The sequence below is a fragment of the Aquarana catesbeiana genome, linkage group LG04, assembly GCF_042186555.1.
Source record: "Aquarana catesbeiana isolate 2022-GZ linkage group LG04, ASM4218655v1, whole genome shotgun sequence".
Taxonomy (NCBI): Eukaryota; Metazoa; Chordata; class Amphibia; order Anura; family Ranidae; genus Aquarana; species Aquarana catesbeiana.
Window position 1 is genome coordinate 129,208,460 of NC_133327.1, and position 72,089 is coordinate 129,280,548.

General features: G+C 44.0%; 1 protein-coding gene across 1 annotated transcript; it reads left to right on the top strand.

The window, feature by feature from the left end:
* The first annotated feature begins 15,676 nt into the window (after positions 1-15,676).
* Positions 15,677-33,278, top strand: NRROS (negative regulator of reactive oxygen species). The gene is made up of 3 exons (XM_073625615.1): positions 15,677-16,097; positions 29,985-30,111; positions 30,940-33,278. Exons 2-3 carry the CDS (start codon positions 30,001-30,003, stop codon positions 32,875-32,877), a joined length of 2,049 nt encoding a protein of 682 aa, XP_073481716.1. The 5' UTR covers positions 15,677-16,097; positions 29,985-30,000; the 3' UTR covers positions 32,878-33,278.
* Positions 33,279-72,089: the final 38,811 nt, after the last annotated feature.

Sequence of the window (72,089 nt, forward strand, 5' to 3'; positions counted from 1 at the left end):
AGGAGTTTTCATTCTCCCCTGGTAGTCCTATAAGGCTGCAGGACCCCCGACCCTCTGTCTAGACAGTGCTGATTGGCCCTGTGCTGATCACATATACTCTCCCAAGAAAAAAAAAACTCTAGCAATACACACCAAACTGAGCATGTGCAGCTGTGGCTTGGGGACTTTGGAAGAAGGGGAGGATCAGAGAAGACAGGAGCAAACAGCCTTTTTACACAATGCAGAGGATTAACCACTTAGGTTCCACAGTGAATATAACAAGCATGCTTTACTGCATATACAGACTGATTTTACTGTTGTGGGTTTAGTAACACTTTAAAAGAGTAATACAGCCAAAGCTTATTGTGTGTGTGCGGTAATACTTTAAAGAAGTAATACTTCACACACCTGTATATATGCCAGCACCCCCGCACACACACAGAGCTGTATATAGGTCAGCACACACCCCCCCGCACACACCTGTATATATGTCAGCACCCCCCCCACACACCTGTATATATATCAGCGCCCCCACACACACACCTGTATATATGTCAGCCCCCCCGCACACACACAGAGCTGTATATAGGTCAGCACCCCCCCCCCGCACACACCTCTATATATGTCAGCACCCCCCCACACACCTGTATATATATCAGCGCCCCCATACACACACCTGTATATATGTCAGCCCCCCCCACACACACCTGTATATATGTCAGCCACCCCATACACACACCTGTGTATATATGTCAGCGCCCCCCCACACACCTGTATATATATCAGCGCCCCCCACACATCTGTATATATGTCAGCCCCCCTCACACCTGTATATATGTCAGCGCCCCCCCACACACACCTGTATATATGTCAGCACCCCCCCCACACACACCTGTATATATGTCAGCCACCCCCTCCACACACCTGTGTATATATGTCAGCTCCCCCCACACACCTGTATATATGTCAGCACCCCCCCACACACCTGTATATATGTCAGCGCCCCCCCCACACACACCTGTATATATGTCAGCCACCCCCTCCACACACCTGTGTATATATGTCAGCGCCCCCCCACACACCTGTATATATGTCAGTGCCCCCCCACACACCTGTATATATGTCAGCGCCCCCCACACACCTGTATATATGTCAGCGCCCCCCCACAAACCTGTATATATGTCAGTCACCCCCCCACACACACACAGAGCTGTATATATGGCAGCCCCACATACACAAATCTGTACACATACAAGCCTCTGGCCCCTCCCTGTACACAAACAGCCCCCCCCCTTTCCTTCACAGCCCCTACTTGTAACTTCCTACCCGGTCCCAGCTTGTTTTTACAAAGCTGACATGTTGGTGAGAAGCATAGTACAGGCAGATCACTGTCACACGAGGGGTGCACATGCACATAGTAGCCAGAGGTGGCAGTAAAGAGCTTGATGTCTAAAATCAATGACACAAGAGCTGCAGAAACTGTGAGATCATTTCTATACTACACAGCACGGATCTCCTTCACCCATCCTGCCTTATTCTGGCCTGGGTGCATAGTTGTCAAAAGTCCCGATTTTCCCAGGACAATCCCGATTTTGGGACCCTCGTCCCTATTGGAGGCTGTCCCGAATCGGGATTTCCATCAGGAAAATCGGGAATGTTGTTTTTTTTTAAATTTTTGGAGCAGCTGGCTCCAGTAAAATGGCCGCCGGCGCCGCCGCTAGATCTTCCCCCTAGTGTTCAGTAGAGAGAGGAAGGGGGCTCGATCCGTGCAGCCAATGAATCGGCTTCTTTAGCTGCACGGATCGGCCCCTCCCCTCTCCACTGAACACACGGCGCCGGTGTCTTGCCGAAAAGTTCCCCAGCTCGGCTATTTCCGCCGGCTCGTACTGCGCAAGCGCTACGCCTGCACAGTACAGGGGGGTCCTTACTTGCCAAGGGGAACTTTCTCGGCAGAACACCGGCCGCTCCTGGACGTGTGGTGGGGGGCGTTATGGGGGGGTCTGCACTAATAGAGGGGGATCTGCACTGATGGAGGGGGGTCTGCACTGAGGGGGTCTGCACTGATGGAGGGGGGTCTGCACTGAGGGGGTCTGCACTGACTCTGCTGGGGGCACCTTATGCGAGGACAGACTCTGCTGGGGGCACCTGATGCAAAGAGGGACTCTGCCGGGGGCACCTGATACGAGGACGGACTCTGCTGGGGACACCTGATGCAAGAACAGACTCTGCTGGTGGCAGGCGACGTGGCAGGTGACACGCTCAGGGATCCCACTGATTCGGCATTATGGTGAGTTGAATGATTTAATTTTATATTACAATGTAATAATAGAAATAATGCGCTTCAATCATCCTGACACCATAACAATCATGGTGCCAGGATGATTGAAGCATTAACACCAGGTGTTTGGAGTATCTTTATCTGCTGATTGTTAAACTTTCTAGAATACACATATTTCTATTGTTGTGTAGGATCTGGGGCTGCTGTCCCGTCATTCCCCTCTCCCCCTTTCCCTCTCCATCCCTCATTCATCTCAGACTCTAACCACACCCTCTTGAGCCACGCCCATGTAAGCCACACCCACTATTTCATTTAAACCACGCCTATTTTCACCGCGGCACGCTTCGCGCACCGCACTTGTATTTTTATTGCTAAGCCACGCCTACAAACAAATGCCCCACCCCTAATTATTGTACGGCTCTGCCTACAGCCAAAAAAGTGTCCCATGTATTTTTTTTGCAATGTTGGCAACTATGCGGGTGGGCCCCTTACAGTTGTAACGGCTGTACCCCCCTGATGGCGGCCCTGCACAGATTAGTCCTGACAATTTAAGAAGGTGTACCTAATCACAACTCGTTATGTGTATAAAAGACACCTGTCCACAGAATCTCTTTCTTCCATTCAAATCTCACTATCCTGGCCAAGAACAAAGAGTTGTCAAAGGACATCAGGGACAAGATTGTAGACCTGCACAAGGCTGGAATGGGCTACAAGACCATCAGTAAGAAGCTTGGTGAGAAGGAGACAACTGTTGGAGCGATTATTTGCAAATGAAAGAAATACAAAATAACCATCAATCACCCTCTGTCTGGAGCTCCATGCAAGATTTTGGGTCATGGGTAGGGATGAGCCGAACACCCCCCTGTTCGGTTCGCACCAGAACATGCGAACAGGAAAAAAGTTCGTTCGAACATGCGAACACCGTTAAAGTCTATGGGACACGAACATGAATAATCAAAAGTGCTAATTTTAAAGGCTTATATGAAAGTTATTGTCATAAAAAGTGTTTGGGGACCTGGGTCCTGCCCCAGGGGACATGGATCAATGCAAAAAAAAGTTTTAAAAACGGCCGTTTTTTCAGGAGCAGTGATTTTAATAATGCTTAAAGTCAAACAATAAAAGTGTAATATCCCTTTAAATTTCGTACCTGGGGGGTGTCTATAGTATGCCTGTAAAGGGGCGCATGTTTCCTGTGTTTAGAACAGTCTGACAGCAAAATGACATTTTGAAGGAAAAAACTCATTTAAAACTACCCGCGGCTATTGCATTGCCGACAATACACATAGAAGTTCATTGATAAAAACGGCATGGGAATTCCCCAAAGGGGAACCCCGAACCAAAATTAAAAAAAAAAAATGACGTGGGAGTCCTCCTAAATTCCATACCAGGCCCTTCAGGTCTGGTATGGATATTAAGGGGAACCCCGGCCAAAATAAAAAAAAAAAAATGACGTGGGGTTCCCCCTAAATTCCATACCAGACCCTTCAGGTCTGGTATGGATTTTAAGGGGAACCCCGCGCCAAAAAAAAAAAAAAAACGGCGTGGGGTCCCCCCAAAAATCCATACCAGACCCTTATCCGAGCACACAACCTGGCAGGCCGCAGGAAAAGAGGGGGGGACGAGAGTGCAGCCCCCCCTCCCTCCTGAACCGTACCAGGCCACATGCCCTCAACATTGGGAGGGTGCTTTGGGGTAGCCCCCCAAAACACCTTGTCCCCATGTTGATGAGGACAAGGGCCTCATCCCCACAACCCTGGCCGGTGGTTGTGGGGGTCTGCGGGCGGGGGGCTTATCGGAATCTGGAAGCCCCCTTTAACAAGGTGACCCCCAGATCCCGCCCCCCCCCCTGTGTGAAATGGTAAGGGGGTACATAAGTACCCCTACCATTTCACGAAGAAAGTGTCAAAAATGTTAAAAATGACAAGAGACAGTTTTTGACAATTCCTTTATTTAAATGCTTCTTCTTTCTTCTATCTTCCTTCATCTTCTGGTTCTTCTGGTTCTTCTGGCTCTTCTGGTTCTTCCTCCGGCGTTCTCGTCCAGCATCTCCTCCGCGGCGTCTTCTGTCTTCTTCTCCTCGGGCCGCTCCGCACCCATGGCATGGGGGGGAGGCTCCCGCTCTTCTCTTCTTCTTTTCTTCTCTTCTTCTCTTCTTCATTTTCTTCTCCGGGCCGCTCCGCAATCCATGCTGGCATGGAGGAAGGCTCCCGCTGTGTGACGGCGCTCCTCGTCTGACAGTTCTTAAATAACGGGGGGGCGGGGCCACCCGGTGACCCCGCCCCCCTCTGACGCACGGTGACTTGACGGGACTTCCCTGTGGCATTCCCCGTGACGTCACAGGGAAGTCCCGTCAAGTCACCGTGCGTCAGAGGGGGGCGGGGTCACCGGGTGGCCCCCCCCCCCCGTTATTTAAGAACTGTCAGACGAGGAGCGCCGTCACACAGCGGGAGCCTCCCTCCATGCCAGCATGGATTGCGGAGCGGCCCGGAGAAGAAGAGAAGAAGAGAAGAAAAGAAGAAGAGAAGAGCGGGAGCCTCCCCCCCATGCCATGGGTGCGGAGCGGCCCGAGGAGAAGAAGATAGAAGACGCCGCGGAGGAGATGCTGGACGAGAACGCCGGAGGAAGAACCAGAAAAGCCAGAAGAACCAGAAGAACCAGAAGATGAAGGAAGATAGAAGAAAGAAGAAGCATTTAAATAAAGGAATTGTCAAAAACTGTGTCTTGTCATTTTTAACATTTTTGACACTTTTTTCGTGAAATGGTACCATTTCACACATTTCACACAGGGGGCCGGGATCTGGGGGTCACCTTGTTAAAGGGGGCTTCCAGATTCCGATAAGCCCCCCGCCCGCAGACCCCCACAACCACCGGCCAGGGTTGTGGGGATGAGGCCCTTGTCCTCATCAACATGGGGACAAGGTGTTTTGGGGGGCTACCCCAAAGCACCCTCCCAATGTTGAGGGCATGTGGCCTGGTACGGTTCAGGAGGGAGGGGGGCCGCACTCTCGTCCCCCCCTCTTTTCCTGCGGCCTGCCAGGTTGCGTGCTCGGATAAGGGTCTGGTATGGATTTTTGGGGGGACCCCACGCCGTTTTTTTTTTTTTTTTGGCGCGGGGTTCCCCTTAAAATCGAATTTAGGGGGAACCCCACGTCATTTTTTTTTTTAAATTTTGGCCGGGGTTCCCCTTAATATCCATACCAGACCTGAAGGGCCTGGTATGGAATTTAGGGGGACTCCCACGTCATTTTTTTTTTTTAATTTTGGTTCGGGGTTCCCCTTTGGGGAATTCCCATGCCGTTTTTATCAATGAACTTCTATGTGTATTGTCGGCAATGCAATAGCCGCGGGTAGTTTTAAATGAGTTTTTTCCTTCAAAATGTCATTTTGCTGTCAGACTGTTCTAAACACAGGAAACATGCGCCCCTTTACAGGCATACTATAGACACCCCCCAGGTACGACATTTAAAGGGATATTACACTTTTATTGTTTGACTTTAAGCATTATTAAAATCACTGCTCCTGAAAAAACGGCCGTTTTTAAAACTTTTTTTTGCATTGATCCATGTCCCCTGGGGCAGGACCCAGGTCCCCAAACACTTTTTATGACAATAACTTTCATATAAGCCTTTAAAATTAGCACTTTTGATTATTCATGTTCGTGTCCCATAGACTTTAACGGTGTTCGCATGTTCGAACAAACTTTTTTCCTGTTCGCATGTTCTGGTGCGAACCGAACAGGGGGGTGTTCGGCTCATCCCTACCCATGACCCAAAATCTTGCATGGAGCTCCAGACAGAGGGTGATTGATGGTTATTTTGTATTTCTTTCATTTGCAAATAATCGCTCCAACAGTTGTCTCCTTCTCACCAAGCTTCTTACTGATGGTCTTGTAGCCCATTCCAGCCTTGTGCAGGTCTACAATCTTGTCCCTGATGTCCTTTGACAACTCTTTGTTCTTGGCCAGGATAGTGAGATTTGAATGGAAGAAAGAGATTCTGTGGACAGGTGTCTTTTATACACATAACGAGTTGTGATTAGGTACACCTTCTTAAATTGTCAGGACTAATCTGTGCAGGGCCGCCATCAGGGGGGTACAGCCGTTACAACTGTAAGGGGCCCACCCGCATAGTTGCCAACATGCGCCCCTTTACAGGCACACTATAGACACCCCCCAGGTACGAAATTTAAAGGGATATTACACTTTTATTGATTGACTTTAAGCATTATTAAAATCACTGCTCCTGAAAAAACGGCCGTTTTTAAAACTTTTTTTTGCATTGATCCATGTCCCCTGGGGCAGGACCCAGGTCCCCAAACACTTTTTATGACAATAACTTGCATATTAGCCTTTAAAATTAGCACTTTTGATTTCTCCCATAGACTTTTAAAGGGTGTTCCGCGGCATTCGAATTTGCCGCGAACACCCCAAATTGTTCGCTGTTCGGTGAACTTGCGAACAGCCAATGTTCGAGTCGAACATGAGTTCGACTCGAACTCGAAGCTCATCCCTAGTCATGGGGTAGGGATGATCATGAGAAAAGTGAGGAATCAGCCTATAACTACACTGGAGAAGCTTGTGAATGATCTCAAGGCAGTTGGGACCACAGTCACCAAACAAACCATTTGTAACACAATACGTCACTGATTGAAATCCTGCAGCGCCCACAAGGTCCCCCTTCTCAAGAATGGGCTGCTGACATGAAGACAATGACCTTGTGCAAGTACTTTGCTTGTTCTGTCAGCAAGTTAGCTAAATGCACGACAGCTATTAGTCATCATTTCTTAGCTAGAAAACTATAATGAAACTATTCCACAGAACATAACTTACTTAATTGTGGTAGTTTGAACACCTACAAGTTTGTTTTTTGGTTGTGGTACATCATCTAAAATCATCTAGGTCTGAGTACATTTAATGAGTAGCAATGAGGTACCAACATTTCTGTTATACAGTACAATGCCTCATTCAGTGGCATAGTCAGCAAAGGGCCTCTGTGCAAGGAAAACTTTTAACCCAAGCCCTTACATCAATTAATGCCAAGGTGCAAACACTTATCATAGATAGATAGATAGATAGATAGATAGATAGATAGATAGATAGATAGATAGATAGATAGATAGATAGATAGATAGATAGATAGATAGATAGATAGAACTGTCCCTGATTTGGAACAAAGTCCCTCTGTCCCTCATTCCACCTCATTTGTTCCTCATTTTGGTCTGATCTATATAGTTGTATATAAAATGCACTTTTTATCTTTCAAAAAGTGTTTCCCAGTGCTAAACCTTTCATTCAACTTCTAAACTGCTGCATTTGTACATTTCAAAAGGCAATATAAAGCAATAGTAGTGGTAAAAAAAAGCACTTGTGGGTTTAACTAATCATTTTTTTTTAAATAGTTCTCCTTTAAAGTAGTTGTAAACCCTGTTACACTACTTTTACCTACAGGTAAATCTATAATAAGGCTTACCTGTATGTACCGTGAATATCTCCTAAGCTTGCACAGTTTAGGAGATATTCACTGTATCCGCATGTCATCGCGGCTTCGGCCAATTACAGCGCCGGAACCCGCGAACCCTGAAATAACTCCGGGAGATATGTCGCCGGTCTCATCGGTGTGTGGGGACCGCTGCAACAGCTTTGATCTGCGATAAGTATTTCATAATGAGCTAGTATGCAATGCATACTAGCTCATTATGCCTTTATCTGTTTTTTTTTAGGAGTTTACAACCACTTTTAAGGGGGCGTGGCATGGGGTGTATCCTAATTAGTTTTCCTAATTCGGAAAGTTTGTTACTGGCAGGATCGACAGGTGAAAAAAAGGGACAAAAAGGCCCTATTTTTGACCCAAACCCAACCGGGGGGGTGGCTGTGGGTGCATTGTTTGCCGCCCCCCCAAAAAAAAATATACCACCAGCAGCCACTGGTCATGGCCCATAATATTCAACTGGGGTCAGACATCCTAAATTCCTACCCAAATGCTATCTGCAGGAAAATAGGAGATTTTAGGAGATGTATTAACCCTTTCGCTGCACGATTTTTATTTGAGACTCCCCCACCTCCACATATACGCATGTAAGAACGTAAACGCATATATCGAGGTCACCTGTGCGTTAAAACGTAGATTGCAATACACATGTTACATATCACCATGCACGCCGGAGTGAGAGCAATAATTCTAGCACAAGATCTCCCCCGTAATACTAAACCGATGCCTATAGGGGGCTTTTGAAGTGTTGCCTAAAGAAAATATAGGGTATTGAAGGTTATCACCACTTCACAGGCGCACACAAATTTAAGGTTTAGGATGTTGGGTATCTATTTACTTTGCACAATCTAGTCTTTTATATTTTACCAAAAATGTGGGTAATTTTTTGTGTTTGTTTGCTCTAACTTTCACTCGAGTATGTTTTTTACTGAATTGGGCGTTTCCTTGACCTTTGCGGTAATATCGTGTGACAAAAGAAAATTGGAACTACCGGTATTTTATTCTCTAGGGTGCCTGCTTTCCGAAAAAAAGGGTTTTACATCATCTTCAGGACAAAAATAATTTTTTAAACGTGTGCAAAAGACGCAAAAACACCTCTGGGAGCGAAAAGGTTAATGCTGGCCAAACAAGCATTGAAGGAGGAAACTTTTTGCCCAATATCAGTTGTATATTAAAAACCAGGAGAACATTTAGGGCATCATTAACACTGTCTTTCGTTTCTCACCAGCACTAGAGGTGAGCAGTGTTTAGGTCTACATGACAAAGTCAGCACCCGGCTGAACACATCTCATGTAAATGGACTCATAAACCATAGCTGCACAGTGTGCACAAATCTTATGTTTGCCCCTAGCCTCACTGAATGAGCTCCTTTTTTGTTTAAACCTCACACAAAGGGTACTGACTTAAGATTACAGCGCAAAACATGTCTGCTAAGAAAAAGAAATCCAACTGTACAGAGTGATAATCAAGGCAGTTGATTGGATTGTGAAAGACCTGTGGCACGCAGAGGAAGCGTTGATAGCATGCCAAGGAAATTGTAAGTGTACCCACATTGCACTAACAGTAGGAGGAGCATGATTACAAAGAACTGAAGCCTGCTCACTATATAAACGACACATATGCCACAGTCCTTGTACCAACAAAAGATGCTTTAATTATCGTGCCAGAAGGGACAGTCACATAGACACACTTATGCCCCGTACACACGGTCGAACTTTGTTCGGACATTCCGACAACAAAATCCTAGGATTTTTTCCGACGGATGTTGGCTCAAACTTGTGAACACGGTCACACAAAATTGTCCGAAAATCCAATCGTTCTGAACGTGGTGACGTAAAACACGTGCGTTGGGACTATAAACGGGGCAGTGGCCAATAGCTTTCATCTCTTTATTTATTCTGAGCATGCGTGGCACTTTGTCGGTCGTATTTGTGTACACACGATCGGAATTTCCGACAACGGATTTTGTTGTCGGAAAATTTTATATCCTGCTCTCAAACTTTGTGTGTCGGAAAATCCGATGGAAAATGTGTGATGGAGCCTACACACGGTCGGAATTTCCGACAACAAGGCCCTATCACACATTTTCCGTCTGAAAATCCGACCGTGTGTACGGGACATTAAAGTGTTATTAAACCCACAACAGTAAAATCAGTCTGTAAATGTAGTAAAGCAGGCTTGTTATACTCACTGTGGAACCTAAGGGGTTAATCCTCTGCATTGTGTAAAAAGGGTGTTTGGTCTTGTCTTCTCTGATCCTCCCCTTCTTCCACTGACTCCAATATATTTCCTGATATTTACAGAGCCAGAGGACAGGATGCACATGCTCAGTTTGGTGTGTATTGCTAGAGAGTTTTTTTTTTTGGAGAGAGTGCATGTGGTCAGCACAGGGCTCATCAGCACTTTCCAGACAGAGGGTCAGGGGTCCTGCATTCTAATAGGACAATTGTGGGAGAATGAAAACTCCTCCTACAAGCTTAAATCAGACACTCAAGTCACAAGACTGCTATATACTGCTGATGAGAAAAGGTATTTAGCCATTTATATGTACTAAAATAATTGCATTTCCAGGTTCTGTGTATTGTGGGAGACCAGATATAGTGAATGCAGGGTCGTGGGTTTAGTAACACTTTAAACTTCAGCATAATCATTTAAAAAAAATTAAAACTACGTTGTACTTAGAAACCAGCAACTGTTGAGGCAATGAATACGTTAATCAGGAGTATGTAAAGTATAATACAAGTGTACAGAGTGCAAGGGTCAGGAGTATGTAATGCTCAGATTGCTGGGGTCAGGCGATTGCAATGCACAGAATGTAGGGTTCAGGAGTATGTAACAAACAGCCTAGCACATGGAGTGCAGGGGTCAGGATTATGTAATGCACAGAGTGTAAGGGTCAGGAGTATGTCATTTATAGCCCTGTGTACAGAGATCAGCAGTCAGAATTATGTAAGTACAAAGTGCAGCAGCCATAGGTATTCAACATGCAGCATAGTGTACAGAGTACTACAGTCAGGGGTATGTAATATATAGCACACCATATAGAATATGGCAGTCAGAAGTATGTGAAGTAGACTTGCATACTCCTGAACACTGCTTGCTTTATGTTGTGCTGTACATCATGATTATCACACTGTGTATGCGGTGCTGCATGTTACATCCTCCTGACCACTATACTCTGATGCGGCGTACACTCGAGTGGACTTTTCCACTGGACTGGTCCAACGGACCGAATCTGGCGGATAATCCGACCGTGTGTGGGCCTCATCGGACTTCCGACTGACCTTTTCGGTTGAAAATCCGCCGGACTTCAGATTTGAAACATGCTTCAAATCTTTCCGCTGTACCCAGTTCCTATCGGGAAGCCCGTTCGTCTGTGAGCTGGTCCGACAGACCAAATACGATGCAAGGGCAGCTACAGCACCTTCCCGCGAGAATGTTTCCAGCGCGATCCTATCGCGCTGGTTCTCGGCAACAGGGGATAATCTCGCGCTCGCTGCAATAGGAAAAACACATTTTCCTATTGCAGCGAGAGAGAGGCAACAATGGTATGGATTTTAAGGGGAACCCCCTACGCCAAAAAAACAGCGTAGGGGTCCCCCCCAAAATCCATATCAGACCCTTATCCGAGCACACAGCCCGGCCGGTCAGGAAAGGGGGTGGGGACAAGTGAGCGCCCCCCTCCTGAACCGTACCAGGCCGCATGCCCTCAACATGGGGGGGTGGGTGCTTTGGGGAAGGGGGCGCCCTGCGGCCCCCTCCACCCCAAAGCACCTTGTCCCCATGTTGATGAGGACAAGGGCCTCTTCCCGACAACCCTGGCCGTTGGTTGTCAGAGTCTACGGGCGGGGGGCTTATCGGAATCCGGGAGCCCCTTTAATAAGGGGGCCCCCAGATCCCGGCCCCCCGCCCTGTGTGAATGAGTATGGGGTACATCGTACCCCTACCCATTCACCTGGGGAAAAAAGTGTCGATAAAAAACACACTACACAGGTTTTTAAAGTAGTTTATTAGACAGCTCTGGGGGTCTTCTTCTGACTTCAGTGGGTCTCTTCTGACTTCTCCGGCCTCTTCTCCCGGTGTTCGGTTCTTCTCCTGCTCTCCGGCCTCTTCTCCCAGTTGTCCGGGTCTTCCAATGTTGACACGACACTCTCTCCCGCTGTAATGCCTTATATAGGCATGGGGCGTGGTCACCGGGTGGTAACCTTGCCCCTTATGACAGCACAGTCCTAGCATGCCCTGGGACTGTGACGTCATAAGGGGCGGGGTCACTGGGTGACATCACCTGGTGACCACGCCCCATGCTTATATAAGTCATTGCACACCGCTCACACAGCATTACAGCGGGAGAGAGCATTGTGTCAACATCAGAAGAAGAGAAGAGGGAGGAGGACGAAGGAGAAGACCGGGCCACCGCTAGCGAAAGAGCGGCAGAAGATAGCAGAGGAGCCTGGCAGAAGAACCGGACACCGGGAGAAGAGGCTGGAGAGCAGGAGAAGAAACGGACACCGGGAGAAGAGGCCAGAGAGAGAGAGAGGAGAAGTCGGAAGAGACCCCCCGAAGTCGGAAGAAGACCCCCGGAGCTGTCTAATAAACTACTTTAAAAACTTGTGTAGTGTGTTTTTTATTGACACTTTTTTCCCCAGGTGAATGGGTAGGGGTACGATGTACCCCATACTCATTCACATAGGGCAGGGGCTGGGATCTGGGGGCCCCCTTATTAAAGGGGGCTCCCGGATTCCGATAAGCCCCCCGCCCGCAGACCCCGACAATCAATGGCCAGGGTTGTCGGGAGGAGGCCCTTGTCCTCATCAACATGGGTACAAGGTCCTTTGGGGTGGGGGGGTCGCAGGGCGCCCCCTTCCCCAAAGCACCAACCCCCCCATGTTGAGGGCATGCGGCCTGGTACGGTTAAGGGGGGGCGCTCGCTTGTCCCCACCCCCTTTCCTGCCCCGCCGGGCTGCGTGCAGATAAGGGTCTGGTATGGATTTTGGAGGACCCCCACGCCGTTTTTTTCGGCGTAGGGGGTTCCCCTTAAAATCCATACCAGACCTGAGGGCCTGGTATGCTCTGCGACGGGGCTCGCAAGGTGTCAATCTCGCTGATAAAAGCGGTGAGATTGATTTCCTTTTCTAGTCCCGTCGTACCTCATCACGTTCAAAATGAAGGACTTAAGTCCGTGTGGGCAAGTCCGTTCATTCGGAAGTCCGCCGTAACTCCGTCGAAAGTCTGTCGGGGAGGCCGTCGGACCTAGTCTGCCGGAAAATCTGGTCGTGTGTAGACTAGTCCTTTCATTCAGAAAGTCCGTCGTACGTCCGCCGGAAGACCGTCGGACCTAGTCAGCCAGAAAGTCTGGTTGTGTGTACGCGGCATCAGTGTACTTAATGGAAAGATAAAGAGTACTTAAAGTGGTTGTAAACCCTGTTATATAGCCAGTGAAGTGAACAGCCTCAGATGATACACAGAGATGAAGCAAATCCTCCTACATAAGTTTTACTTGTATATCTGCTGTCTTTCCCTTTCTTCACTGTTTGGAAAGTGCAGCTGGTGTTACAAATCTTTGTTTCTGTTTCAGCACTGGGTGTGGAGTCTGGGCTTACACTGTATGAGAGCCGATTGGAGGAAAGGCACACACCCCTACTCCACAAAGGCAGAGGAAAGAAGGAACATGCAGAGCTGTAATGTTAATAGACCAGCTCTCTAATCTTCTAAGCTCTCTCCCCTACACAAATTTCCATCTGCTATTATCTCAGGTGATGGAGAACTTGTCAAAACTGACTCTGCTGATAACAGAGGAACAGAGCAGCAGAAAGACACAGCACTTAGAGCTTTGGAGAGAGATAAGTAAACACTACAGATGTATATGCCTAGGTCAAATTTCATGAATGTAGATTACAACCACTTTAACACACAGTGGACTACAGTATTCAGGCATATGTACTAGACAGCCCTGCTTAAAGAGTGAAGCATTTAAGAGTTTTCCCCAGCACCTGTTTGGCCATCCTACAAGCATAAATTCCTATTTCCCTTCTCCCTAGGCAGAAATGTCCCCCAAAAACAGATTCCCCAACATAGAAGTCTCTAATCCCCAAGCAAAAATCATCACCTACTACCAAGTAAAAAGCTACACAAGCAAAAAATCTCTTTCTCCTCAAACTTCCCCCTAAACAAAAATCCTGTCTCAGCCAAAAGCCAAGTAAAAGCCCCCCCTCACCACTCAAGCAAAAATCCTCACCCTACAATAATCCCTTACCTCCTAAGAAAAATCCCCCCAGCAAAAATCTCCCTCTTCCCATGCAAAAATATCCCATGCACAAATCTCTACTCTCCCAAGCAAACCACCAGCCCAGCACAAATATTTCCTCTTCTAAGCAATTCACTCACCCCAGCACACAAATCCCCATGCTTCGTCACCCTCCCAAACACTTGCCAGACTCCCATGAGGAGTGAGGAAATTCCTCCAAGGCTTCCCCTTGGCATATGACCTATCAGTGCCGAGCAGAAGCCTAGGGGTTCCCTTGGCTCTGCCCCACCCACGTGTCTAAGGTGTGACAGGGGCACAGAGTACTCTACTGCTCTATAGGAGCTACTGCAGAGCTGCCAGAACACAACCCATGGCACTCCCGCAGTGCAGAACAATGTAAGCATTGCAGGCGTGCCCCTGCTGCCAGGCACCAACAATGCCCAATGCTAATAGTACATGAAACATATAGTTTACATTAAAGGTCAGTCCTATTTTAGATATATAGCAGGAATGCTACTGGATAAGTGAGACTCCACAGCAGGAGGCATAGCAAGGGAGATCATAGTCATATATGTATTTATCCACACAGTTAGTTCTACTTAAAGCTAAACTTAAGGTAAACAAATATTGTCTTTCCTAAATCATTATATATTTTGTGTATTTCTTCCAGCTCTGTGCAGCAAACCAGTGTGAATCGTTGCCTATGTGCAGAGCTTCCTGTAAAAAAGACCGGTCACTGCTGTTGTCTCTCATTGTGCAGGGTGACTGGTCTTGTCTCTACCCCCTTCTGTAGTTGTCTGCAGACAGCCTGTAGTGGGTGGAGCCTGATAGGTCCCTCCTACAGCTCTGCTCTCTGCACAGGCTAGGAAATATTTGAGTTTGTTTAGGCATTTTCAGCCAGCAGGTGGAGCTCTAAGCTCCTTTTCACACCTTTTCCATCATTTTAAGTCTTTTATGCATACCTGGATTTAGACAAATAGCTAAATACACAGATTAAATGCAAATAAGCAGTTTTACCTGCAAAAAAATTGAATTTATGTTCATCTAGTCATGGGATCTACACAGTGCTGCCACTCAGCACTAGCAGGGAGGCAGATCTGATTTTTGTCTTCTAGGGCTTCGTAAAATGTATAGGTCTCCTCTACTCCACCAGCCTGTGACTGGACAGTGAAAGGAAAAGTGGCACATTGAAGAGCTTCATCTTCCTATCACTCTGTACTTTACTTTTATCAGCATGTTCATTTCACTGAAGCACAGCTGACTGACTCCTTGTGCTACTTCTTCTTCCCCCACTCTAAACTCTGCTGTACAGGGACTGCAAGAGAGAAATACCAAGTCAGATTCAGGTACATGATTGCATTAAAAAAACATACATGTAATGATGTATAAATGAAAATAAAGCTGCATTCAATTCTTTCATATCATGTTTTGTTTTTTGCAGTTAAATGATAATTTGTTATATCCCCTGAATTCTAAAAAAAATCAAATTTGTGCAAAAAAAAAAAAAAAATGCCCCAGAATTCTTTGCCCCTGGCCTTAAAAAAGTAATGTGTCTTAGGCTGTGGCGAAAAAAAAATATTTGGTGGTAGCTAAAGGAAAGGAGAACAATCTCTAGATGAAAAACTATCTGATAGCTGCTGTTCATCTTGCAGCAGTTCATGTGACTTTGGTTTCCGTTATTTCCTTCCGCAAAATCTAAAATAACCTCTAGAAGGAAGCAAAAAACACAGCATGAAGAATGTGCAGTTCTCTTTCAGATTATGCATGTGCCAACCTGACCACATGTGTACCATGCTGCTCAGCTAATTGGCTGCACCGAGTACCACAGTGACACCCGGTCACCTCCACCAACGCTCCACCAATATTACCTCAGCGTGTGATTATTTTCACCGCTTAGCTCTCTTTGCCGATGATTTGAAGATGTTTTAGTGCATAATCTGTACAAGGTAACTCCATGCTAACAACACAGTTAATTTCAGTGGCTTTCACAAAGGAGTCCAAATTCAGGATCCCAAAGACCTCCAGCACAGCGACACCACTTCTTCATTCCTTTCTGTGGCCCTCAGCAAGTCAAGTGGAACCCAAAATGATGTGCTGTTGTCTACGTGCGGTGAGTAACTCCATAACTGTGTCTTTTGGGGTTTTCTAGCCCACATGCAAAAGAACCCACAAAAAGAAAATGTATCGTAAATGGGCTAGAGAATTCGAAGAATATAGAACATTGCTGCTGAGCATGCACAGATTAGATACACATTTAGGAGGTTATATAGAATAAAGAAACGCTCCACGTTATGTTACTATGATACATCATATTGCAGGTAACAATTGTAAACCAAATGCTGTTAATTGTAAGACAGAGATATAAGACTATGTACAGGCTCACTGTTTACTATAGACACACAGAATTTAAGGTATCCATACTCAGAAAGAAATGATGGTTAAGCTTTGTTAAGCTTTTATTAAGCCAGATACTGGAGAGTGACAGCTGCCCAAACAGCAAGATGCCAACAAAAAATCAACTCCTCCAATTTTTTCCTTCAATTCCCCTACCCATACTCAATTTCCCAACTGACAAAAATGTATTAGTACACTCCTAGTCTCATAATGGATAAGCAACATCAAATAATTTTCCAATTTAGATGAAATTGCCCGTATTGATCAACCATTCATGCCTACATATAGGTAGTTAAACTTATAGTTTGTGATGCCAAAATCTCCATACACATTTGTCCGATCACACAATTTATGAATTAAGACAATCTCAATGCATTAATTATATGATTCTTCAAAGACTGAATAATAATGGATATATTCATGAAAATAACAACATTGCTATGGTTTTCAAATACATTTATTTCCGTTTATTGCTAAATAGGATAAAAAAGTCTTAATTGTATTATGCAGAACTGAACAAAAACTACATAAATACACACATCGCCTGTGTGAATAGATTCTAGAGCAGTCTTTCTCAAACATTTTCCCCAAAGGAACCCTTGAAATAATTTTCAGGTCCTGCTAAACTCAATTCATTTGTGGTCACTGGGAAAAATGCCAACTTACATTTGTGGCCAGTGAGAAGAATGTCCTCCTTACAGACAGCTAAAAGGACCTTTAGACCCAAGATCATTGGAGTTATACAACTGGCTTTGCCAAGTGGCGTTGGCCCTGAAACTATGCAAACACTATCAAATTAGAGGTCAATAAGCCACAGCTGAACCCATTAAGCTCTAGAGGAACTGTAGGGTTCATCAGAATGGTCTAGAATGGCTAATCTATTGTATGTTGATTGCTTGCCTTTTCCATTGGGTAGAGAGGCAGCTGTGCCTTAGGGATTCTGTTGTTGGTGAGATACTGACAACGACAGAACTGCCAGTGTGACATGGGCCTTGTGTAAAAGCAAAAGACAGATATTTAATACTTTTGTCCTGTAGTTCTTTTCATTTATAAACCCTCCGATGCCAAGGATTACATCATATGGTCACTTCCAAAGAGATATAGGGGGCTGATTTCAGGTAGAACCAACCAATCAGAAGTTCTACCTAAACCCTGATCCTTGCCTTAAGGCTCAGCACTGGTTACTTACCTGAATTAAATGGGTTCACACTCAAAATAACGAAAACATTTTTGTATTTCATGTCTTTTTTATATATTTGTATATATTTTTTTACAAGTATTGAAAACCCAAGCCATCTCTAAATGACAAATGTCAAGGACAGTTCAGGCTTTGACATTTTCAATTCAGTAAATGTTATGGAGACCTTTATTTCCCAGTGAGCAGGCTGGTAAAATTGTGTTTTATATGTACAGAGAACAATGGCAAACAGATGACCAAGAAGCATTAATTTTTCTAATGGCTGCAAAGAAGATGTTACACCATTCAATTTCAAAACAGTGCAATGCACATGGGGATCTTTTAAAGCCCAGTGGAACTTTGTGTTTAAATAAGCTAAATATATTTCCAGGGCTATCAAAATAAAAGGTGTGCAAAGTATTGCAGTTCTTTTGAAGCTTAGTAGAATACTAACCACCATCCCGTAGAGAAGGACCTTTGCTCTCTCTCTGTGGAAGCAGGGTCTCTCTGCAGAGGTCTGACAGTGCCCTTGCTGAGTCAGACCTAGAGCTCCTCAATCATAAGGGAGCATGGACTTTGCTGTTTAGAGAGCTCTACTTCTGACTCAGCATGGGATGTGTTGGACCCCTGCAGAGAAACCACTGCTCTTTCACAATGTTCAGCATGCCCTGTACTGGTTTACCCGATATTTGTGCATCAACATGAGTCTGATTCACCAGTGCTAGCAGAGGTCTAAATGCTTAGTCTGTAGTGTGATCACTTGTCCTCAGCTTTTGCATTGTAGCCACAATAATGCTGTTCCTGAACTTAGTCCTGCAGACCTTAGTAAAGCACTGAGTGAGTTCCTGAAATGTTGTTAGCTATACAGCACCCCTTGTTTCTCTCCCTCTCTCTGTATATGTGTGTGTATATATATGTATATGTGTATATATATATATATATATATATATATATATATATATACACACACACACACACACTAGCTCACAAAAGTGAGCACACCCCTCACATTTTTGTAAATATTTTATTATATTATATATTTTCATGTGACAACACTGAAGAAATTACACTTTGCTACAATGTAAAGTAGTGAGTGTACAGCTTGTATAACAGTGTAAATTTGCTGTCCCCTCAAAATAACTCAACACACAGCCATTAATGTCTAAACCACTGGCAACAAAAGTGAGTACACCCCTAAGTGAAAATGTCCAAATTGGGCCCAAAGTGTAAATATTTTGTGCCACCATTATTTTCCAGCACTGCCTTAACCCTCTTGGGCATGGAGTTCACCAAAGGTTCACAGGTTGTCACTGGAGTCCTCTTCCACTCCTCCATGACAACATCACGGAGCTGGTAGATGTTAGAGACCTTGCGCTCCTCCACCTTCCGTTTGAGGATGCCCCACAGATACTCACTAGGGTTTAGGTCTGAAGACATGCCAGTCCATCACCTTTACCCTCAGCTTCTTTAGCAAGGCAGTGGTTGTCTTGGAGGTGTGTTTGGGGTCGTTATCATGTTGGAATACTGCCCTGCGGCCCAGTCTCTGAAGGGAGGGGATCATGCTCTGCTTCAGTATGTCACAGTACATTGTAAAAATATGCAAGAAAAATATACGAATAATCCCAGCATTAACAGCGCTTTAAGATATCCAAACGTATTTAGTGCAGCAAATAGCATTCAATGAACAAAAAAACCATGCACAAACGTTAATCAATAACTGAAAAGTAAAATCCATAGAATAGTCCATAAAATATGTGGGGTAATTTGTGTCCCATCAGAACCATAGCTGAAACCTCTAAGTTCCTGTATACTGTCACCGATACACCACATGCACTTATATCCCCTTTGGTAATGCACTCACCACAGGTATGAGTCAACAAGCCTGATATCTCCACACAATGTTTGATAGGCACCTGTTCATGGGTAATGAAGGTTCCTCATAAAGTGGCTCAGAACTGCATCAGGATAAAAGATAAAAACAGCGTGTATTCATTAGCCTGTGCAACACAGCGTATGTCCTCTCACTGCTTCCTAGGATGGCTGGCCACGATGAGACCCGGGATGACAGACACCGTGACTGACAAGGTGTATCGGCGACGGTATACAGGAACTTAGTGGTTTCACCTATGGTTCTGATGGGACTATTTTATGGACTTTACTTTTCACTTACTGAATAACGTTTGTGCATGATTTTATCGTTCATTGAATGCTATTTACTGCACTGCATACGTTTGGATATTTTAAAGCGCTGTTAATGCTGGGATTATTCTTATATTTTTCTTGCATATTTTTAGATGGGAACAGTAACACTTACAGGGCGTACACACGGTCGGACTTTGTTCGGACATTCTGACAACAAAATCCTAGGATTTTTTCCGACGGATGTTGGCTCAAACTTGTCTTGCATACACACGGTCACATAAAGTTGTCGGAAAATCCGATCGTTCTGAACGTGGTGACATAAAACACGTACGTCAGGACTATAAACGGGGAAGTGGCCAATAGCTTTCATCTCTTTATTTATTCTGAGCATGCGTGGCACTTTGTCCGTCGGATTTGTGTACACACGATCGGAATTTCCGACAACGGATTTTGTTGTCGGAAAATTTTATCTCCTGCTCTCCAACTTTGTGTGTCGGAAAATCTGATGGAAAATGTCCGATGGAGCCCACACATGGTCGGAATTTCCGACAACACGCTCCGATCGGACATTTTCCATCGGAAAATCCGACCGTGTGTACGGGGCGTTAGTGCGACTGATATTTCTTGTCTATGTCATAGTACATGTTGGCATTCATGGTTCCTTCAATGAATTGTAGCTCCACAGTGCCGACAGCACTCATGCAGCCCCAGACCATGATACTCCCACCACCATGCTTGACCGTAGGCAAGACACACTTGTCTTTGTACTCCTCAGCTGGTTGCCGCCACACACGCTTGACACCATCTGAACCAAATAAGTTCGTCTTGGTCTCATACCACAGGACATAGTTCCAGTAATCCATGACCTTATGCCATACACACGATCGCATTTTCCTTTTTTTTACTTTTACTTTACTTTTGTCCGAAGAGCGTTGGCCCCAAACTTGTCTTGCATACAAACGCCAAGGAATTGTCGGCCAACAAACATGAACCTAGTGACGTACTACGTGGTTTTTCAGCTCTTTAGCGCCACCCTTTGGGCTCCTTCTGCTAATTTTGCGTTAGTAGAAGTTTGAGTGTTGATTTGCACTTTTCATTTTGCGCTTTTCATTTTGCGCTTTTCAGTTAATTTCTGAACGGCCGTTCGTCAACCAGCCATGTTGTGGAATCGGAGGAGATAACGTCTTATTTATTATTGGCCTTGGAGTTATTGCTTTGACCCAAGTCCAGTCCAGGAACAAGAATTTCTTGGACCAAAAATTGGTTGCTTTAATAATCGTGAACATATGTCATATGCCTTTGCTGCGGGAGCTCGTGGATGATGGACCCCTGCTTTCACCAACTCTTGGCATTGGTGACCCCCTATATTAAGAAGCAGGACACATGCATGAGGCTTTTACTTTATTTTTTGGTTGAATAATGATTTGATTTGGTATATTTTCTATATTTTTGGATGCATAGAATGCACTTTTTGGTTAAGTTCTATTGGCAGATAGCATGTCTAATTTTATTTGTTTTCTTTTTTTTATGCACAATAAAAAAAATGTGGAGAATAATACTTGGCTATGTGTTTTACTTCAAATGACAGTTTGGGAGTAGGCAGTTACATTTAAAAAAATACAATGTAAAATTGACAAGAAACACCAACATAGTTGTACCTTTGATCTTAAAAACTACGGGATAATGGTGTTGTGGTAACTTGCCAAAAAAAAAGCATAATAATATTATTCTTGATATCAATGGAAAATAAAAGCCTTTTAAAATACGCTTGGCAGAACTCCATCAGTATCACCAGCAAAGTACCTTCATTATTATCCCATTAAAGAAGAAGAGAATGTGCGCTGCATTTCGAGATTTCATAATTTGCTGCGTCGCGAATGTCAATTCTACTTTACGAACGCTAGTTTACAAGACCGACCGCTTCTGGCTCGTCCTTGCTTTCAAGCATGCATGTTTGTACTTTGGACTTTTGTCCGACGGACTTGTGTACACACGCTCGGAAAATCTGACAACAGACATTTGTCTGCGGAAAATGATAAAGCCTGCCATCCAACATTTATCTGCGGAAAATCCGACAACAATTGTCCAATGGAGCATACAAACGGATGGATTTTCCGCCTGTCAACAGCCTGTCATCACACAATTCCCGTTGGAAAATCCAATCGTGTGTGCGAGGCTTTAGTCTGCTTGTCTTCAGCAAACTGTTTGCGGGCTTTCTTGTGCATCATTTTTAGAAGAGGCTTCCTTCTGGGACGACAGCCATGCAGACCAATTTTATGCAGCGTGCGGCGTATGGTCTGAGCACTGACAGGCTGACCCCCCACCCCTACAACCTCTGCAGCAATGCTGGCAGCACTCATACGTCTATTTCCCAAAGACAACCCCTGGATATGATGCTGAGCATGTACACTCAACTTCTTTGGTCGGCCATGGCAAGGCCTGTTCTGAGTGAAACTTGTCTTGTTAAACTGCTTTATGGTCTTGGCCACCGTGCTGCAGCTCAGTTTCAGGGTCTTGGCAATCGTCTTATAGTCTAGGCCATCTTTATGTAGAGTAACAATAATTTTTTTCAGATCCTCAGAGAGTTCTTTGCCATGAGGTGCCATGTTGAGTTTCCAGTGACCAGTATGAGAGAGCGAGCGCGATAACACCAAAATTAACGCACCTGCTCCCCATTCACACCTGAGACCTTGTAACACTAACGAGTCACATGACACCAAGGAGGGAAAATGGCTAATTGGGCCCAATTTTGACATTTTCACTTGCGTGTACTTACTTTTGTTGCCAGCGGTGTAGACATTAATGACTGTGTGTTGAGTTATTTTAAGGGGACAGCAAATTTACACTGTTATACCAGCTATACACTCACTACTTTACATTGTAGCAAAGTGTAATTTCTTCAGTGTTGTCACATGAAAAAATATAATAAAATATTTACAAAAATGTGAGGGGTATACTCACTTCTGTGAGCTACTGTATATACATATTTGCTGGATAGCACTGTTTCTCTCCAACTCTTATTTTTATGCCAATCCTTCTGATTTCTTTCTCCAAATCCTCAATAAAGCCAATTGCCCCTTTCTCTTTCCTACACATGGGCACCATCTCACCCTGATTTACTTCGTTAACTCTTTCCCACCTACCCTGGCGTCACTTTAAATAGTTCTGAACACCCAGGGGGCAGGAAGGATTGACGATCATGTGACCACTGTTACATGTGTGTACACATGTTGGTCTATCAAATAAAATCCCAATAAAATAAATTTACATTTTGGTTGTAACATGAGAAAATGTGGAGAATTTTAAGGGGTATAAATACTTTTTCAAGGCACTGTATATAGTCCAGTCAGCAATAAAATGTCTATGAGACCAATGATAAGAGTTAGGAGTAGTCCAATGTAGTCTCTGATCCGTGTAGGATGAGGTATTGTAAAGGGGAGGTGCGGGACCACCTGCGGCTGCTATCCTCAAATTTGTGACCCACTCTGTGTGTTTCAATAGAGATGAACAAAGGGAAAGAAGTGCCAGCTAAGTGTAGTATCCCGGTAAAAGTTTTAATAACAATGGATAAAAAAAATTCACAAGAGATATAAGATAAAAGGCTCATCTGGTGCAGAGCATGTAGGTGTAGATTCCTCCTTGATCCGACGTGCAGGACTGCTGTGATGTGTTCCAGCTGCTGGGAAAGAGGGATAGCCAGCTCAGGAGCCTGGAGGAGCCCTGGGAAGCCATGCTAACCTGTGTGGAACGCACACTGGAAGTGACGTCACCGGAAGAATGGAGGACCAGACAAGAAAGGAAGGCACAAGGCTATGCACTCGCCATCCCAAGCTGGCCATTCTTCTCTCCCAGCAGCTGGAACACATCACAGCGGTCCTACAGGTCAGATCAAGGAGGAATCTACACCTACATACTCTACACCAGATGAGCCCTTTTTTCTTATGTCTCTTGTGAGTGTTTTTTATCCACTGTTATTAAAACGGGATACTACACTTAGCTAAAATAATTGTGGGGTATTCCTGCTTCCTTACATACATAGTTACATAATAGGTGAGGTTGAAAAAAGACATCAAGTCCAGCCTATGTGTGTGATTATATGTCAGTATTACATTGTATATCCCTGTATCTTGCGGTTGTTCAGGTGCTTATCTAATAGTTTCTTGAAACTATCAATGCCCCCCACTGAGACCACCACCTGTGGAAGGGAATTCCAAATCCTTGCCGCTCATACAGTAAAGAACCCTCTACGTAGTTTAAGGTTAGACCTCTTTTCTTCTAATTTTAATGAGTGGCCACGAGTCTTGTTAAACTCCCATCTTCGAAAAAGTTTTATCCCTATTGTGGGGTCACCAGTATGGTATTTGTATATTGAAATCATATACCCTCTTAAGCGTCTCTTCTCCAGAGAGAATAAGTTCAGTGCTCGCAAACTTTCCCCATAACTAATATCCTCCAGACCCATTGTTAGCTTTGTTGCCCTTCTCTGTACTCACTCCATTTCCAGTACATCCTTCCTGAGGACTGGTGCCCAGAACTGGACGGCATACTCTAGGTGCGGCCGGACTAGAGTCTTGTAGAGCGGGAGAATTATCATTTTATCTCTGGAATTAATCCCCTTTTTAATGCATGCCAATATTCTACAGTAAACGTTTATGGGGAACTGTGTCAAATGCTTTTGCAAAATCCAGATAAACCACGTCTATGGACCTTCCTTTATCTAGATGGCAACTCACCTCCTCATAGAAGGTTAATAGATTGGTTTGGCAAGAACGATTCTTCATGAATCTATGCTGATTACTGCTAATGATACTGTTCTCATTATTAAAATCTTGTATACAGTCCCTTATCCCCTCCAAGCGTTTACATATTATTGATGTTAGGCTAACTGGTCTGTAATTCCCAGGGATGTATTTTGGGCCCTTTTTAAATATTGGTGCTACATTGGCTTTTCTCCAATCAGCTGGTACCATTCCAGTCAGTAGACTGTCAGTAAAAATTAGGAACAATGGTCTGGCAATTACTTGACTGAGTTCCCTAAGTACCCTCGGGTGCAAGCCATCTGGTCCCGGTGATTTATTAATGTTAAGTTTCCCAAGTCTAATTTTAATTCTGTCCTCTGTTAACAATGGAGGTGCTTCCTGTGATGTGTCTTGAGGATAAACACTGCAGTTTTGGTTACTGAAGCCCCCAGATTTCCTCGTGAAGATTGAGGAGAAGAAAAATTTAATACCTTCGCCATCTCCCTATCCTTTGTAACCAGATGTCCTTCCTCATTCTTTATGGGGCCAATATCCTCCCTTTTTTACTGTTTACATACTTAAAGAATTTCTTGAGATTTTTTTTGCTCTCCTCCGCTATGTGTCTTTCATGTTCTATCTTAGCCATCCTTATTGCACCCTTACATTTCTTGTTGCATTCTTTATAAAGTCTGAATGCTGATGATGATCCCTCAACCTTGTATTTTTTGAAGGCCTTCTCCTTTTTTTTTATATGCATTTTTACATTGGAGTTAAGCCATCCAGGACTTTTGTTCGCTCTTTTAAATTTATTACCCAATGGGATGCATTGGTTAATGCCCTTATTTAATATGCTCTTAAAGCAAACCCATCTCTCCTCCGTGTTCTTTATTCCTAAGATTTTATCCCAATTTATGCCTTCTAGCAAGGTTCATAGTTTAAGGAAGTTGGTTCTTTTGAAATTCAGTTTCTTTGTATTCCCCTTATGTTTCCTATTTGTGTGCTTTATACTGAAGCCAATTGAACTGTGATCGCCGTTACCTAAATTGCCCCGTATTTCCACATCCGTGATCAGGTCTGTATTGTTGGTAATCAGTAGATCCAGTAACCCATTATTTCTAGTTGGTGCGTCTACCATCTGACCCATAAAATTGTCCTGCAAGACATTTAGGAGCTGGCAAGCCTTAGAGGAATGCGTGGTTCCCTCCGCCCAGTCTATGTCTGGATAGTTAAAATCCCCCATTATGATAACACTTCCCATCCTTGCTGCTAACCCAAATTGTGATAGGAGCTCTGTCTCCCCTTCCTCTCTCAGGTTATGGGGCCTATAGCATACTCCCAGTATTATTTTTCCCTTAGCTTCATCCCTTTGGATCTCTACTCATAAGGATTCCACCTCCTCCCTAGCTCCCTTAGTGATGTCATCTCTCACATTCACTTGTACATTATTCTTGATATATAGGCATACCCCTCCCCCTTTTTTACCCTCTCTATCCTTGCGATAAAGGGTATACCCTTGAATGTTTGCCAGCCAATCATGAGAGCTGTTGAACCAGGTCTCTGAAATTCCCACAAAATCCAAATCCTCCTCGTACAACAGTATCTCTATTTCACCCATCTTGTCCGCCAGGCTCCTGGCATTGGTGAACATGCCACATAGTTTAGACCAGTCACATATTATCCTCTTATTGGGTGTTCCGAGATTGCAACTAGGACTTGCTACTATGCTTACCTTGGGTTTATGTGCTTTGGTCAACCTACCACTAATGCCCCCAATACTACCCTCTGGAATATGTTCTGCGCTGACTATCTCTACCTCTGGACCCTCCCCCCCATTGCCTAGTTTAAAAACCCCTCTAACTTTTTGGCCATCTTCATTCCCAGCTGATCTGCACCCTCCTCATTTAGGTGCAGTCCGTCCTTTCTATAGTACTGGTTTTCAACTCAGAAGTCGGCCCAGTCCTCCAGGAACCCAAACCCCTCTTTACTACACCAGCTGTTCAGCCACTTGTTTACTTCCCTAATCTCCCTCTGCCTTTCTGGTGTGGCTCGATGTACCGGTAGTATTGCTGAGAATACCTTGGAGGTCCTTTTCCTCCCAAGTCCCTAAAATCGTTCTTTAGGACACTCCATCTGCCTCTAACTTTGTCATTGGTGCCAACGTGCACCATGACAGCTGGGTCTTCCCCAGCCCTTCCCAGTAATCTGTTTACCAGATCCGTGATGTGCCGAACCCGAGCACCTGGTAGACAACATACTGTTCAGCGCTTCAGGTCTTTGTTACAGATTGGCCTCTCTGTCCTTCTAAGAATTGAGTCCCCTACCACCAGAATCTGTCTTTACTTTCCCTTTGCTTCCCCCCCCCACTCTCACTGGAAGAGTTCTTCCCCCAGCAGCTAGGAGAGTCCCTCAGCTTCAACAGTGCTGGTCCCTGACTAGTTTCACCAATGTCACTCAATGGAGTGTACTTATTGGGATGCTCCAGCCCTGGATCGGCCTCCCTGGCACTTCCCCCTCTACCCTTCCTAACTGTCACCCATCTACTCTTTGCTAGTGCCCGCACCTCTTTGTCTCCACCCGCCTCTGTGCTGGCCCCTGCCAGCACCTGCCATGTACGTTCCTGGCTCTCCTTTAGTATGGAGGGACTTCTCAGTGCTGACAGTTGCTTCCCCAGATTCAGAACCTGGGCTTCCAGGGAAACAATGTGCTTACATTTTGCAAAGCAGTATTCACCCTCGATCGGATGATCAAGGAACGCATACATGCCTCAAGATATACAGCGAGTCGCCTCTCCACACCCGCCGGGCATCGTACCTATTAAATTTAATGAGGATTGGGGATTATACCCTGTCCAAATTACCTAACAACCAGCTTCCTGACACTAATACTCAGCAAGACAATACACAGGTACTCAACAAGACAATACACAGGTACTCGCAGACCTACGTGCACTCGCAGACCACTCGCAGACCTACGTGCACTCGCAGAACTACGTGCACTCGCAGACCTATGTGCACTCGTAGATCTACGTGCACTCGCAGACCACTCGCAGACCACTCGCAAACCTACGTGCACTCGCAGAACTACGTGCACTCGCAGACCTACGTGCACTCACAGAACTACGTGCACTCGCAGAACTACATGCACTCGCAGACCACTCGCAGACCTACGTGCACTTGCAGACCACTCGCAGACCTACATGCACTTGCAGGACTACGTGCACTCGCAGACCTACATGCACTCGCAGAACTACGTGCACTTGCAGACCACTCACAGAACTACGTACACTCGCAGAACTACGTGCACTCACAATACACAAGTACTAACGATCCACACACACTACTGAGACAACACTCAGGTAGTCATAATACACAGGTACTATGACCCCTGTTATAACCTCCTGTTTTAAACTCTGGTTTTTAACACACCACTTAGACCAGTTCCACTTGGTCTAAGTTCCAACAAGCTCAAAGATGAGCATGCTCACAATGAGTTCTACACAAGGTTATATAGGCCTCAAGCACCTGTGACCAATTAACCACTCCCCTTAATTAGTAGGCTGAAGGAAGCAAGGAAAAAAAAGCTGTTTAAAAAGTGTCAGAAAAAGGTGTTAAAAAGCTACAAGGAAAAGCCCCAAAAAGATCCTAAAAATGCAACCCAGCAATCACCAGCAGTCAAAAAGCAAGACTTGTTCACTCTCCACTCAAGGTCCCCACTGTTTAGGTTCCAACCAGCAGTCTGGCCTACCCTTTGTTCTTACCTACATGATTGGAAGCCAGTCCCGCTCGCTACTTATCTTTAGCCAGGACCAGGAGCTGTTTTTGACAGCTCGGTTTTTGTGTTGAATGCATGAAGTGAGCGCACTCTCAGCACATAAACATCGGCAGCCCTGTGACGCATATGTGTGGTGCATAAGCGTTAAAGCCCACCTTTTTGCCCCCGCACATATGTGTTGGCAATCATAAAGGGGTTAATCTTTACTATGTCCCATGAGTTTTTGTGTCTGTCAGACTCTTCTGTCTATCACAGTAATTAAAGTTTATTTTGTGGTTACAAAGGACTGCGCCAAGTAGGCTCAGGTTCTATTTAATAATGACCTTTTTCTTCTGAGCTATGCTGACTGTACAGCACAATGTGTAGGGTGAGCAGTGTGAGTTTACCTATTTTTCTCTTTGAAATGTTGGAGGGTATGGATCAAGGGTCCTACTCTGCAGCAACTGCCAGGGGACAGATTTTTTTCAACTCTTACGCTTTCTAAAGGAAATGAACTGTAAGCTTCGGTTCACACTATGAACCGCATTTGCATCGCACAGGAACTGCACCGCATTCCTGTGCATTTCACATGCTATTCAGTGCGATGCGATTTGAGCCTACTCATTTTTCATCGGTTGTATCAGTAATTTTGTATCAATCTGGTGCAGGCAAACGCTCTGCATTTGCAACCTGCATTTGAAATGTCATTAGCAGCGGATTGCAAGGGCAGTGCGATTGGAATGTAGTGCGAGAAAAGTGCATTGATTGCAGCGTTTCCCACACTGCATTAGTGTGAACCTAGGCAAAGACTTTGTAAACCTTTCATTTTTAAGCACCTATGATATACTGTATTTAGCTGATTTAAACGGAACATTAATTTGGGCTTTAGTATCTTACATTACACTGTTATGATCCATTATGTCCAGTGTGGTGAATGACCATATTATTCCTCATCGCCAATGAAGTTTATGGTTGAATGGTTCCATCACAGGTACCATTAGTGCTTGTTCCATCACAGAATCTATTGTAAACAATATCCTTTATTATTATCATTATTATTTGAATTATCAGATTAAACTGTTGTTCACAAATACTTAAAGCGGAACTAAACCCTCCAATCCTTTTCAGACAAGGAAGCTGCCATCTTAAGCAGGCCATATATGGTCAAATTTCGAACTCATTTTCTTTTCAAAATCAGAAAGTTTGTTTTTTTAGTGATCCGATGGTGCCACCATTGATTTTGAAATTTGGCCGACCAAGCCTTCGATTTCACCTTATGTTGCTACAGAAAAGAATTTTCGTGGCCGGGAATCTTCTTTTCTCTCCGTAAATTTTCTTTTCTTATTACATTTCTCGCACGATTCTCCCATCATTGATTAGAAAATCATTTGTTTTTCTAAAAATTTCTAACATGTCCGATTCCTCAAATTTGATTGCCGCACGAAAATCGGCCTTGCTGCAGCCCACTAATGGTGCGAAATGTGTACGAAAATTCTTAGATACGACTTTCAAAAGAAAATTCTTTCGAATTTCGAACCGTGTATGGCCGGCATTAGCCTCTGTTTGATCTGCAGTTGCCATGCTGCTGCACATAAGATCAGTTATGACACCAGCCATTTGATGACTTGACAGTTCAGTTGGGAGCACAAGCTACCTTAACAGTTATTCACAGCATGCCTTGAATGTAATCATTTTGCGAAGCAGTTAAATCAATGGGTTTAGTTTTGCTCTATACATTGAAATAAAAAAGAAAATTGATATACTTTAGTCCTAAAGTTTTGTTTTTTTCATTTAGGACATCTGCTGATGATATGGCCATTGTGTCTCTCTGGTACTCATTTGGCTGTATGTACCTGATGTTATTACAGTGGAGATACAGTGCTGATGGAGAAAAGCTTTTCTCACAAAGTGGCTGCCAGTTGGTAAGTCGATTTAAGTCTAGCTAAAAAGAAAATGTATGTTCAGGTCAGCCAGTTCTCTTAGGGTGCCCTACTGTTAATACAGTTGTTGCGTTACTCTGAAAAACATGACCACACTTTTATTATTTGCTCAGTTATATCTCTTTGTGGTCATTGCTCCACTTCCTGACGTATGCTTTTACATTGTGTGCCTGCTTACCCACCTTCCTCACCCTTTCTCCTGTGCCTTATTCTGAATACTGTGGCAGCTGTGCTCTAAAAAGTTTAAAGTGGTATTAGGATATGTTCACAGTGAACGTGGGTTTGAAATTGTGCGAGTCCCTATTTTATAAATTCAAGGAAAATGAAAGTCCAGCACCACCCCCAAATGCACACCTAGCAGTAATAGCCACCTAAGTTCAGCAAATAGAGTGCTTTAGTGATCAGCCAGACAGCCCCATCTATCAACTGTCTGCCTGTAGGTAATCCTGGGTGTCCCTGAAACACTGAACACTGGTTTTACTGATGATTAACATAAAGTCAGATATAGAAACGTTGTGGGTTGTGTGCTAGTAATATGAGTTTCAAAGTTCAACACTTTTCTGAGCATGTGTTTGTAACCTAAACATATCTTCTTTTTAATCATATTTACTGCATATTTATTTTATTCAAGGGGACAAAATAGCTAGGCCATAAACACTTGTAATAGAAAAAAGCACCATAAAAGTGATCTATAAATTGCCTAAAAGAATGAAAACCTAAAATCTAATCCTAATCTTTTCTCTGCTTTTTTTTAAGATTGGTTTTAGTTTGAATTCCAGTTTTGTATATAATGTTTTGTTCATATTTTAGGTTTCCAGAATGGCAGACTGCAGACACCTAAAGCTCTTGTCTGTTCCTCAAGACCTTCCTTCTCATATCCAAGAAATACTTTTAGATTTCAACCACCTTAAACACGTGGGTAAAAACACATTCAAGCGGTACAATGGTCTGACCAATTTGAGCTTGAGATCCAACAGCTTAATTCTTTTAGAGAAGGATATCTTCCAAGATACAGTGAAACTAGAGTCATTATCACTACAGAATAACACTATCTCCTCTAACTACACTCAGGTTGGCACAGGCTTGCTATCTGCTTCATCTCTTAAGTGGCTGGATTTGTCTAGAAATAATCTTAATGGAGACATGGTGGCTACCCTTCTTAAGAATTTGACCTCACTGGAGTACCTTAATTTGGATTATAATGTTATTATGCGATTGGATGATTCCATCTTTGTAGGACTTGATTCCCTGAGGGAGCTGAGCCTTCAGGGTAATTATATTTATGAAATTGAAGTGGGGACATTTGACCGTCTTAAAAAACTTAAAACATTAAACCTTTCCTTTAACCTACTGCCATGCATTGTGGACTTCAGTCTGATACAGCTGAAGGTTCTCAATCTCAGCTTTAACCATATTGAATGGTTCCTGTCACGAGAAGTTGATGCTGACTTTCAACTGGAGAAGTTGGACATTTCCCACAACCAACTGTTCTACTTTCCACTCTTGCCAAAACACCATCACCTCCATACACTGCTGCTCTCTGACAATAACATGAAATTCTACGCTCATTTATTTGATGACAACTCATCCTTTGTTGATTATCTTATATTGGATAACAATACGCACAGTACAATTACTGTAAATTTATGGGAAGGGTCTATCTCAAGCAATCTCTCTAGTTTACAAATTATGGATATAAGCAAAAACCAGTTTAACTACTTACCAGATGATTTTCTTACCAACATGACCACTTTGTCTGAACTCAAGCTTAGCTGGAACTGCTTAGATACATTTGACTTGTCACATGGGCACATCTCAAATGTTCTTAATAATTTAGACCTCAGTAACAATAATTTGTGGGAGCTAAAAATTGATACCAGCTCTCAAAGTTTTCCACAATTACTTTACCTTAATCTGAGCAAGAACAGACTTCAGGACCTTCCTCAGAAAATCTTCCACACCATGACCAGGTTAGACACTTTGGACTTAAGCCATAACCTGATTCAACTGTGTTCTCATCTGGATTCTGCTACTGAAGATCAGGCTTGTGTGGACCTTAAGACAGGATCTATTAGGCATCTTCGACTAGCTGGCTGTGATTTAGATTTGGACACTCAGAATGTTTTCCAAGGCACAGAATTAACACATCTGGACATTTCATATAACCCTTTAAGAGGCCTTTATTTTTTGAAGGACACTGTCAGAACGCTAAAATTCCTTTCACTTCGAAATAGCTCATCTTTTATTGATAGAATCGATTTCTCAGACTTTTCGAGTTTGGTTACTCTTGACCTCTCAGAAAACAGTCTCACAACATTCCCTGAATCTTTGACTTATCTGCCTCTTCAGCATTTGGATGTCCGAAAAAACAAACTCATTTCAATACCCTTGTCTGGTTCTTATCAGCCACTCACAAGGAACCTTAACACTGTATTTCTAAGTGAAAACCCATTTGATTGCTGTAAACTGAGCTGGCTTGAAATACTTAGGGCATCCAGAAGTATCATTATCCCAGATTTCCAAGAAATGACTTGTAATTTCTCCAATATCTATGTGACTGTGCCAGAGTTACCTGAGACTGTTCTTTATAGCTGCAAGTGGAAATCTGGTGGCACCTTATTGTCTGTGCTGCTCACTGTGCCTGTCTCTGTAACCTTGCTTGTAGCACTCCTTCTCTTGTTTCTTACATTCAAGCAGCCAGTACTAAAAGTTTTAAAAAGACGTTTTAGGATGTCTTCCAGGTACTGATAAATATTGTATGTATTTGGTCAGTCCAACAGAAAAATGGTGCAAGTAAATAGTGATTAAAATATAAATGCTGTAATCAAGTGTTTAACTTTGGGGGCTATAATTGTATACAGCCACTGTAAGTGGTTGAGGCTCAAGTTGGGCTGATACCTGAGACTTTTGATGTGTGAGGAAATTTTAATTTTCAGAACATTCATTCAATTTTCAAATGGTTAGTAGGGTTAAGTTGACAATCATTTTTGACCATAGTGATGAGAAAATATATATATCAGGATGGAAAAATGTTTTCTTTTCTTATCCGATCAAACAAAATTCCAGCCATGAATGTGATTTCCATTTGTTAAAAATCGTACATATTGTAATGTGCATGTCCTAGGCACAAAATAAACCTGTTGAATAAGCTTGGGTTTCCATTCAAGTAGCAGGTCTGGTCTAAATGTAAGGGTTTTTGAAAGAAATTAGTTTACTTAATAATGCCAAGATCAAATGCTGCGACGAACATTTTTTTTAGAATTTCAAACAAAAGTTAAAATTAAATTTTACTAGTCTATGATCAGTCAATATTGCAATGAGGAGGAATAGAACAAAACAAAGACACTAGACATGTGCAGAATGGAAAAATTTGGGGTTTTTTCGGATAGATTTGTTAGGTTACTTATTTTGTTTCATTGATTAATCTCAGACTTTGTTTAGTTTAGTCTAGTTTAATTTAGTTTTGGTCGAAAAATGATCGACCAATTCGAATTCTGTGTAAAGAATAGCTGGTTTTTAAGGAGTGGGCCAGGAAGCCGGTCGCAGCGTCCTTAACATCCGATGACTCATCAGCTGTCAGCGGACTTCCCACTGAGAGCTGAAATGTAAACAAAAGAATGCCGGCAATAGAAAATTCAGAAAAGAAACAGATTGGGGTCCCCCCAAAAGCCATACCAAACCCTTATCTGAGTATGCAGGCCAGGAAAGGGGGGGAGACGAACCCCCGCCCCAAAGCACCTTGTCCCCACGTTGATGGGGATAAGGGCCTCTTCCCCACAACCCTGGGTTGTGGTTGTGGGGGTCTGCGGGCAGGGGGCTTATCAGAATCTGGAAGCCCCGTTTAACAAGTGGGCCCCCAGATCCTGGCCCCCCCATGTGAATGAGTATGGGGTACATAATACCCCTACCCATTCACCTAAAAAGTGGCAAAAAGTAAATAAAGACAGTACACAAGTTTTTGACAATACTTTTATTAAAAAATAAAAAACAATGTCTCTCGGTTTAGATCCATCATTAATCCCACTGAACCCAAAAAGAGAAAAAAAAATCCAGTCTCGTCGAAGGCTCCTCACAGACTCCCTGCTCCTCCATCTGACATTTCCTAAATAGCTAAGGGGCGGGGTCACCCGATGATGTCAGCAGGTGACCCTCCCCCTTGTGACATCACCGACTGGGACATGCTGGGTTGATGACGTCACAAGGGGGCGTTGTCACCCGTTGATGTCATCAGGCCGAAGTTTTTTTTTTTCTGGTCCGGCGGTGCGGTGGGTGGCGTGGCTGATGATGGATCTACATCAGGGAACATTGTTTTTTATTTTTTATTTTAAAAAAAGGAATTGTCAAAAACTTGTGTTGTGTCTTTATTCACTTTTTTGGTGAATGGGTACCCCATACTCATTCACATAGGGGGTCGGGATCTGAGGGCGCTCCTATTAAAGATGGCTTCCAGATTCCGATAAGCCCCCCGCCCAGGGTTGTGGGGAAAAGGCCCTCCGCCCCATAGCACACCCCCATGTTATGGGCATGTGGCCTGGTATGGTTCAGGAGAGGGGGGGTGCTCGATTGTCTCTACCCTCCCTTTCCTGACCTGCCGGGCTGCATGCTCAGATAAGGGTCTGGTATAGATTTTGGGGGAGACCCCACGCCATTTTTTTTTTTTAATTTTGGCGTGTGGTTCCCCTTAGAAACCATACCAGGCCCTTCGGGGCTGTTTTTTCCCCTGAATTTTCTATTGCCGGGAATTTATTTCATTCTTTTTTTACATTTCAGCTCTCAGCAGGAAAGTCCGCTGACAGCTAATGAGTCATCGGTTGCTAAGGACACAGCTTCCTGGCCTGCTCCTTAACAACCAGCTATCCTTCACACACCTTTTTCAACTGATCTGATTTAGAATCGTTCCGAAAATTTGTGATTAGTTAGAAAACGAAACAAAATTAAACTAATTTCAACCAAATTGGTTACTATTTCATCTGAATTCATCCGAATTTACATTTAGACCAAAACAAATTGCACATGTCTACAGTTCACATTTAATAGGTGTCACAGACATATATGAGTTTAAGAATAGTGTAGTGAGTGAGGAAGTATAAAAACAGCAGACACTACTGATAGCTCCTGCTAAAAGGGCAAAAATACAGAGCCTCCTCCAGATTCATATGCACTCCTTCACTGACATCGCCTCCTTCCTGCTTCCTTGCAGCCCTTGGTCTTTTGCTTCAAGAGAATTGGGCTTCTATATAGGGAAGCTTGCCCCCAATGTGACAGTGCTCCAGTCTGAGCAGCCAATTGCTATGCCTGGACACTCATGTGAGAGGGGGAGTGACATTATCCATCCAAATAAGTTCTGACACCTGAGCCTCCTCAGGCTGGTTTCTGCAGTAGAGAAGTGGTAAGTAAGCTCAAATAGGTGAGTATACCTTGCTGAGGTGTGGGCCATAAATAGACATACAGGCAGAAACTGAATTGGAAAAAGGACAGCCGCTCTTTAAGCACTTGGGTACCAGCATGCAATACATTGTTATTACCAGGACACTTTTGTGTTTTCAGTGCTGTGATAGGTTGGAGGGAGGGACTGGTAAAGAGAGACAGTAGACACTGAATGGTTGGTAAGGTGGATGAGCCTGGCACGAGCACTCATGATAATACTATCTAAAAAAAAAACAACAACAAAAAACATTTTGTAAAAAAGAAAAAAAAATCTATTCCTTACTTTCTGCTTTAAAATGCATCAAATAAAGTCCAAATAGTGCAGAAACAATGTAGGCTGTGCTCATGTATGCATTTTAAGAACCCTTTCACACTGAGCCGCCCCGGGCATCAGCGGTAAAGCGGTGCTATTTTTAGCGCCGCTTTACCGTCATTTTGCTATTTGGCCATTAGTAGGGCGGTTTTAAGCCCCACTAGTGGCCGAAAAGGGGTTAAATTTGCCCGCAAAACGCCGCTACAGCGGCGTTTTGCCGGTGTTATGGTAGCGCTGCCCCATTGTTTTCAATGGGCAGGGGCACTTTAGGAGCGGTGAGTCCTAATGCGCTCCAAAGAAGCTGCTGTCAGGACTTTTTCTGACGCCCTGCCAGCGCACCGCTCCAGTGTGAAAGCCCTCGGGCCCTCGCTGTTTCAGGGCGCTTTGCAGGCGCTATTGCAGGCGCTATTTTTAACGCTATAGCGGCTGGAAAGCGCTTCAGTGTGAAAGGGGTCTAAGGCTTAAAGCGGGGTTCCACCCAAATTTTGAACATTATCTCTATGCATTCTCTTCCTTGCCTAGATGCTGACATGCTGTGTAAAAAAATTTAAATCGCCGTAATTACCTTTTTTTTTCTAATCTTCTTAGCACTTCCTGGTTTTCCTCCCATGGGAGTAGGCGTGTTTCTAGCCTCTCCCAGACCTCCCACAGTCCCCTGGGAGCTAGTCTCAGGCTTCCCAGCATGCACTGTGCAACAGCGTCATCACAACATCTCGGTGAATGCTGGGAGCACAGCATTCACCGCATCCAGGAAATACATGCTTGTGGGCTTCAAATGCCCACAATGAAGATGGAAACCGCCTTCAGTGAATTTTATAAGTTATTCTTTACAACAAAATCGGACACAGGCGGACTTATTACACAGAACATGTGAGTAGATAATCATGAGAAGAAAAGTTTGTGAATGAACTCCAAAAAAAAAAAACGATAGATAGGTGGACCCCCGCTTTAAAGAGAGCCTGTCACCAGCTTCAAAAATTGCAGGTAAAATCACAGAAAAAACAATTACTTACTTGCTATGTATTTCTTTTCCACAAATGTTTTATTCACTTAAAATGTGCCTGTCTGGGGCCTGCTATTGCTGGGATGGTCCTGTGCTGTCTGTCCTGCGGGAAGAAGCCAGACAATCGGGAAGATCCAGGGGAGGACCCATCTTGGAAGGGACCATGCAACGCTGGTCTTAAGAAGGGCCTGGTGACTCGATTGGAGGACGCATCCTAAACTACTCTACCGCACAAGTACTGCCAGGTCGGCTTAAAGGTTCTGGTACTGTGTTTTGCTGTTCATCGAAAACTACTACATCCATGTTTGTTTCATCCGAGTCTGTGGCAGAGACTTTTGTTCGTGCTGTGTTCCGGCTGCTAGGTTAGTGAGAGAGACCTATCCGGGTGGGCAAAGATTTATTCCTGAGCTGAGGATATATTCATCCCAAAGATTTCAATTCCTTAGTGCTGCGCCAAGAAAAGGTATTTGAACTTCCCTGCAACTCTTCTTCTACCTATTTCCTGCTACTTCTTCCAGTTATCTCCCATTAAAGCATTGGAAAAAAGTACTCAAGTGACTGGTACCCACATTGTCTGATAATAAGCTCAACGGGACCCTAGACCCGGTACTGGTGAAATTACAGGTAAACAGGTGACGGTAACAGCCCGCTAAAAATCAGCAGCTCCACCATGAGTTACACCATGAGTTAGTGCTGCACATCATAGACCTCTTCTTTTCTGGGAGTGTTAATTACAGTCTGTGCGCCTGCAAATCTTCGGCGGCACTGCCCATTGATTTCAATGGGCAGGGGCGCTGTAGCCTGTACACTGTGAATCAGCTGATGATGAGATGATGAAATCATCATCTCATCATCAGCATCTTTGAGGCTACAGTGCCTCAAAGATGCTGCTTGCAGGACTTTTTGGAGCGTCCTGCAAGCACCACTCCAGTGTGAAAGTCCTGGGGCTTTCACATTGGAGTGAAAGGAGAGGCGCTCTACAGGTGCTATGCAGGCACTGTTTTTAGTGCTGTAGCACCTGTAAAGCTCCTCAGTGTGAAAGGGGTCTTATGAGCAGCAGATGAACTGGAATGCCCCCACCCTGCATAGCCAGGCACACCAGAGTCAGAGAACAATCCGTGGCTTTGTTTTTGTTATTTATTGAGGGTAATAACTTGGATAGGGATGGGAGGTTATGGGATGCCCACTTGACCAGAACTTCAACAACTTCAGGGACATCTTCCTTTATACAGTCTATTTACAGTCTCCTCACTTTCCTCCTGCACACACTTGCACGCTGATCCCAGCTGAATTACTGAATTACAGGCTCAGTCAGATTTAGCAATGACCCTTTGCAGGCAGGAACTTGCAGTCCCTTGTTGTGTAGCAATGTACAGTGATCAGCTTGTATTCCTTCTCCTGTGGCTACTGATCCCAGCACCACCTCTTCAGGCATTGACAACCCCCCTGGCTGCAGCTGCCCCTTTCACTAGCCCTCCAGGCTAACTTCTCCACAGCAGTCCTCCAGACTGATTCTTCACCAGCCCACCCGGCTGACTCTAAAGGAGATCCCCTGGGGAAGGATGAAGGCTTGGCCCACTGCTGTCTTCAGGGAGAACTGGCTACATGTGGCAGTCTCCCCCCTTGTAAGTCCTCAGTAGTGCCGTAGTGCTGAACTACTCACACTGTCCTCTCTCTTGCTCCCATGCCTCCAGGAAGGGCTTTCTCCATGTGTTGTGGCAGGATCCTTCCAGCCCCGGCCCAAGGTCCACCCATACAGTGTAAATGAGTGGTTTGCTGGAGCTGCCTTTTACTCCGAGGATACAGTGGCTGTATGAACACAGCTGCAGGTCCTAATTTGTCAGGTGTGCAGGTGCGGATGAGTGGCCCGAATGCATACCCTGTGTTTGGGGTCATACACCTGCATCCACACCTGTCTTAATGACTACCTGCGGCTGCGCTCATACAGCTGCTGCTTCCCCATAGCATAACATTGGCTGCCTGCACACAGCAATTGCCACATTTTAAATAAAAACACAGATTCATACTGTACAGGCTACAGCACCTATGTGAATGAGCATGAGGAGGACATGGTATGAGGGAGATGAGACTGGAAGAGGAGGACATGGGATAGGGCGATGGGACTGGAAAAGGAGGACATGGGATGGGGGGGTGGGGCTGTAGGAGGAGGAGGACATGAGATGGAGAAGGAGGAGGACAAGGGATGAGGGAGATGAGACTGGAGGAGGAGGAGGAAGAAATTGGATAGAGGAGATGGGACTGGAGGAGGAGGATGAGGGCATGGGATGGATGAGATGGGATTGGAGGAGGAGGAGGACTGGAAGATGAAGACATGGGATGGAAGATATCTTAAGTTGTAAGAGTGTTAAAATAAAAGTGAGTGCACTGAAGGACTCGGTAGGATAACCAGTGGTTGAATTCGGTGGGATGGCCATTGGGCGGGCCCTGGGGAATGTTGGTGGTCAGGCCTGTGGGGCCCAGGCCTAAACCTGTGTAAGGGGCTCTAAAATTTCTCATGGCTGCCTTAACCACAGACATTTGTAAAATATATTACTAAAGCACTGATAGGCGTATAACAAACAACCTAAAAACTATAAATAATGTGACTAATTATATTAATGAAAAACAGCTATTTAAAATGTGTTCTGGCACCACATGTATAATTGAATAACAACAAATAAGAGTGCGCTAAATTTCAAATATATGCTTCATAATAAACTCCAGTGAGTAAGTGACAAAAGGTGATCTTAAAAGATATATGCAAAAAGTCCACATGCACAATAATATAAATAAAACTCTTGATTGCTGAAGAGACATGAATAAACTCAATTCGTGCTCTGTGACAGTCTCTGCAAAGAATAAGTGCTGACAGGTAATCACCACTAGGGATGAGCCCAACCCCCCCCCCCCAGTTCGGATTGCAGCAGAACATGCGAACAGGCAAAAAATTTGTTCGAACACGCAAACACCGTTAAAGTCTATGGGACACGAACATGAATAATCAAAAGTGCTAATTTTAAAGGCTTATATGCAAGTTATTGTCATAAAAAGTGTTTGGGGACCCGGGTCCTGCCCCAGGGGACATGTATCAATGCAAAAAAAGTTTTAAAAATGGCCGTTTTTTCGGGAGCAGCGATTTTAATAATGCTTAAAGTAAAACAATAAAAGTGAAATATTCCTTTAAATTTTGTACCTGGGGGTGTCTATAGTATGCTTGTAAAGTGGCGCATGTTTCCCGTGTTTAAAACAGTCCCTGCACAAAATTACATATCTAAAGGAAAAAAATCATTTAAAAGTACTCATTTAGTCATTTAAAAGTAGTAAAGAATTGTCAGTCCCACCAATACACATAAAAGTCATTGAAAAAAATGGCATGGGATTCCCCCACAGTCCATTACCAGGCCATTACCAGGCCCTTTGGGTCTGGGATGAATATTAAGGGGAACCCTGAACCAAAATTAAAAAAAAAAAAACTGCGTGGGGGTCCCCCCAAATTCCATACCAGGCCCTTCAGATCCTATGAAGAAGTCGATATGACGAAACATGTCGCAGGCGTGGCTGTACGGCAACCCAACATCTGCGCATGACGCTTGACGCTTTGGTGTTTGTGTCTGGTCAGCTGATATCACCTCGTAGCGCTGAGGATCCATCGAGGGGAGGGGTGAGAGTTTAAACCACATCCCGGGTCCGCCGTGACCATTAGCACACTGCCATCACCTGTTATAAAGAATGTCTTGCTCATGCCTTTTTATATTAGTTTAAATGTGAGTACAATGTTAGGAGACCTCTTTTGATTTTATCCAATAAATGTCTTCAAAATTTTATCACACTATAGGAGGCAATATTTCTTTTACATGGTGATACAACCTTACCTGATGAGAAGCATTGCCCATTAGGGAATCCCATCTGTCCGGGTCCCACGTGTTCCAGCTCGTGTTACCCCTTGGGGGGACCTATACAAAGCTTATATGCCGCGCATGAGAATGCAAGGCATATATATCTGGGGAGTGCGGCTTCATTAGGGTGATCCACAGTCACAACCGGTGTGGTGGAGGAGAATGTTTACAGCAACAGAAGATTTTATTGCACACTCACCTCTCATGCTGCGCTTCCTTTTTTTGCAATTAATTGTTCACAGGTTGGACTTTATTAATCACTGTTTGTAGTTTGGACTTTCAGTTGTAATATTATCACAGGGTTCAGTCACTGTGTTATCTATTAATATTTTATGTTCATCTTCACCATTTATTAAGTCACTCAGTCAGTCATCCTAATCTTTGATAATTTTCTGGCATATGTTTCACAGTTTGATTATTTAGTTTTATTCATTGTCAATTTGCAACATCACTCTGAAGATTCGTTCTGGTATGGATATTAAGGGAACCCACGCCAAAATTTAAAAAAAAATGGCGTGGGGGTCCCCCTCAAAATCCATACCAGACCCTCCAGGTCTGGTATGGGTTTTAAGGGGAACCCCGTGCCAAAATTTAAAAAGAAAATGGCGTGGGGGTCGCCCCAAAAATCCATACCAGACCCTTATCCGAGCACACAATCTGGCAGGCCGCAGGAAAAGAGGGGGGATGAGAGAGCGCCCCCCCCTCCTGAACCATACAGGCCACATGCCCTCAACATGGGGGGGTGCTTTGGGGTAGCCCCCACAAAGCACCTTGTCCCCATGTTGATGGGGACAAGGGCATCATCCCCACAACCCTTGCCCGGTGGTTGTGGGGGTCTGCGGGTGGGGGTAATGTCCCCCGGGTGACCATGCTCTAACGCACAGGGACATCCCTATGGCTTCCCCGTAGCGTCAGAGGGGGGCATTGTCACCCGGTTACATCACCGGGTGGCCCCGCCTCCCTCTGACACTACGGGGAAGCCATAGGGATGTCCCCGTGTGTCAAAGGGGCGGGGTCACCTGGCGACATCACCGTGTGGCCCTGCCCTCAGTTATAAAATAACTGTCACCTCAGAGGACGGTCATTACGGCAGGTGCCTCCCATGGAGGTGGATCGGTGGCGTTGTGCAATTTTTTTTCTTTTTTGGTCCATCGGCGGAGCAAGAGAAGAAGAAGAGGACTTTGTGGGACATTTTTATTTTTTTTAATTTTTAATAAAGGACTTGTCCCCAAGCCGTGTTATGTCATTTTTACCATTTTCACACTTTTTTTGTGAAATGGTAGGGGTACATCTGTACCCCGTTACCATTTCACACAGGGGGGAGGCTGGGATCTGGGGGTCCCCTTGTTAAAGGGGGCTTCCAGATTCCGATAAGCCCCCCACCCGCAGACCCCCACAACCACCGGGTAAGGGTTGTGGGGATGAGGCCCTTGTCCCCATCAACATGGGGACAAGGTGCTTTGGGTGGCTAGCCCAAAGCACCCTCCCCATGTTGAGGGCATGTGGCCTGGTACAGTTCAGGAGGGGGGCGCTCTCTTGTACCCCCTCTATTCCTGCAGCCTGCCAGGTTGTGTGCTCGGATAAGGGTCTGGTATGGATTCTTGGGGGGACCCCCACGCCACTTCTTTTTTTAATTTGGCACGGGGTTCCCTTAAAAATCCATACCAGTCAGGTCTGGTATGGATTTTGAGGGGGAACCCCATGCCATTTTTTTTTTAAATTTTGGCGCGGGGTTTCCCTTAATATCCATGCCAGACCTGAAGGGCCTGGTATGAAATTTGAGGGGACCCCCACGCAATTTTTAAAAAAAATTTTGGTTCGGGGTTTCCCTTAATATTCATACCAGACCCAAAGGGTCTGGTAATGGACTGTGGGGGAATCCCATGCCGTTTTTTTCAATGACTTTTATGTGTATTGCCGGGACCGACAATTTATTATAGCCGCGAGTTTTAAATGACTTTTTTTCCTTTAGAAATGTAATTTTGTGCAGAGACTGTTCTAAACACGGGGAACATGCGCCACTTTACAGGCATACTATAGATACCCCCCAGGTACTGCTCACACAATCACTGCTCCCGAAAAAACGTCCATTTTTAAAACTTTTTTTTGCATTGATACATGTCTCCTGGGGCAGGACCCAGGTCCCCAAACACTTTTTATGACAATACCAAGCATATAAGCCTTTAAAATGAGCACTTTTGATTTCTCCCATAGACTTTTAAAGGGTGTTCTGCAGCTTTCGAATTTGCCGCGAACACCCCAAATTGTTCGCTATTCGGCGAACAGACGAACACCCGATGTTCGACTCGAACTTACGTCGAGTACGTACTTACATTCGGCTCATCCCTAATCACCACCACCTCCGTGGGCAATGCCTGCTCACCTCAAAAAAAGACCCCCTTGGGGGGGTCAGAGGCGGCAGATTGGGGATTGGGCCTCCCGGTGGATCAGGAGGCCTGGTAAGAGCGGCGGGGGGCGGCGGGAGGGTGGGACGTCCCCTCCCGCTCCTCCGGTATAACAGCCGAGCGGCGCCGCATCGGTTGTTATACTTGAAAAGCCGATCGCCCACTCTAAAAAACAGTACCGGGATGATGCCTGCAGCTGCGGGCATCATCCCGGTATAACCCCCAAAAGCCGAGTACGCACATCTGCGTACGCTCGGCGGGAAGGGGTTAATTTACCCTTTTAACCACTTCAGCCCCAGAAGATTTTACCCTCTTCCTGACCAGAACACTTTTTGCGATTCAGCACTGCGTCGCTTTAACTGACAATTGCGCGGTCGTGCGACGGTGCACCCAAACAAAATTGACGTCTTTTTTTTCCCACAAATAGAGCTTTCTTTTGGTGGTATTTGATCATCTCTGCGGTTTTTATTTTTTGCGCTATAAACAAAAAAAAGAAAAAAAAAAAAACGCATTATTTTTTACTTTTTGCTATAATAAATATCCCCCAAAAATATATTAAAAAACGATTTTTTTTTAGGCCGATATGTATTCGTCTACATATTTTTGGTAAAAAAAAAATGCAATAAGCGTATATTGATGGGTTTGCGCAAAAGTTTTAGCGTCTACAAAATAGGGGATAGTTTTATGGCATTTTTATTATTACATTTTTTTTTAATTAGTAATGGCGGCGATCTGCGATTTTTATCGGGACTGCGACATTATGGCGGACACGTCGGACAATTTTGACACATTTTTGGGACCACTGGCATTTTTACAGTGCTATAAAAATGCATTGATTATTGTAAAAAATGTCACTGGCAGTGAAGGGGTTAACCACTAGGGGGCAATTAAGGGGTTAATGTGTTCCCTATTGTGTGTTCTAACTGAAGGGGGAGGGGACTGTGTAGGGAAAGAGATAGATCGTTGTTCATACTCTGTATGAACAGACGATCTGTCACTTCTCCCCTCAGAGAACCGGAAACTGTGTGTTTACACACACAGATCCCGGTTCTCCGTGTGCCCCGAGCGATACATAACGTCGTTTCGCCCAGCCGTGCCATTCTGCCGCAGTACAACTGCGGCAGATGGTCGGAAAGTGGTTAATATAGTGATAAAATAGTATGTAACAATTTACAGAATATATAGGAGAATTTAAAATCAGTCTCTGTTCTTTTAAGGGGCTCATGATTTAATGTACATGGGACATTTTCACAGACACTAAGGCTGCACATACAGGAGTCAGTTTTTTTTTTTTTTTTTTTTTCATTCAACCAGTGTGCTGAACAAAAAAAAAACAGACTCGCTTCCCCCATCCACACGTACTCGTCACAAATAATTCTATGCTGGTAATTCTATGCTGGTGATTCAGTACAATTTGAGCTTTGTAGATGGAAAAGGCTGACTGTTAGACAAGTCATAATTATGTCAGTGGTCAAGCTACTTTTATGGCAGAAATTTCAAGTCAGATTAAAAAAAGGGTAAAAATCAGTCTAGTACCTTCACCTTTTATGCCTTCAGGATGATGCACAGCCAGAGGAGATACCATGAACATCCAAAATAGCAAAAACCGCCAGCACACCAAAGGTTAAATATCTGAAATCTTTACTAAGATCTTGTAATAACAACATAGCTTGTGCAAAAGAGAATGTAAAACTGGCGGTTTTACAGTCTCTTGCACAAGCTATGTTCTTACAACTAAGATCTCTGTCAAGATTTGAGATCTTTATCATTTGGTGTTCTGGCCATTTTTGCAAGTTTAGACTGAAAAAAGAAATGTGTCCATTGAGTTCAAACAAGAGATAAATAAAATAAACAGATCAACTTCAGTACAAGCAGCCTGCCCAGAGATGCTGAACCATCTGACATTCAATCCGTCTAAGGCTGGTTTAAAGCGTTTGTAAACCCAACATTTCATATTCCTGATATGTGCCTGCTGTACCATGTACAATGGAACCTCGGATTGCGAGTAACGTGGTTAATGAGCGTTTCGCAATACTAGCTATTATTTTTTTTTAAATCCTGACTCAGTTTGCGAGTGTTGGTTTGCAAAACGAGCAGGATTCAAGCTTCTGTGGTGTACAGTAATGCATTTGGCCAGAGGTGTGGGGGCGCCAGTGAAACTTGGAGCTGTTCGGAGCCTCTTGGAAATTCTCAAAAACACTCGGAAACACTCAGAAATACTCCGTTCCCGAGTGTTTCCGAGCCTTTCCAAGGGTTTCCGAGTGCATCCGAGTATTTCTGAGTCTCTCCGGCGCTCCCCCACCTCTGACCACATATGGTATTGCATGCAATAGAAGTCAATGTGGAACGAATTATCATAGTTTCCATTGACTTCTATGGGGAAATTCGCTTTGATATGCGAGTGTTTTGGATTACAAGCATTCTCCTGAAACGGATTATCCTCGTAATCCAAGGTTCCACTGTACTTGTATGAAAAAGTATCCTGTTCTCTTTGTATTACTTCCTTTGTGTGAAATCACTGGTGATCATGCCAGTCCCTCTGCTTTCCTAATAAAAACTGACCACACCAAGCAGGAGAACACAGGTCAGTTCTCTAGCTGTGCTGGGAACTCAGCTTGCTCTCCTCCAATTATCAGACTTGTCCTGACAACCCCCCATCCCCCTTTCCCCCTGCACAGCCTTTCAATGGAAAGCTCGGTGTGCTGTTGCTTCTCCTCCCCCAGCTCTTATGCAGCTGAGAACAGAGGGAATGCGATCACTTATTAAAAAAATATTATAAATACCTTTTTTCCCTTTTTATATCTATACACAGATGTTTTGTTTTTCATTTCTATTTTAAACCAAATGGGTTGTTTTATAAGGTGATTGTTTTACAATCACTTTAAGTCTAGCTGTACATGACCCAATAAACATAGGCAATGTGAGTGACTATAGCACTGCTTGACACAATTGGCACATGTTGAAGCTTAGCTCTGCAACAAGTTCTACTGATCATCTAAGGTGACTTATCTCAGAAAGAGATTTCTAAACATTTTTTTATAACTGAATGTATATTCCTTTTACTATGAGGGAAAGGGAATAAAGCTTTCCCAGTACATATTCATCCATCTGCTGAAGAAGATTGTGGTGTGTAATTGACAGTACACAAGCCTTTCTATGGCAGCCAGATGTCCCACTAATCACCATAGTTTGTCAGAAATCTGCCCATCTTTGACCGAACTGAGCATCAGAAATTAAAACTGGTATATGTAAAAATCTTTTATTTGTTACTATTACTGTCTTTTTTGCCTTGAGTTCTCTATTAGAGGAGAGCTGCCACAGATCTTCCAACACAACCCACTCTAGTAGGAACAAAGCATTCTTGCCTTTTTGAGTACTTTCATAAGATATGTAATTAAATCCTTCACATACAGAGTCACTAACAAAGCTTAAGTGAGGGTAATGGGAAAAGCATGAAACTAATCAAGATGTAGAAAGGTAAGCAGGCAGGCCTGCCCAACCCCGGGCCATGGATTGGTACTGGTCCGTGGCCTGTTGATGACCGGACCGCACCGCGGGAGGTGAGCGGCAACCATGGTACAGACCACGGTCACTGCTCACCTCCCACTGTGTGGCCATGTCTGTATGTTCTCTCCCGGTAGAGCAGGAGATCTGCACAGAGAGTAGGAGTCTTCTCATATTAACAAGCCAGTAATCACCTGCTTGTTAATATGATACGTTGGGCAGCTCCCGCCCTCCGTCCAGATCTGCAGCTCCTCCTGCCCCCTACACTGCTAATAGGATGACATAGTCGGTGGGGTGGGAGAGTCGGGAGAGAACACACATTCTGAATCCTGCCTCTGCACTGCCAAAGGTAGGACTGTGCAAGGGAGGCAGAGAGTGAAAGGGGGTACTGTGATTAGAGAGAAAAGGGGGTGGGGCATAACTGCAAGGGGTATTGTGATGGTGGGGGGACTGTGATGTAAAGGAGGTTGCACTGTATATAATTACAGTGGCCCTTTACAGTGCAGTCCCATTTATATCCCAGTGCCCCTTTACAGTGCAGTTCCCTTTTACATCACAGCTCTCCTTTTACATTACAGTGCAGTCCCATTGCCATCACCCCCCCCCCCCCCCCTTTACAGTGCAGTCAGTGTTACATTAATGTAAAGGGGACTGGACTGTAAAATGCCACTGTGATGTAAAGGGGACTGCACTGTAAAAGGGCACTATGTAAAGGGGAGCTCTGATGTGAAGGGGAACTAAGGACACTGCCGGACTGCTTCATAGGGGGAACTGTGGGGCCGCTATAAAGGGGAACTGTGATGTGAAGGAGGACTGTGGACACTGATATAAAGGGGGGACTGTGCTGTAAAAAGGGTGGCTGAGGACTGACTTCTCAAATATTATCCTGCCACCAACTGCCCCCGCACCTCCCCAGGCCCCCCCCCCCCCCCGGAAGAATTGGCTGCCATGAAACCGGTAAAGGGTAGAGGGTAAAGCAAAAGGATTGCTATAATGCCTCTTTCCCAAGCTGCACATGCTTTAATTTAATCCCCTCTTGTTCCAATCAGCCCCTTGAAGTGAAGAGAAGAAACCCTGGGTATGTTCCAAGTGGTATCAGTTGGTGGTTACACAGGGCTAAAGACTCCTCCCATCCCCATGTTGCATGTGGATAGAAAGCAGAGGGGGATCAAGGTACATCCATTCTTGATCCCCTCTCTGTTCAGTGAATACAGAAGTGCACAGCTGTGAACGCTTCTTGGTTCACAGTTGTCAGGTTCTGACCACTGTGGTTGGGTGAGGAGATCGGGTCTCCATAACAATGATCTGTCACACCATTGTTACTCTCTAACCTTGAGAAAGCCTCACTGCTGTCCATTATTGCAATATGTAGCAGTAACATACATATAAAAGAACAAACAATGGAGGTAGTGAAACTTTTCTTGGTGTACCTCAGACCATTCTCCAGAGATTTATATAACTGACCTGAAAAGCGGGAGGAGGAGTAGCAGTTTGCATTATGAGGGAAAATGACTGCGTTGTCCTAATGTTTAATGGAGTAGACAATGATCCTTCATAGAAATGTATTATATCTTACCGTGTTCTTGTATTGCATTTATTAATAACATCAGACTTTAAACCAAAGCAGTGTTAATTGTACAGTCAGTGATGGCTAGTGTTTAAAAACATGTTGCCTACAAGTATAATGTATAATTTCTCAGCATACACTAAACTAACAAATGTCATTTCCATACCTCCCAACTTTTTGAGATGGGAACAAGGGACACCTATTAGCAAAAGTATATAGGTATAGGACACACACACACACACACACACACGTGCTTTTTTTTACCACTTCTATACCTTTATACTGCTTCTGAATTTTACAAATGTAGCAATTTAGAAATTGAATGAATAGTTTAGCACTGGTAAACACTAATATATATATATATATATATATATATATATATATATATATATATATATATATATATATATATATATATAAATATATATTATCAGATCAAAATGAGGGACAAATGAGGAGCAAAGAGAGACAGAGGGACTTTGTTATAAATCATGGACAGTCCCTCGAAATCTGGGACAGTTGGGAGCTATGCATTTCTGTAAGCAACATATATGCTGTAAATTAACTTCATTTTTGGGCAGACAGCTGATGATTCGTTTTTTGCGTCCATTCACACAAATGAGGTGGATTTAGGTATCTCTTCAGCAGAGACATTGTATTCTGACAGCAGGACTCTTAAAAAATACAATAATAGAAAATATTACAATATATTTTAAAAAATATTACATAAACCCTACCCCCCCCCCCCCCCCCCACATGCAGTTTGTGCAATACATATTAATTCAATTAACCATTTGAGCTCTTTAAGGTTTTACCCCCTTTACTGTATGACCAGGGCATTTTTTTGCTATTCAGCACTGTGCTACTTTAATTGGCAATTGCGCAGTCATGCAACACTGTACACAAATGAAATTTTTAGCATTTTTTCACACAAATAGAACTTTATTTTGGTGGTATTTAATCATCACTAGGTTTTTTTATTTTTTGCTATATAAACAAAAAAAGACCAAACCTTTACAAAATAAAACCCCAATATTTTGTACATTCTGTTATAAAACATATCCAATAAAATCAAATTTCCTCATAAATGTATTCTGCTACATGTCCTTGGTAAAAAAAAAAATCCCAATAAGTGTATATTAATTGGTTTGAGTGAAAGCATCTACAAACTATGGTATATACAGTATATTTGATAATTGATCAATCCTGATGTACTGACAGGCTCATTTCTTGTGACCCTAAAATGCCAGGACATTACAAATATCACCCAAATGCCCTCATTTTGCCAAGTAGACAGTCCAAGATATTTAGCAAGTGACATGTTGAGTTTTTTGAAGGTGTAATCATTTTTTGTCACAATTTTTTGGAAAATGGTTAAATTAAATAAGGTGGCGTTGATTAGAGATAATGATTGGGATTGACTATGTTAAAAAAAAAAAAATCAATATTTTTTTAGTCAACTTTTCAAACATTTTTTAATCTTTTTAAGACACTGTACTACTCTGGGGGGGGGGGGGGGGAGCGACATGGATATTGTTTACAAGCCGGTACTGGCTTGTGAAAGCATCAGAATAAACCGATCTTGGTTTAAACAGATGCTTTGGAGGGAGAGAGACCCGGTGTGTAATAGACACCAGATCTCTCCATAAAGAGGACCTGTCACTGCCTCATCTATTACAAGGATCTTGTTCATCCCTGGTGATAGCAATAAAGTTTATTAAAAAAAAACAACTAAACACTAAAGAGACAATGTAAAAAAAAAAGTTTAAATAAAATAAATTCAATTTAAAAACTTAAAGCCCCCCCTCACAAATATGAACGTGTACGTCGGTCCTGCACACATATGTAACTGGTGATCGCACCACACATGTAAGGTATCACAGCGAATGTTAGAGCGAGAACAATAATTCTAGCACCAGACTTCCTGTGTAGCTCTCAACTGTTAACCTGTAAAGGTTTTGAAAGCATCGCTTATGGAGATTTTTAAGTATTGTGGTTTGTCTGGCGTGCGCAATTTTATATTTCAATGTTTTTATTGAAAGTAAGAAAATACAAACAGTTGAAAATGTCACATAAAAGAACATATAGATTTCTCAGGTATACATAGCTATAAGAACACGGGTACATTAATGATGTTTGGAAGAACGATCTAAAAAAATCATCAACTATAGATAACTTAATACCAGAGAGCCCTCTGGTAAACACCCTAAGATGTAAGAACAGTGAACAGTCATCAATGCAAAAATTGATAAATACAAACTAGGTCCATATTGAACCAAAGTAGCATCAAAGCGTATAACGTGCTGTGGGGAAAGCATTGTAAATAGACATTTCACAATAGGGAGTAGTAGGAAGGGAAGTGAAGGTAGGGGATGGAAAGGGACCATGGATAGGAGAATATAGGGAGGGCATGTGCAGTTTTAAAGTGTGATGTTAGGTATCTATTTACTCGGCATAACATCATATTTTACCAAACAATAGGGCATTATAATTGCATTTGTGTGCACTAAAAGTATTTAAAATTGATTTTTTTCCAAAAATGTGCTTTTCAAAAACCACTCTTTCTACAATTTTGGGGTCATCATAGTTTTATGTTGTTTCAAGGGCACAATTTTGAATCCTGACATATTTGTTATTTATTATTTCAAAAATCTTCATTTTTTTATAGTTAACAGAAATTTCTGAGATTATAATGTGATTGTGTGCACTGCTTTATTGTAAAAATTCTCAGGTTTCTGAAAATGTATAGTTTTGGTGTTCTTGTACATTTTCAAGTCAAAAATTTGCATTTTATCTTTTGTGAAAAGCATAAAAATAAAACTTGGTACAGAAAGGTAGAAGCCCAGTGGGATTTGAATTAAATAGTTTCAAAAACACACAGAAAAGCTGGTAAATGTGACCATGAAGAGGTTAACGCTTCAATGATACATTTGAACAAGAGCAAAGAGGTGTGAAAGATGCATGTTGTGTGGTTTCCTGCTAAGTCACTCAAATAAGCAGCCACATAGGAGGCAAAGTACTGAAACTTCACAGTAAGGACATTTCAGTTTGTGAGAACTATAGTTCATTCTACACTTATAAGCTCAACTGTGACCTTTAACTACCCATGCCAATACAATTCGCTAGTGGAAATTGCACTCGTTGGCAAAGTTTGTGTTCTGTTTTTTAAGGTCATTTAGCTAACTGGCATATTCCCCACAAGGATATACAATTCAATACATTCTTCAAACTAGTGGCTGGACTGGGTCACAATCCTGAACATCCAAGAAAGCCTTGCTTTTGAAGTAAACCTGTTTCTTTGAAGCAGGAAATGCTCTAAATAAAAAGGTAAAAGGGTAAATGGTTTCTTTTCTTTCTTTTTTTTTTATTTTTGATGTAATCATCTTTCTGCATGCCTCATTTATGAACAAATCATCAACAATTACTTTTGATAATAGTTTGCAGCAAGAAACGCTTTTTCAGGGATCGTCTGAAAGTGGATAAAGTAAGAGAAAATCGGACGGATTGGGGTAGAGCATTCCAGAGGATGGGAGAGGCTCTGGAGAAGTCCTGAAGGCAAGCATGGGATGAGGTGACAAGGGAGTTTGAGAGCAGGTGGTCTTGGGAGGAGCGAACAGAACGATTAGGTTGGTATTTTGAGACTAGGTTAGAGATGTAGCTGGGGGCCAGGTTGTGGATGGCCTTGTAAGTTATAGTTAGTATCTTGAATTTAATTCGGTGACTGAGTGTCAGCCAATGGAGGGATTGGCAGAGGGGTATAGCAGACACTGAGCGGTTTGTGAGGTGGATGAGCCTGGCAGCAGCGTTCATGATGGACTGAAGTGGGGATAGCCTATTTAGAGGTAAGCCAATGAGGAGGGAGTTGCAGTAGTCGAGGCGGGAGATGACCAGGGAGTGGATTAGAAGCTTTGTGGTGACATTGGTTAGGAAGAGGCATATCTTGGAGATGTTGCGGAGGTTGAGGTGGCAAATTTTGGATAGTGATAGAATGCGGGGCTGAAAGGTTAGTTCAGAGTCCAGGATTACGCCTAGGACCTTGGCGTGGGGAGATGGGTTGATAGTTGAGCCGTTGCTATTGACAGAGAAATCAGGGGAAGTGGCACCTGAGGGAGGAAATATCATGAGCTCAGTTTTGGATAGGTTGAGTTTGAGGAAGTGATGTGACATCCAGGCTGATATGTCTGCTAGTAGGTCCTCAGACCTATTGGTTGGTCAGTTGATTTCTGTCAACATCTTCCTCAAACATCAGAAAAGAGTGGCTGCATGAGCAGTCTGGAGTTCTCCTTTACCATCAAATGAAGAAAATTAGTCAAGAGTATTTTTTATGAGAGCCAAACACTGATCCATTGTATGCCAATTGATTGAATTTACTGGAACCCAAAGAACCCAGGACTTTGTTAAAACGGAGCTCCACCCAAAAGGGGAAGTCCTGCTTTAAGGCCTCCTTCCCCCTCATCTGTACGAAATGGCAATTTTCTTTGGGGGGGGGGGTATCTGGTTTTGGCAGGTGCCAGCTCCCACTTCCACTCGGACCACCTAGGATCGCCTGGGAAGTTCAAATCCCCCCTCCCCACAGTCACAGGTCCCAGAAGACGGTGGGACCATTCACAAAGCACTGCGCAGGTCACTCCCGCGCGGGGACAAAACACAGATGGAAAGAACGTCTTGGGTGAGCACATCGCTGGATCCCTGGACAGGTGATTATCTGTTAATTAAAATTCAGCAGCTACAGTTTACACAAATATGACTGGAGCTCCTCCTTAAAGTGGCAGTAAACCGCAATTAACTGGTTCCTGACCAGCCAATGCAGTTATACTGCGGCAGGTTGGCTCCCCTGGGCGAGCCATCATAGCTGTACGTCGGCCGCTTTAAGAGAACTAGGGGGCGCACGCACGCCGCTGGAAGTGCGTGCACACCCGCGGCGTGACGACGGAGCCTATGCGTGTGCCCGGCAGACACGATGTCCCCCGGGCAACCGCGATGTCCACCGGGCAACTGCGATCGCTCCTGAGAGAGAATGGAGGTCTGTCAATGTAAATAGATCTCCGTTATATCAGGGGTGAGGAGACTGATCAGTTGTTCCTAATGCTTAGGAACAACGATTGGTCTCCTCCCGCAGGCAGTCCCTCCCCCCACAGTTAGAAACACTCCCTAGGTAACACATTTAACCCCTTGAGCTCCCCCTAATGTTAACTCCTTCCCTGCCAATGACATTTATACAGTAATCAGTGTTTTTTTTAGCATTGATAGCTGTATAAATGTCAATGATCCCAAAAAAGTGCCCGATCTGCCCGCCGCAATGTCGCAGTCCCACAAAATTAAAAAAAAAAAAAAAAAAATCGCAGCTCGCCGCAATTACTAGTAAAAAAATAATAATAAAAATGCCATAAATATATCCCCTATTTAGTAGACGCTATACCTTTTGCGCAAACCAATAAATATACACTTATTGCGATTTTGTAACAAAAATATGTAGAAGAATACATATCGGCCTAAACTGAGGAAAAAAACATTTTTTTCTTGGATATTTATTATAGCAAAAAGTAAAAAATATATATATATATTTTTTCAAAATTGTCGCTTATTTTTGTTTATAGCGCAAAAATAAAACCACAGAGATGATCAAATACCACTAGAAGATAGCTCTATTTGCAGGAAAAAAAGCACGTCAATTTTGTTTAGGTACAGCATCGCACTACCGCGTAATTGTCAAAGTGACGCAGTGCCGTATCGCAAAAAATGGCCTGGTCATTAAGGGGGCAAATCTTCCGGGGCTTAAGTGGTTAAAAAAAACCTCCTCCCTGCAAATTAATGTCACAATGTGCTAGTATGCATTGCATACTAGCACATTGTGAAAGCCCTACCTGAAAATGAAGCCCTTCAGCAGCATGCTGTCACCACTGACAGGGCTTCTATCTTCCTTTCAGGTTCATGGGCAGCCGCCGTTTGATTGCCCGAGCGCATGCAAGGGAGTCACGGCCACGGCATGGCGCTCTCTCTGGGTGGCATGCTGTCCAATAACAGCGCAGTGTGCATGTTCCAGTGACATCACCGGTGCTGCTAAGGTAAATATCCCCTAAACGGTGCAAGCCTTAATATAGGCTTACCTGTAGGCGTAATATTAAAAAATGCCTTTACTACCACTTTAAGTACTTTAATTCTTCTTGTTCCTTTTCTCTGTAAAAACTTGGTTTGCACTGTTATACATTTTATCTTTTTAATTAGATTTTACATCTTTAAAAGTCTTTCTTTTTTGTAAATTACATTTTCATTGTTTAAAATTCTTTTTTATGCGATAACCAGAACTTAAAGAATCCCTGTCTCTTTGAAGAGCACTACTATAATGGAAATCCCTGAAATATTTCCATATGTCATGGCAGTGTGTATTACAGACATTTCTTAAAAGTAATAACTGTTATTGCAGATATTGTTGTGAGCAGTGTGTGTTTCCTTGTAGAAATAAAAATAAAATCTATTAACAATTGTATGCCCCTGGGTATGACATATATACATTTTTTATCATTTAGATCCCATTTTGCAAGTGTAATTTCTGTATGTTTCTCAGACTATTTGCAACATCTGGAGGAATATGAGGTTTTTCCTCTCATACAGAAAATCTGGAAGGGCCTTGAACAGCTTTAGCTGTTCAAAATGGATGGTGATGATGAGGGGAGTCACTTTGGGTGGGGGGCTTGTGGAACCCAGCTTACCTTGGAGAGCACTGGAAGCTCTTGGTCCAGCTCCCATGGCCCCTCCTATGTGTAAGTCACCCTGTGTCCATTCAAGGCACAGGGTGACCAAGAACCCCAGTATGATCTGTACTAGTCAGACTCACTGTACAACCACACTGGAATATTGTAAATATATATATATATATATATATATATATATATATATATATATATATATATATATATATATATTTATTTATGGTCGGAGCCCTCCGTCCTGAGAGATATAAAGCACATAAACACGTCACAAGACTAACAACATAAAATAGACCTGAAGTGTGCCCTGGCCTGCTGTATGGTAAATCCAGATCTGCTGGGTGGTATGCCAGAGAAGGGCGCATACCTTAAGAAAGTAATGGAGGTTTCTGTAGAGAAATTGTTTGAAGAGAAGTACCCTAAGAAGGGGAATGGGTGGGTGGGTACCGCGCACTGGAACCGACACAGACCAACCTGGGCGGTCTGGTTAAATACCCTCCGGGCTCCTCCCATAATTTCAGGCCAGTAAACAGGCCTTCCTATTTATGGTCGGGGCCCTCCGTTCTGAGAGGTATAAAGCACATAAACACGTCACAAGACTAACAACATAAAATAGACCTGAAGTGTGCCCTGGCCTGCTGTATGGTAAATCCAGATCTGCTGGATGGTATGCCAGAGAAGGGCGCAAAAGACTTGGTTAGGGAGGTAATGATTTATTTAAGTTTACTGACATACTACAGGGCAAGCTTGCCAAAAAGCTCGTGACATTTCTGCTTGTGGATTGGGAATGTATCGAGCGAAGTAAGTGAATTTCCACCTACTCATCTTCTTGAGGACGTGGTCCGGGACCCGTTTCGTGAGGCTGCTGACGCTACTCCAATGCGAAAGAATTTCCAGAAAATTGGCCGGGGTCAAGGCCTAAGTTGGGCAAAAGATTTCGAATGTGTCTAGTGAACTGGTTGCTACTTAGAGGGCTAGTAGGGAACGGTAGTAATGGCTGCCCTCCGAGAGGTCGGGCAGATGAGCTAATAACTGGTCTAGAATGGCCACGGGGCACCAGGCGTTGCGAGTCTGGGAAGTATGATATCTACACTGGGACCAGACTGTTGTGTTTCGGACACCATGAGGTGCCGGATGAAGTAACTTTGGTGGCGTGTCAGGTGGCGTCTACGTAACATATTACTGGGGCCGGTGACTGTGAATCCACTGGGGCGTAAGAAGCCGCAGAAAGCCAGGTAGATGGCTGCGTGAATGTCCGGGCTGAAATTAACCCAAAGGGGAATGTGACAGGATGGTAGACATGTCTCGGAATATGGCGCTGGTCGCAGGTAGGCGTTTACTATTGATTTGGAGTTGCCTGTGACTACCGCGCAGGATGGTCTTGACCGCATAGGTGGCAACCAAAGATGGTTTGGTAGGATTTTGTAAGGAGATGAAATGCTGGATGCCAGCTAAGTAGAGTCTAATGGTATTGTGTGAAAATGCCAACTGTGTGTGGCAAGATGATATGAAGGCCAGGATGTGATGGAGATCTCCTTATACTGCCCCAGGGTTTGAGGCTAGGAACCTGTCATAGATTTTCCAGGCAGTACTGTAGGCCTTCAGAGTGTTGTGAGAAAATGATAGATTAATAAGGCAGGTAGCATTGTGAAGGTGTTGTTTTAATCCGAGGTTAGCTACGACCAATGTGGGATAAGAAACATGGTCGGGTCGGTTCCAGATCCCTGCGAAAAGAATGACGTAAAGTTAAAACGGGTAGTGCGTCGGCCAGAGTATTGCATTTGCCTGGGATGTAGATGCAGCAAACATTTTTTGGTGCTGTGGGGATAGTTGCACCAGCCTGCTCAGGAAGGCCATGATAGCCAACGAGTTGAACCTGCTATTATTTATAATACTAGCTGTGGCTTGGTTGTCTGTGGCAAACGACAGTGTTTGTCCTGCCCAGTTACTGCGCCAGACTTGAGCTGCTGCAATAATGGGGTAGAGTTCGAACAAAGAGAAGGACTAACTGAAGCTGGGAATCAAGAGGATTTCTGACGGCCATGGCCCTGCAAACCAAAGATGGCCAAAAATTGGCGCAAGGACCTGTGGAGGCTGCGGCATCCGTGACTACCTGAGATGAAGAGGGAGATGCAAACGGAATGAACATTGACATGCCATTCCAGTTGATGAGAAATTCATTCCACATGGGCAGATCCGCTATTGCTGGCACGTCTAATTTAAGGATTTAGTCAGGGTCTTGTACCTGGGAGAGAAACACTAGGAGGCGTGAGATAAGGATCACCTCGATTCTGGCTGCTGTTTTAGCTGAAATGAGCGGTGAGAGTCATAGAATGAGCACCCGTTGACAGTGTGGTCACCAAGGAGTGCAGCTGAGTAGTCGCTAAGAAAATAGACTGCAGTGATGCCTGGGTGCCTGGTAGGGCTGCCAGTGGCATTTTTTTTTTTATTTTCACATATGGTCCAAGCTCTGTGAGACTGAGCCGCCGCTTGCTGCGCCCGCAAAGGGCGACGGCCGGGCAGAGGCGAAGTCATCGCTGTCGGCCTGCGATGTGGCATCAGCAAAAGCAAGGAGGGGCAATGCATATGTTTAAGGCAAGTTGCAAAGGTAGGAGGGGATAGATGCGTTTGGGTAGATAAGATGGAAAGGCAGAAGGAAAACGAGAAGAACAGGACAAGGAATGACAGCCGTAGTGACAGCTAGTTGGCGTGCGAGCGCTGTTGAGCGTGACTTTAGAAAACTCAAAAGAATACGTGACAACCGAGGTGAGCCAGGAGGTGACTGTCTAGGTAACTGATAGCTCGGGTGTCCGTCTGTGCTCGGCACAGACTAATGAACCAGAGCCCCCCAGGGCGGACTGGGGCAGGTAGCTGAAGTCTGGTATTCTAAGTAGGAATGTTGCAATCTGTAGTTAATTGACGTATGTTCGGTCTGCCAACGCTTGCACTGCCAGCAAGCTGGACGTTAGGCGACCTTGTCTGCGTGGTGAAGGATCTCGGATCGCTCTTTGAAAACAGAGTGAAGTGCACAGAAGTATGTGACAGTTACTAACGCCTCGGGAGCAAGTCAAATCGTGTATGTGAAGTAAAATATGTTGTGAAAGAGTGTTTAAGAGAAAAGCAAGGGGGAATCCCTTTAAACTACGCACCTGACTTGATGCCCTAGTAGTGAAATTTTTGGTTGAGGTTGAGGACTGAGTCGACCGGGAACCTGTAGTAAGGTGACATGGGAATTTTGGTTTGACAAGGGGGATTGCAAAGAGCTGTTTGGGGCAGCTGGCCCCCTGGTGAAGATGCAGGCCCTCGACAATGTTTTTTTTTTTTTTTTGGGGAGATACTGTCCAAACCTGGTGCAGGGTGGACCAACTGGTAGTCTAACTGACCTAAAGGGGAAAGGGATAGAGAAAATGATGAGTAGCCGTGTTGCTGCTAGAGATGATGAGTGGTGATTTGCACCACTTGCTGAAATGCTTGCAGAGATTTCAAGGAAGCAGCCTTATTTGAAAGGCGAAAACACAGAGTTTAGCAGAATTATGCGTATGTAGGAATGACCGTGCGCAACATTGTACAATAGATGGAGTGGGATGTGAATGTTAATGCTTTGATACACGTAAGGCTGGGGATCTGAATCCTAAGTTCCACTGTATTCGTAAGCGCCGTTGCAACTAGTTTGAACCGGGCTGAGGTGTAAGCACCGGTGGGGTTTATTTGTGAAAGATCGGTAGAAGAAGTTTTGTATTGCCAAGGATCCGAATCGTTGAGCTGGTGCTGCAATTTGGACTCGGATCGGTCGGTGAAGTTGTACTGCCAAAGATCCGAATTGTTGAGCCGGTGCTACGGCTGGATTCGGATCCTCCTGTTGAGAATGCTTCACCTTCTGGTGGTAAGACGGATGGTGGGGCCCGCTTTGCCTGTAGGGGCCACCAGGCAATCTAAATCTGCCAAATATTTTGACCATGTGTTGGCCCCTATTATGAGCTCCTGGTGGCTATCTTGGGATGCTGGAATCTGCTATTCGATACCATAATCCTGTGTCATTTTAAGGGTTAATGTTGACACAGCAGTATAAAATGGCAGTTTCTGCGTTATTCGGCAGGTCCGTAGTGTGGGAGTAGGTTATATATAGAGCCCCACTTGTTAAGGAGAGAGTAGGAGCTGTGAGAGAGGGAAAGAAAAGGTTTCCCCATACAGGGAATGTCATCTGCCAGCTTCTTGAAACTGTCTCCCACCATCAGCTGCAAGGACTTTGGGCATCTCCAGGTGACCCAGTAATCTGGATACCTTCTCAAGGGAAATGCTCCTCAGAAGTTCTGTGGTCTGTAAGCTCATATTATATAGCTAGTGAAAAAGTGCCTTGTTGACACACTTTACTTTTATGCTTGTAGAAGTGTGTAACCCACAACGTATGTAAACTATCTTATTAGTTTACATATGTTGTGGGTTACACACTTCTACAAGCATCAAGTTAGTTGCTGTAAACTATCTTATTTCTGTTATTAGTCATTTTCTACAATAATAAGTAATGTAAGTATCAACGTGTGTTGAACCCAAAAAGTGACTTTGGAGGATTAAAAAAAAAAAAAGATTTGAGAGTCTGTAGGAGTGGGTGGGGTGCAAGGATAAGCTCTAATGCCTCATACACATGATCAGACATTCCGACAACAAAATCCATGTTTTTTTCTGATGGATGTTGGCTCAAACTTGTCTTGCATACACACGGTCACACAAAGTTGGTCGGAAATTCCGAACGTCAAGAACGTGATGACGTACAACACGTACGATGAGCCAAGAAAAATTAAGTTCAATAGCCAGTGCTGCTCTTCTGCTTGATTGTGAGCATGCGTGGCACTTTATGTGTCGGAATTGTGTACACACGATCGGAATTTACGCAAACGGATTTTGTTGTCGGAAAATTTGAGAACCAGATCTCAAATTTTGTGCGACGGAAATTCAGATGGAAAATGTCCGATGGAGCCTACACACGGTCGTGATTTCCAACAAAGGGCTCCCATCGAACATTTTCCGTACGAAAATCCGATCGTGTGTACGGGCATTAGAAATTATTTTCATGGTTTGTGAATGTGTAACATCATGTATTTTAAAGACCTTTCTTGTTATTTCTTCTTTGATAATGCCGCGTACACACGACCGGACTTTCCGGCAGAAAAGGTCCGACGGAATAATTTCATTGGATATTTCGATCGTGGATCGTGTGTGGGTTTCATCTGACTTTTTTTTTCAAAAATTCTGACGGACCTAGAAATAGAATATGTTTTAAATCTTTCCAACGGAATCAATTCCTATCAGGAAAACTGTTCGTCTGTATGCTATTCCGACGGACCAAAAACGACGCAAGGGCAGCTATTGGCTACTGGCTATTGAACTTCCTTTCTCTGGTCCCGTCGTACGTCATCGCGTTCTAAACGAACGGACTTTGGTATGATCGTGTGTAGGCAAGTCCGTTTCAGCGGAAGTCCGTTGGAAAGACCATCAGAGTTTATTTTGACGGAAAAACCGGTCGTGTGTACGCGGCATTTGACAAACAATATCTGCTAGACTGCCACAAAATGAAAAATTAGATTTACCTATCCCCTACCTACCTATCCTTTGAAAAAATTTCTGTAAATTGCCACTGACTTGCTCTGTTCTTCAGACAGTTCATTAAATAGTACTGGGAATTTAGCTACTCATTCCAATGTCTTTATAAAAAGGAGTTCTGACTTGCTTCTCTATCTTTAACTAATCTTGTGAAATGCACTAAAAATATTTCAGCTCTTTCCTTTGAGCACTAGAGTCCTGATTGTACCACCTAACATCATACCTCCCAACCATATCAGATGTGCCGCGACTGTCCCGGGATTTGAAGTCCCGGCAAATCAAGCCTGAGTCCCAGAGCAGAGCCCAGTTCCGGAACAAGGCACCTGGCTCCAGGGGCTTGCCAAGCGGGAATTCGCTAGTGCGGGCACCAATAGAATCTAAGTGAATGGAAATAGTGAAGGTATAACCCCCAAGACTTTACTAACTATAACCACTAAGCGCTCAGGGTGCGGGTAAATCAATAAATCAATTTCTTTAAATGAAAATATATAAAAATCGATCAATATAGATACAAGTAAATAAAGAAAACATATATATTGAATTTAAATGCCAATTGTAAATAAGTATAAAATTGATGGACTAACTCTAATTACCAATAGCATCTGCCTGCAGCTTGAGCCAGGTGTCTAGAATTGCGCAATGCGCATCCATGGCTCTATATGGCAGCCAGCATCTTTTGCGGCCAGCTGTCTCTTACAGTGCAGAGCCGCTGAACCTGCTTCCTCCTCCTCCCCAGGTCTGATGTCTTCCTATTAACAGACAGGAGGAGGAGGCGGGAGGAGGGACATTGCTCTGCACTCTTCTCTTCACTGCAATAGCTGGCTGTTAAGGAGTCGGCCGGGAAGCCGCATGCTGTGTCCTTAACAATGGATGACTCATCAGCTGTCAGTAAATTCCCCACTGACAAATGAATGTGAAAAAAAAAAGACAATGCCGGCAACACAAAATTGTGAAAAAAAATTGTTGTGGGGGTCCCCCCTCCAAACCATACCAGGCCCATTTGGGTCTGGTACAGATTTCAAAGGGAACCCCATGCCAAAATAAAAAAGGCGTGGGGGCCCCCCAAATTGGATATCTGGCCCAAAAACTGTCCCAAAATAGTACAATTTTTTTTTCTTAATTTGACTTTATATTACTTGCTACTACCATAATCTACCACCAAGGAACAACCCAAAATAAATTCTCCTGACAATCACAGCGATACCACACATGTGTTTATTAGTTGCACTATAGTGCGCATTTTGATTTTTTTTTTTTTATTCTACTTAAAATACACTGACACTGATACTAATTAAAAAAATAAATCCTGTTCAAAAAGTACCGACCTTGACCTTGACCCAAACACTAACCCTGGGGCTGACCTAGATCAAACCTTGAACTAGGTATTTTTTTAAATTATTATTCTTTTTAATTATTATTCTTTTTATTTTTTTCTGTCTCTGCAAGGACAGAGAAAGATACAATGCATCTGTCTCGTCCATTCACAGAGACAGAAAAAACGGGGGCAGGCTTTACAGTGACTGATCACTGTGATAGCCAATCAGAGGCTATCACAGTGGTCAGGTGACCTGGAATTGGACGTTCTGAGTCCCGATCGTTAGAATGGGGTCGGGGCTCTCGGTTAGACCCCGGTTTCTGTGCTGGGAGCGCGCCGTGTGGTGTGCTCCCAGTACAAAGGGAGATACGCAAATATGCAGCCCCACTGAAAAAAGCCCCATCCAGTGGGGCCGCATATTTGTGTACGATCGGTGTGAAGGGGTTAGGTTGGTTACATTTTTGTGCTGGGGGGATTTGGAATTTGGGAATTGGGTGGGAGAGGATTTGTACTAGAATGGGGGGTTGTGCTGGGACAAAGGATTTTGGGGGTGGAAGAGGATTTATTCTGCGAGGGGGAGTACTGGGGGGAGAAGGATTTGTTCTGTGAGGTGGGACTTTGTGTTAGGAGGGGGGTATTTGCTTAGCAGGATTTGTTCTGGGAAGAGGAGAAAGGATTTATACTGGTGGGCGGTGAGCGTGCAAATTAGTCTTGGATTTTTTTTTGGGGGGGGGAGTATGATTTTTTGCTGAAAGGATAACGTGGAGGAGAGTATTGCTTGTGGGTGGGGAGGGGGGGAGGGGGGAATTTGACCTTCCCTTATCCCTACACTCCTGTCCCCTGCATTCTGTGTGTCATGTACTCCTAAACCCAGTGCTGACTACAGCCCTCCCTGCATTACATACTCTTGATCCTTGAACGCATCCTTGACCTAGTGGCGGCCAGTGGTATTTTTTTTGGGGGGGAACCAAACAGTGCACAGCCAGCCACCCTAGTGTCACGCAACTGGGTGGACTTGGAGCGCAGTGCTCTGCGCCCCGAGCCCACCCTATTTTGAAGCCTATTAGAGCTTATGGTCCTAATCACGTGCTTAAACCCCCCCCCCCATTGGAATCTATGCATCTGGCGCCCTGCATGTAGATTAGGGGCCGGACGCATGGATGGGGGGGTGGCACCCGTGTGCCCCTTATGGATGGGAAGCCACTACGTGGACCCCTGCAGTCTGCGTTATGTATCCTAAACCCAACACTGACTGCAGCCTCTCCCCAACACCTGTGCTCTGCCTTAAACACTCCTGCACTAAATACACAGTACTGTACATTACATATTTCTCACCAAAGTGTTCATTGTCTCAACAGCTGCTGGTTGCTATGCGGTCCCTGATCTTAATGAAGTTCTTCTTTAAGGTAGGCGCAGAAAAAGCAGTCAAAGCATATTTTATAGGTACAAGGAAGCCCAGGTTTCATTTAACCATGCCCCTTTAGCCCCTCCCACTGTTCAGAGTTTGACCACACCCACATTTTGCCACGGCATGATGCGCGCGTTGCTACTCCCTTTCTTAAGTTTCCCTCATTCTGAAGTTCAAAAGATGGGAGGTATGTAACAATACCCTCTTTGTGAACTCTTCTGCAAAGGTATCAATTCTTGTTTTTGCAAACTGGAGTCTTGGTGATCCATCTTAGCATGAATCACTTTGTAATATTTAACTTTGGTACAGGTGTACAGTTTTGGCAAGAGGCCTGCTGGCTGCGGAAAGGACTGGAGTTCAACCCTACACACACAAGGCTGCAGGTAAACAATGTTTCCTTAAGGCTATGTTTCCACTAGTGCGACTTTTCATGCGACTTGGGACTGAAAAGTCGCATGACAAATTGTACCCCATGATTTCCAATGAGTACCGTTCATATCTGTGCGACTTCAAGTCACAGCGACTTCAAAGTAGTCCCTGCACTACTTTGGTCCCACTTTGATGCGACTTGAGGTCCATAGACACAGGCATTGCTTCAAATCGCGGTAAAAAGTTGCGGTAAAATCGCGGTAAAAAATCGCGACAAAATCGCACGACTTTGGGGACGCAATAGTGGAAACATAGCCTAAGGGTATATGGAGAAAAGGAGAAAGGGCAATACTATGCAATCCCATGGGTTAGGTGAAGGGCAATAGCCCTGGTTCCTAGACACTCTCTCCTGCTGATCTATGCCGCCTAGGTACTACAACACCTCATGCTGTGCTTTAGTGTCTTACCATACAGAATGGCAGAGCTTGGATTGGTTTACCAGTGCTTGGTAAATCTGCCACATAGGACAGCTTGCAAGAAAGCACAACCTAAATACTGATCTGAGGTACAGGCTAAGAAATATCTAGCAGACAAATTACTAAATAGGTCTAACATACAGTTTTTTTCTCCATCTGCTGTTCAGCTTTAAATAGCCATTACAGCTAGAATTCGGGTTTCCCATAAAGGCTAGAGCTAAGTGCAAATGTTTGACCCTGACACCAAGATTAGTAAAACACAAAAGCGAACTTGAAACCTGAGAAACACTGATTTTAACCGTAACGATACTATTTTAAAAAGCAACGTGCCCACAGCTTCAAGAATGATGCATTTTTTTTATTAATATAGTCATTTGTAGTTTCATTTATTTTTCGGTTGTGACAATGAATACAAATAAAGAGCCGCATGTTTCCTGGCCAGGGACTGAGATGTAAAAAACATGTTCAATAATGTAACTTAATTGTTACAATACTGCCGAATTAAAGTCACGTTGGAAGCCTGAGCCCCTTTAACTGGCATACTACTGAGAGGAGTAAGAGGGGCTTTTTATGGCAATCCAGTTCCTCTTTTGGTGCAGCTCTGCAAACTGTACATGTTTCTCTGGAGGAAATCGTTTGCTCAGGGATAGGAAGGGAGCAAGCTGCAAAACACAGCTTCCTGTAAAAGACTTCTGCTTTCTCAAGGGCAAGCGATGTGTCATGGTAATTTCTTTCTTGCTCAATAGAATCTAGGGGGGTAGAGGACTTAATTCCTACCCTGGTAAGAAAAACTGAATAACAAAATGTTCAGATGTGTATACAGTATGTGCATGTCTACAGTGCTTTGAAAAAGTATTCATACTTTTTTCATAAATTTTTCATAAATTCATAAACTTTTTTCATAAATTTTCAAAATTGTGTCATGTTGCAACCAAAAGTGGCACATAATTGTGAAGTGGAAGGAAATAGATAAATGGTTTTCAACAATTTTTACAAATAAATATCTGAAAAGTGTGGCATGCATGTGTATTTAGGCACCATTACTCGGATAACCCCCAACTAAAATCTAGTGGAACCAATTGCCTTCAGAAGTCACCTAATTAGTAAATAGATTCCACCTGTGTATAATTTAATCTCTGTATAAATACAGCGGTTCTGTGAAGCCCTCAGAGATTTGTTAGAGAACCTTAGTGAAAAAACAGCATCGTGAAGACCAAGGCACACACCAAGACAGGTTAGGCATAAAATTGTGGAGAAGTTTAAAGCAGGGTTAGGTTATAAAAAAAATATCCTAAGCTTTGAACATCTCACATGGGGACAAGGTGCTTTGGGAGGCTACCCCAAAGCACCCTCCCCTTGTTGAGGGCATGTGGCCCGGTACGGTTCAGGAGGGGGGGCGCTCTCTTGTCCCCCCTCTTTTTCTGCGGCTTGCCAGGTTGCGTGCTCGGATAAGGGTCTGGTATGGATTTTGAGGGGGACCCCTACACCATTTTTTTTTTAAATGGCGCAGGGTTCCCCTTAATATCCATACCAGACCTGAAGGGCCTGGTATGGAATTTGGGGGACCCCCCACGTAATTTATTTTTTTTAATTTTGGTTCGGGGTTCCCCTTAATATTCATACCAGACCCAAAGGGCCTGGTAATGGACTGGGGGGATCCCATGCTGTTTTTTTCAATTACTTTTATCTGTATTGCCGGGACCGACAATTCATTATAGCCGCAAATACTTTTAAATGACTTTTTTTCCTTTAGAAATGTCATTTTGTGCAGGGACTGTTCTAAACACGGGAAAAATGCGCCACTTTACAGGCATACTATAGACACCCCCAGGTACGCAATTCAAATGAATATTTCACTTTTGTTTCACTTTAAGCATTATTAAAATCACTGCTCCCGAAAAAACGGCTGTTTTAAAAACTTTTTTTTTTTTGCATTGATACATGTCCCCTGGGGCAGGACCCAGGTCCCCAAACACTTTTTATGACAATAACTTGCATATTAACCCTTAAAATTAGCACTTTTGATTTTTCACGTTCGTTTCCCATAGACTTTAATGGTGTTCCCGTGTTCGAACAAATTTTTTGCCTGTTCACATGATCTGCTGCGAAACGAACAGGGGGGTGTTCGGCTCATCCCTACCTGTCACCCGATTGGCTGAAACAACAGGCGCTGTGATTGGATGCCTGATAGAGAGTACCAGAGACTTTGAGGAGTGTGGATGTGGAGGACGCCACCATGACCCGCTGCGAGACAGGTAAGTCCCGACTCCCGCGCGATGCACACTGGCAGCATTTGATGGGGCACAGTAGCGGAAATTGATGGGCACACTGGGAGCAATTGATGGGGCACAGTAGCGGCAATTGATGGTACACAGTAGCGGCAACTGTTGAGCACAGTAACAGCAATAGATGGGCACACTGGCAACAATTGATGGGTACAGTAGCTGCGTTTGATGGCACAGTGGCGGCAATTTATGGGTACAGTGGCTGCGTTTGATGGGCACAGTGGCTGTGCTTGATGGGCACAGTGGCTGCGTTTGATGGGCACAGTAGCTGCGTTTGATGGGCACAGAAGCTGCATTTGATGGGCACAGTGGCTGCAATTGATGGGTTTTTTTTCAGTTTGTTTACACCACCCATAATTTTGAGCACCAGCCGCCACTGTCTATCACATAAAATCCCAATAAAATACATTTACGTTTTTGGCTGTAACATGACCAAATGTGGAAATTTTCAAGGGGTATGAATACTTTTTCAAGGCACTGTATATTAAGGTGACCAGATGTCACTGGTTTTCAGGGTCATTCCTCAATTTTAGGGGGCTATCTCCAGAAAAAAAACCTTGATATCATCCCCAGCTAACAGAATGTGTCCCTGATTTTTCCAGCTTAAAGTCTCATACACACTGCTAGTTTTGTTTTCATTTAACCCAGCGAGCTGAATGAAAAAAACCTGCTCAGAAAACTGCTGAAATAAAGCTCAGGTTGGAGCCGCTGTACTAACAATTCAATGTTAGTAAAGCAATCTCCCCTGCTGTTCTATTGTGTTCTGACAGGGGGACAGCCTCCCACCAGAACACTCCGGTCAGCGCTCTCAGGCATTGGCCCCTTTTGTGCGATATGGCACGGCATTACTTTAACTGACAAAGTAACGTCTTTGACTGACAATTGCGTGGTCGTGTGACGCTGTATCCAAATAAAATGTATGTCCATTTTTTCCCACAAATAGAGCTTTCTTTTGGTGGTGTTTGATTATCTCTGTGGTTTTGATTTTTTACGCTATAAACAAAAAAGGCCATCAATTTTGAAAAAAAAAAAACAATATTTTTTTTTTTACTTTCTGCTACAAAACACATCCAATAAAAAAAAATTAAAAAATTGAATTTATTAACATTAGGCCAATATGTATTCTGCTACATATTTCTGGTAAAAAAAATATATATGTATATATGTATATGTATATATATGTGTATATATATATATATATATATGTATATATGTATATATATATATATATATATATATATATATATATAATGGTTTGTGCAAAAGTTATATCTACAAACTATGGGATATTTTTATTCATTATTTTTTTTTTTTCACTAGTAATGGCAGTGATCAGCGACTTTTAGCGGGACTGCGATATTGTGGCGAACAAATTGGACACTGACATGTCTGACACTTTTTGGGGACCAGTGACATTAATAAAGTGATCGGTGCTAAAAAATATGCACTGTCACTGTACTAATGACACTGGATGGGAAGGGGTTAACATCAGGGGTGATCAAAGGGTTAGCTGTGTGCCTAGTCAGTGTTTGTGTATTGTGTGGGAGGTGCTTTTACTAGGGAAAGACATGGATCCATGTCTCTGCTTTGGAGGAACACAGGATTCATGCCTTCCCTACTGACAGAACGGCAATCTGCCTTGTTTACATAGGCAGACCGCCGTTCTTCCTCAGTAGGTGGTACCCACAGATCAGCTCCCACTGTGTATAATCACAACACAAGCAGGCTGCCAGCGTGCACGCCCCCTACCTGGAAGTGCAGGATCATGTACTAGGTACATGATCCTGCACAGCAGTGCCACTTTGCCACTGTATATGTAATTATACGGTTGGCAAATGGTTAATAGGTGTCCCCTGCCTGGGTGGCTGAACGGTATTCCATTTTAGCAACATTTCTGTGATTGTGAGGAAGGAAGGGAAGATTGTGTCTGCTCCCAGCTGTGTCCAGGGTAGTCCAGGATTATTGATGATGTCACATGCTGATATTACATTGTTTTCCCACTGCTTCCCCTCTTGGCTTCGGCAAACTTTGTTGCAGGAGATAAGGATGTGGATCATTTCCTGCCTTGCCCTTGTTAGTGATGTTGACCTACTGTGCACACCTGGCCGGCACTCTTGACCCAGAGCTAAATAAGCTAAGGAGTTATTAGCCTATACCCCTTTAAGCCCCTCCTACTGTTAGCACAATTTAGCCACACCCAACATTTGGTGTGGCAAGCTTTGAATTCCTTTATTATCCCAAACCCCCTGCTCCGCCCCTGGCCCACCCCCAATTAAAGTGGGCGTGATCAGTAGGTCATCCCCTATTTTCATTTTGAAAATCTGATCACCTTGATCTATATATTTTCAAAACGTTTTTTTTTTTTGTTCAATAGAGTTGGGAATTGATCATTTGGTGTCCCTTAGTGGAGAGTTCCTTTCACTTTGTTTCTCCATACATAACAAGGCATAAGAAGAAACCTCTCCAAAAGAACACATTTCCCCACTGGATGATTTCCCCTTTATTCCTGTTTCTATGACTACTCAAATTTTTTGATTATCTCTTATGTTCCGTCCCAGTGGCAATGGTCACCAGGACAAGTAGAGAGGGTGAATCCCCCTAGACAGCAACAAAAACTTGACAGGGGTTCTAACGTCTCACTATTCTGCACAAAACAAAAACAAAATGGCTTTAGATACACTTTAGAAGATAATAAAGCTGCTTTCCCAAGTCTCTCTGTTTCGATCTCAGAAATCTTGCAAACTTTGGGGAAGCCAGAACATTTTGTTGTCCAAAAAAAAAAAAATTGCGTGGTGACAGTTTTGACAATCAAGAACTATTTGTGTGTGAGGATATTACACAAGGTCAATTTCCCTGGTAGAAAGAAATTTTGTTTTTGCAGTCAGTGCCGGGAACATACTGTGGGCTGTTTATGACACTGGATGTGTCAGTGAAGCCAACCGTGGCCAGTGTATAACTGAAACTGCTGAGTTGACTCTATCTGAATTCTAAAATACCAATTTAGATGCTGTATACCCCAAGTGATGGAATAAGCTAAATAGGGTGCAAAAGTCTTAGGCACTACTCATTATAAAGGCATAAAGAACTGCCAAGTACAGACAGATGTAAGCCATTGTGTTTAATAAATACAAAGACAAGAGAAATTCATAAAGAGTGCAACCAAGTCAAGTACTTAGTGGAAACAGGTACATGAACTTGTTGCTCTTTTGGCAGGAGTGGATGGTTCAGACTCTCAGCGGTGCTCTGAGTGGCTGAGCCAGCTGCCGGTCAGGTATCTGGGTGGATTCCAACAGCTGGCTCAGCCTCTCAGAGCACCACTGAGAGCCTGAACCATCCACTCCCGCCCCCTGCACAGCCCGGTGCTCCAGTGAGCACCGAAGGGGCAGAGCAGAGAGCTGGTGGCTGACAGTCACTGACTCTCTGCCCACTGAAGACCAAGAACCTTGATCACTTTGTTCTCAGTTTTAGAGGCAGTGGGGAGACAGATGCAGCATTGGACCCATGCTGTATCCAGGTGAGTATGTGTATTTTTTTTTTTAAATCCTGCACTTCTCTTTTAATGTATTGCCACTATTACAAATTACCCAGAGAGGTAACAGGCAAACATTTGATAATCTAATTTTAGAATAAAGCCAAAATTTAGGATAATCCCTTTTAAAGAGAATGTGAACCATCCACGGTGAGGACCAAGGACTTGTAGCTAAATCCAGCAGGATGCTGAGAGGAAAATGTTTCTGCATCTTGGTTAACCTCTAGCTATAAAAAAAGTTTCTGACTGGAGGATTGCACTGTGTTTAAAGTGTTACTAAACCCACAACAGTGAAATCAGTCTGTATATGCAGTAAGGCATGCTTGTTATACTCACTGTGGAACCTAAGGGGTCAATCCTCTGCATTGTGTAAAAATGCTGTTTGATCCTGTCTTCTCTGATCCTCCCCTTCTTCCACTGTTCCCAATCAATCTCCTGATAGTACAGAGCCTTTGGGGCACTCTGCACATGCTCAGTTTGGTGTGCATTGCTAGAGAGTTTTTTTTTCTTGGGAGGGTGCATGTGTGTGTAACAGTCTGCGAGCAAGAGTTCTGCTGGAGGAGACTGTAGCAGCCAAGCATATATAGTCCCAACTGATTAATATACAATCAATAATTGCTTGTTCTACTGGGCATCCCATATATTCCTATCCCTATCCAAGTTCAAATTCCTCAATAAAAATACAAAACAAGCACATGGAATGTTCGTTGTCTCAAAAGTGACTGGGAAGTGAATGCCGGACTGGGCAATGTGACAGGTGGACCACAACTTTCAGCAGCCCCTACGGGGGTAAAGATACATTTGGGGGCTCATTCCAGGACCGCCTGTTCACGGGTAATCTGCCAGCTGTTGCCCCTAGCAACCGCGGTTGAATGAGCCGGGGAATTGTGTTTGTTTCACCAGTATTGAGGAATTGAACCCTGGGAAGGACTTGTGTGCTCTGCCTGCTATTCAGAACTGTAAAAATAAGTGCCGTTGCCCATAGCAACCAGCGGTAGTCATTACCAGTTATTACTGCCTGCTTACCCAGCTGCAGACACTTCTACTAATCCTGCAACTCGGTGACTTTTCACAATGTGCCGTCACCCGTGGCAACCACAGTGGGCGATTGCGCCCATGGATTACAAATATGTCCAACGATCTGCTAATGCTGGACATCGCTCACTGGATTACAAATATGGCCAGCGCTCTGCAAATGCTGGGCATCTTAAACTTTTGCTCCAAATTCCTGCATTATTTAGTAAAGTGTGCCTGGAAGTGTCTACTGTTGCCTGGGGTGATTGGGGTCAATCTGTAGGTGTCTGCGGGTGGGACTGTGCTGAGATAGTACCCTTCAGTGAGACATTGGTTATAATCTTTATTGTTGCTACCGGCAACCACCGGAAAAGTCAGCGGTCATCAGTTCCCAGTTGCTCGGGCACAGTCGGTGCCGAGTGACATGCCTGGACAAGTCCTGCTAGCATCAACATGCCTGCCAACTTCAGTTTGTCTAACAATAGGTTACGGCAGAGTGCCCAGGAAAAAATCTGCCTATCAGTTCCACAGGCGCCATTCCATCTGGAAGCAAGGGCACAATGCCACTCCCCGGAGGAGACCAAAACTTTCCTGCTAGCAGCAGACACCATGAGGCAGAGGAAGATGGCAGAAGGTAGCCGGCTGCTACCCACCTTGACGTGGTTGCCTGAAAAGCAGGAGCAGGCACTGGTGGATACCGGTGCCCGACTGGAGCCTCGCGGGGGATACACCCTGGGAGTAATCGATGGGATAGAGTGGTTGTGTCTGCTGTGTCCAGAGTGCCGGATCCTGACCACGGTGGTTGCTGCCTGGGCCCAGTGTGGCCATTGTAACAAACCGCTGACCCGGCTGGTGTCCATTCAGCAGGAGCCACGCTACTATACTGTGGACCTGCTATCAGGACTTTGCTGTCCCCAGCCGGAAGGCCAGAAAGGGCCTAGAATCACCCCCTAAAGGTGGACCAGAGTTGCAGCCTAGCGACTCGCCTGTGAAGAGAGAGGACATCAGAGGAGAGGAGTCTGTCCTGACCTGTGCCCTGACCTGGTACTACAGGCCGAATTTGGATCCCTTGAGAGGCTGAGAGGCTGGCGGAGTGGTCATCTCAAATTGAAAGCTCAGAGGAGGAGTGGGAAACCCGAGGATC

Excerpts from the sequence above, each read along its gene's own strand:
- NRROS (XM_073625615.1), top strand. The coding sequence starts at position 30,001 with ATGGCCATTGTGTCTCTCTGGTACTCATTTGGCTGTATGTACCTGATG. Across the intron at positions 30,112-30,939 it reads CACAAAGTGGCTGCCAGTTG|GTTTCCAGAATGGCAGACTG; the intron begins GTAAGTCGATTT and ends TTCATATTTTAG.